At 37.5% G+C, this 72,089-nt stretch overlaps 3 protein-coding genes and 2 pseudogenes across 4 annotated transcripts; 1 reads left to right on the forward strand and 4 right to left on the reverse strand.

Moving 5' to 3' along the window:
• Positions 1-21,226: 21,226 nt before the first annotated feature.
• Positions 21,227-22,947, forward strand: LOC103959213 (annotated as a pseudogene).
• Positions 22,885-24,967, reverse strand: LOC103959210 (pentatricopeptide repeat-containing protein At1g05750, chloroplastic-like). The gene is given in 4 exon segments (XM_048573379.1): positions 22,885-23,463; positions 23,465-24,075; positions 24,694-24,771; positions 24,959-24,967. Coding segments are annotated over 4 exon segments (1,161 nt in total). The 3' UTR covers positions 22,885-23,000.
• On the reverse strand, positions 24,792-29,005 carry LOC103959216 (receptor protein kinase TMK1-like). Of its 2 annotated transcripts, XM_009371556.3 has the most exons (3): positions 28,780-29,005; positions 26,114-28,656; positions 24,792-25,672 (listed from the first exon to the last, which is right to left on the reverse strand). In XM_009371556.3, the coding sequence occupies exons 2-3, from the start codon at positions 28,533-28,535 to the stop codon at positions 25,164-25,166; spliced, it is 2,931 nt and encodes a 976-aa protein (XP_009369831.2). In that variant the 5' UTR covers positions 28,536-28,656; positions 28,780-29,005; the 3' UTR covers positions 24,792-25,163. The 2 variants fall into 2 exon arrangements, with proteins under 2 accessions (XP_009369831.2, XP_009369830.2); XM_009371555.3 differs by having other exon boundaries at positions 26,114-28,784.
• A 5,989-nt stretch (positions 29,006-34,994) lies between these two features.
• LOC125472205 lies at positions 34,995-39,483 on the reverse strand (annotated as a pseudogene).
• Positions 39,484-62,525: 23,042 nt separating this feature from the next.
• Positions 62,526-65,201, reverse strand: LOC103959208 (histone deacetylase 8). Its single transcript, XM_009371548.3, has 3 exons — positions 64,306-65,201; positions 63,433-64,013; positions 62,526-62,923 (listed from the first exon to the last, which is right to left on the reverse strand). The coding sequence occupies exons 1-3, from the start codon at positions 64,568-64,570 to the stop codon at positions 62,621-62,623; spliced, it is 1,149 nt and encodes a 382-aa protein (XP_009369823.2). The 5' UTR covers positions 64,571-65,201; the 3' UTR covers positions 62,526-62,620.
• Positions 65,202-72,089: the final 6,888 nt, after the last annotated feature.

Consider the following 72,089-nt stretch of genomic DNA (forward strand, 5'->3'; position numbering starts at 1 on the left):
GGTGAAGACTCTGTGATGACGGATGCAACAACAGCTACGATAGTAGCTCGGAACCTCCTCACTCCTAAAGATAGTCAGCTGCTTTCAGGACGGTCCGATGAGTTGGCCGTTCAAGAGTCCCTAGCTCTCAGTGTTCAGTGTGCGGGCTCTGTGTCCAACATGGGCCAACGCCTACTTGCTCGCTCCCGTCAGGTTGAATCATTGATGGCAGAGGTGGAAAATCTCAAGCAAGAGACCAAACAGCTTAAGCACGAGAATAGAAGTTTGCACGTGCTTGCAAATAATTACTCGACAGGCATGAAGATGAAGCTTGATGAGATGCAAGAATCTCAAGGTCGAATTCAAAGTGACCGTCAAAGGCTTGCGTCTTTCTTCCAGAGGCACCTTTTTCCTGCGTCATCTAGCGTTCCACCAAGGATTGGGGCCTTGAATGATCTAGCTCCGGTGCCTCCCGCTCCTATGCCTCTCGCTCCGATGCTTCCTGCTCCGATGCCTCCCGCTCCTAGAGTGTTGCCACGTAGTGGGGCTTCACGTACACAACCTTTGTGAAGGCTCCATCTTTCTCTTTCTTTGTTAGATACAAATTTTTTTTTTTTTTTTTTTTTTTTTTTTTTTTTTTTGTTTTAGAAGTTGTAATCTCTCGGAAATCAATGAACAAGCTTTGTTGTATTCACTGTATTGGGTTGCCTCCCAAGTAGCGCTTTCTTTTACGTCTTGCAGCCGGACGAGACCTTCTTTTCTCACTTAGGACCCACAACATGTAATGGGATCTCCTCCACCTTGTAATTGATTGGGTACCTGCACCAAAGAATCAAGAATATCAATAGAGAAACATGAGTGATCATCATTAGGAAATTTCATAGTTTCAGAAATATTGAAATCAATCACTTCCCCATCGAATTCCGTCGTTAAAGTGCCTTTAAACACATCTATCTTTGTTCGGGCTGTCTTCATGAAGGGCCTCCCAAGAAGAATCGGCAAAGATGGAGCATGGCTAGTTTCTTCCATTTCAAGAACGTAGAAATCCGCCGGAAATATCAAATTATGTACCTGCACCAAGACATCTTCCAATACGCCCTTTGGATAGGCATTAGATCTGTCGGCCAACTGAATAATTACACCATCATTTTTCAATTCACCAAGGTTCATTGAAGCATAAATAGAATATGGCATGACATTGATAGAAGCACCTAAATCTAACATGCAGTGTTCAAACTTAGTATTACCAATAACGCACAGAATTGTAAAACTACCCGGATCTTTGCATTTAGGGGGTAATTTCCGTTGTAACACAGCAGAGACATTTTCACTTACTTGAACCACCTCTTTGTTCGAAATCCTTCTCCTTGTTGTACAAAGTTCTTTTAAAAACTTAGCATACCTCGGGACTTGCTTAATCGCATTAAAGAGCGGGATATTGACTTGAACTTTCCGAAAGGTCTCTAGAATGTCCTTCTCGGCTTCTTCCTTCTTTGATTGCCTAAACCTGCCAGGAAAGGGCACGTTTAGTGGAATAGAACTAGAAAAAGTCGAATTGGGACTTACCTTGGTGGTTTGGGATGGTTTAGGAGAACTAGATGAATTCGGCAAGGTTTGGTCATCCTTGGCCGTGGGCTTTGCTCCCTGTGCTTCTTCTTGCAGCAACTTGTCCTCCTTGTCTTGACTTGATTTGGATGTATTTGAGTTCATTCCAACCTGTGTACCACTTCTCAACATGATGGCTTTAGCGGTTTCAAATCCTCCCTTTGGGTTTATAACGGTTGAACTAGGCAATTTGCCTTGTTCTCTAATTTGCCCCATAAATTCGGCGATTTGACCTATTTGCTTCTCCAAATTGTCCACCCGTTTGTCTTGGATTTGTCTCTCCTTATTTTGAGTTTGTACTTCCTGCGTCAAAGTAGTAAGTAACTTAACAACTTGATCATTATCCAAAGACATACCTGAGGTTGTTGGGGCGGATTGCACTTGGTTTTGATTGGGGACGAATGGCTTTGTATAAAAGCCCGGTGGTTGCTGCCTAAATCCTCCTTGGGGTTGTTGAGGATCCCGCCATTTGAAATTTGGATGGTCCCTCCACCCCGGATTGTAGGTATTCGAGTATGGATCATGGCGTGGTTGATTTTGGTTCCCAAAACCCACGGAGTTGGCAGATTCCCAACCCCCATTCTCAATTAATTTAGGGCATTGATCATTGGCATGTCCTTGCATAGAGCACACGCCACACACACTTGGTCCATGAATCTTCATTCCCTCGGCCAACTAAGAAACAATAGAAGTAAGGTTAGCTAATTGGGATTGAATTTCGGGCATAGAACTTACCTCATTCACTTGTGGTTGTGGGAGGTCTCTTTGTCCAACACCTTCATATTGTTGTGCATTATGTGCTCGGTTGGCAATTAGAACTTTTGCAGCCCCCGGAGTTTTATCCACCAATGCACCTCCCGCCGAGGCATCAAGCATTTGGCGTTCCATGGGAAGGAGTCCTTCGTAGAAGTATTGAATGAGCAGCTCCTCCTTCATTTGATGCTGTGGACAAGAAGCAACAAGTGATTTAAAACGTTCATAATAAGAAGGAAACGATTCACCTTGATTTTGTTGAATGCCACTAATCCGTTTCCTCAAGAGAATGATTCTTGAAGTTGGGAAAAACTTCTCCAAGAAAGCTCTTTTCATACTATCCCAAGATGTAACCGTTCCGGGTGCTAATTCGAAAAGCCAATCCTTCGCTTTTTCCAAAAGTGAGAATGGAAAAGCCTTCATCATCAAAATGTTCCCGTCGACATTTATGGGTGTCATGCTCGAACAAACAACCTCGAACTCCTTGAGATGCTTGTTGGGATCTTCCATGGAAAGCCCATGGTATTTCGGAATGTGGTGCAACAAGCTTGACTTCAACTCGAATTCATCGGTCTTGCCTTGGGCAGCCGCGGGGTATTGAATGCATAATGGTGCGGCATTGGCCAATCCCGAAGCGGAAAGCTCTTTGATTGTTCGGTTGTCCGCTGCCATGTCTACTTCACCCTCTGTTGTCTTGGGTTTCTCTTCTTCAGATTCAGAAACGGACTCGGAGCTTTCACTTGATTCGCTAGGTTCTGGGTTCTTTCTCTTCCGTCTCAATTCTTGCTCGAAATCGGCGTCAAAGACCGAGATAGGTTCACGAATCGGATGAGAACTCCGAGTCATAAACTAGTACCTAAAACAAGAAACAAAACAAGAGTAAGAATCTGGAATAAAATAAAAACAAAAGAAAATAAAACAATCCAAGAGATTAACAAAGTTGCTAATCCGCAGCAACGGCGCCAAAATTTGATGCGAGAATTATACACACACAAATTAAACCCTCTTTTTGTCAATTGTAGTAAGTATGTAAGTAAGGATCGTTCTGGACCGGGGATTAGGAGGGATTGTTAACCACTTGGATTTGACTCAAAAACGTAAAAACAAGTTTAAAACACTATACTAGACTCAAAGAATGCTAAACTCAAAATAAGATAGATTAAGACTAAGACTAAACAAAATATGGGGGGGAATTGAGGTTTGGACGAATTTAAACTAAAATGGGTAGATTGTAAAGAAAATAAATTGTAAATATGAATTTGATGGAATTGAATGGATGGGAAGCTAGCTAAGGGGTTCATCTCCACACATGTTATACTTGCATACAAAATGATTTCTAATTGCTTTTCAATAAACCCTGAATTCTCAACACCCCGGGTTAATTAGGTCCGCTTAAATTAACCGTCAAGTTTTCCTTAAGTTAATGAATTGGATGATTGCATACGACAACCCAAAAGCATTCCCCACAAGTTCCCTACATGAATTGCATAATAGAGATACAAGCAAGAATCATTAAGTTCTTTGAAAACCATAAGTGTTGACGAGGCATTCGTTATGATTGCATGAAACTTATGCCAAGAATTTACTTAACGTGATTGTTTATAAGCAACAACCTCCACTACTTGTGAATATAAGTTCATAACTATTAGATGAAACTCACTTATATTCTAGCGTCATATTCATGCATGAAAATTAAGCGTGCACTCTCAATAAACATACATAAATAGGTTATCAATCAAATAGTTAAACAAATTGAATCCACAACTTATGAAACGCAATTAGAAGTAATCAAATCATATTGCAAGCATAAACATGTATTTCGAATCCCCCCCTAGCCAAGGGTGGGTTTAGTTCCTCATACGTACAAGACAAAGAGAATTGAAATTAAACATTGTAATCGAGGAAAAGCAACACCTAAAAATTCCAACAACTCAAACTTGAATTGTATGAACGTTTAGGCACTCTTCTCCTCCTCTTCGTTGTGGCACAAGGTCTAAGGATAGGTTGATGGTTGGATAGTGTTTTGGAGGGATGGGGAGTGGTGGAAATGGAAGGAGGATGCTGGAAAATGGAAGGGGGACTCACGGCTAAGGAAGGGAGAATGTGTTTTGTGTTGTGTTGTGTATGAAGGGAGGTGTGGAATGAATGACAAATGAATGAAGTGTGTGTGGTTTTTATAGGGAGAGAATGGATGGGATAGCATGTGAATTGCAGCTAGGAATGATTAAAGGGGTGTTGCTAGGTTGGAAATGCATGTGGAATTGCAAGGAGGAAATCTGAAAATGGCATAAGGGATGCACGACACAAGGCTGTTTTGGTGCTTGAAATGCATGTGAATGCATGTGAGTGCATGTGTGTGTGAATGGTGGTAGCTAAGGTGAATTATGATGAATGCATGTGAGTGACAACTAGGTTAGTTGGTGGAAATCTGAAAATGGCATAAGGGATGCACGGCACAAGGCTGTTTTGGTGCTTGAAATGCATGTGAATGCATGTGAGTGCATGTGTGTGTGAATGGTGGTAGCTAGGGTGAATTATGATGAATGCATGTGGACTAAAAAGGGAGAATGTGGTGCAATGATGAAGTGAAATGCTGAAAATCTAAGGGGAAGGCACGGCAAAGAAGGATTTCAGGATGCATGTGTGTGTGAATGGTGGTTTTGCATGGCTTTGATGGATTGTTTGATTGGGCTAGAGGTTTTGCATGGCTCAAAGGATTGTTTGATTGGGCTAGGCCCTTTGTTTTATGTTCAAAGTGCATACAAGGCCTTCAAATTCGTCCAACACTTTGGCTCCAAGCATAAGCTTTCCATTCTAAGCCCAATCTTGCTCCAAAATGCTCTGACATGCACCTTTTTGCCTCCTTAGCCATATTAACCTAGAAACACACGAAAATGGCATAAAGGACTAAAATAACTAAAGAAACACCACGTAAATGCCCGAGAACAAGCCAATTAAGTCGCATAAATATGCTCCTATCATATATGCTTGGTTATGGTTATAATGTATGACTTCACATGCAATCCTAAAAGAAAAATTAGTTTTTGTAACATGCTTGAAGGAAGGAACTCAAACAAACATTACAACCCTGAGAGACTTGAGTTTTAAACATTCTTTGGAGAGTATTAATCTTTGATTCTTGTTTTCAAACTCGTTGCATGATCTCATTATTCTTTGCTTGGTTACTACTTAGAAGCCGTTTCATCATATAAGTACCAAATGCTAGAACTCATGCCCATTTCATTCAAAGCATGTTATTGATTTGCATAACACATATTCAAGAAGAAGTTGTGTAGTGACCACCACCAAAGCCAAATTGCCGTGTATCCTACTTCATTATTTGTTTAATTTAACCCCGTTGAGCCTTGTTAAGCCTTTATTCCTTGTTAACCCACATTATCCTCACCTAGCCTAGTTTAGGACAGTCCACACCCTTGTTCTTAAAAGATAGTAAGCATGACTTAAATGAATTCCTTTTGAGTTACATTATGCAAGAAAATGAGTGTGGGGGAGTGAATGTTTGTTCTTAAGTCTATATGTATGTTTTGAGATTCAAAAAAAAAAAAAAAAAAAAAAAAAGTGATTAAGTGCTGAATGTTGAAGAAAGGGTCCAAAACACCAAATCTGGCCCTAAATTGTCTAAATTTTCCCTTTTTGTTCAAAAGTTGAGTTTTCATTCAAAAGTGAATTCTAAGTTGATTTGAATGCTTTGCTCACTATTTCTTTAAGAACCTTTGTTTTCCATATCCCTTCTTTGTTAGCCAAACACCCCAAGCCCCATTACAACCCTTGACTTCTATCTTGAGTGTTGTGCATTTCAATTTGTAGAGTTTGAATTTGGCATGAGCATATGGTGTCACTGGTTCTCGCGTCTAAGTAGTAGCATTCCAGTCATGAACCCTTATCTAAACATGCTTATTAACTCCAGAAATTGCTTTCTTTGTGATACATATATGTGAGTGTTCGTTTTCATGTTTACATCAATCTTCTCACATATGACTAGATTAGGGTGTGTAGTTAGAAAATCTGAGTGAAAATTGAGTGAATATCTTGTAAGGAATTGAGCAAATTCTCTAAAGCATGTTACTACATTCAAAACATGATTTTAAATGCTTAATTGTGAACTAGTATGTGGTGACTATGAGTAAGAATGTACTTAAGTGTGAAGATGACTAAAATCTGTGGAGATAACGAATTTTAACATGTCATGTGCATTGGAAATCCCTGAGGCAACGTTGGAAGGTTTAGATTGTCTTTTGTTTGTTTTGTTTCGTATCGTTTTGTTTAGTTTGTTTGTTTTGCTCGAGGACTAGCAAAAGCTAAGTGTGGGGGAGTGATAGGAGCATATTTATGCGACTTAATTGGCTTGTTCTCGTGCATTTACGTTGTGTTTCTTTAGTTATTTTAGTCCTTTATGCCATTTTCGTGTGTTTCTAAGTTCATATGGCTAAGGAAGCAAAAAGGTGCATTTTGGAGCAAAATTGGGCTTGGAATGGATAGCATATGCTTGGAGCAAAAGGATTGGACGAAATTGAAGGCCTTGTATGCACTTTAGGACATACAACGAAGGGCCTAGCCCATTCTCTTCCCAAAAATCCATCCAAGCCATGCATAACCTACCCATTTCAGCACCATTTATCCTTTAGCCGTGCATTCCCCTTTGCATTTCCAGCTTCCCACTTCATCATTGCACCACATTCTCCTCCATATTCCCTCTTTAATCCACATGCATTCTTCATCATTCACCTTAGCTTTAATTCACATGCAAACACATTCATTTCCAGCCACATTCTCCCTTTGCCGTGCCTCCCATTCAACTTTCCAGCCTTCCCACTGCATCATTGCACCACATTCTCCTCCATATTCCCTCTTTAATCCACATGCATTCTTCATCATTCACCTTAGCTTTAATTCACATGCAAACACATTCATTTCCAGCCACATTCTCCCTTCATTGCCGTGCATAACATTCAACATTTCCAGCTTTCCTCCTTCAAAACAGCCAACCAATTCAGCCACATGCATTCCTTCTTTAATCATTCCCTCCTAGCTGTCATATTCCCTCTTTTAATCATTCATCCACCTATAAATAAACATCCATTGCAGCCACAAAGAATCATTCCCATACACACCTCCATTCACCATAGAAATTCTCCATAATATACCACAACATAAACACACTTCCATCTTAGCCGTGCAAAACCCATCATTTCCATCCACTTCCATTTAGAACCCGTGCATAACCCTTTCATTTCCATCCATAATCCCTTAGAAACCATCCATTCCACCATCACACATCCATTCCACATACAAACACCAACCCAAAACCTATCCTTAGACCTTGTACCGCAACAAAGAGGAGGAGAAGGGCCTAAACGTTCATACAATTCAAGTTTGAGTTGTTGGAATTTTTAGGTGTTTCTTTTCCTTGATTTCAATGGTTAAAATTACTTATATTTGTTTTGTACGTATGAGGAACTAAACCCCCCTTGGCTAGGGGGGATTCGAAATACATGTTTACGCTTGCAATATGAATTGATTACCTTTGGTTGGAAGTTCATGAGTTGTGGATTCGATTTGTTTAACTGTTTGATTGATAACCTATTTATGTATGTTTATTAAGAGTGCACGCTTAATTTTCATGCATGAATATGACACTAGAATATAAGTGAGTTTCACCTAATAGTTATGAACTTATATTCACAAGTAGTGGAGGTTGCTTATAAACAATCGCGTTAAGTAAATTCTTGGCATAAGTTTCATGCAATTCATAGTAACGAATGCCTCGTCAACACTTATAGTTTTCATGATGCTTAATGATTCTTGCTTGTATCTCTATTATGCAATTCATGTAGGGAACTTGTGGGGAATGCTTTGGGTTGTCGCATGCAATCATCCAATTCATTAACTTAAGGAAAACTTGACGGTTAATTTAAGCGGACCTAATTAACCCGGGTTGTTGAGTTTCGTAATTCATCAAAAGACCAACCAAAAATCATCTTGTATGCAAGTGTAACATGTGTGGAGAAGAACCTTCTAGCTAGCATTCATCCATATTTTCATCACATTCATATTTACATTTTGCCCTTAATCACAATCTGTGCATTTTAGTCTAATTTCGTCAAAACCTCAATCCCCCCATATTTTGTTTAATCTTAATCTATCTTATTTTGTGTTTTTAAGTCTTTGGAGTCTTGTGGACTTATTTTGAGTTTTCGTTAAGTGAATTAAGTGTTTAAAGATTAGTTTTATTTATTTGAGTCAAGTGTTTAGCACCCCTAGTTAATCCCCGGTTAGAACGATCCCTACTTACATCATTACTACAATTGTCACAAATAGGGTTTAATTTGTGTGTCACATTCGTAACGCATCAAGTTGGTGGAAGTTCTTCAAGGGCCGTTGGGGCTTGATCTTGAAGGAGGATTTGACGAAGAACGAAGAGTGTTTTCTTGATCCTTCGGGATTTGCTTGAGAGCTTTAGAGTTTCAAGGCTTCAAGGTTTTGGTGTAATGTAAATTCCTCCTTCTTTTTCTCTTGATGGAGAAGCCTATTTATAGGCTTTGAGAGTGAATCACCACCATCCATTTTTTTGGTGAAGTGAGTGGATGTTGTAGGTGAATAAATGGAGTTGGTAGGTGAAGTAAATGTGTGAGGTTGGTGAAGTAAATGGAAGTTGTAGGTGAAATGAGTGTGTGAGGTTGGTGAAGTAAGTGGAAGTTGTAGGTGAAATGAGTGAAGGTTGTAATTTTAATACATTGGTCAACATTTATTTCACTGAAATTTCAATGTCTACATGGATTTCAGCCATTATCCTCATTGATTCTTCCTGGCCTAAGCATTTCAACATTAGTCCGTCTGGAGTATTTCTTAGCAGATTTTCCTCCCACACAACGTACTTAGTTGCTTGTTGTCTATTCCTCTTACTTGTAGGGAAGGATGAATCATATAAATACTGAAGAAATGGTGTCCTCCAATCTTTCACCTTTATCTCTTCAGTCATCACATCTAAGTTAAATCCCATTTCAAAGATAGAAGGGAGATTTCTTTTCTGAACTTCTATGTTCCCTTCAAACTTTCTTTCTTGGATTTGTGCTCCAAAAGCCAATTGTGCCATCTCATTGGCAATTGCATTTGCTCCTTTAGGGATGTAACTTACCGATATTTCAATGCCCCAATAACTCAATAACTGAGTGGCCGCTAAGTAATAACCGATCATGGCGATATGTCTGCACTTGTACTCTCCATTTAGTTGATTGATCACCAACTCTGAATCACCACAAACTTCAACTTTAGTTGCCCCCAACTTTATCAAGATCTCCAGGCCAATTATCAGTGCCTCGTACTATGCCCGATTGTTGGTAGTTTCCAGATAGTCTAAGAGGAATGAATAATAATGGTGAGCACCTTTGGGATTAATGATAACAATCCGGCTCCTGTAGCACTCTGAGTGCAAGAACCATCAAAATACAGTTTTCATAGACTGATCCAAAGCATGGATACCCTTTTTATCTCTTACTGGATCCATTCTTCCTTACCTGAGAAGGCTTTGCTTGGCGGGATCCACACGCTGACCACTTCCAGAGTTCTTGAAACATTGATAATCTCATCCCGGGACTCTTAGTGTTTAGTTAAGAAGTCTACAATTGCTTGTCCCTTGATTGCTCTCTAAGGTACATACTAAAAATTGAACCCTGATAGTGTTAGAATCCACTTTCCAATTCTCCCAGTTTGCATTGGTTTCGACAACATGTACTTGATCACATCTGTCTTGGCAATGATATGGATGTGGCAAGGTAACATGTAGTGCCTTAGCTTGCATGCAGTGAAGTATAGAGTCAGGCATAATCTTTCCACTAGAGTATATCTTTTCTCTACCTCAGTAAGGATTCTACTAAGGTAGTAGATTGCTTGGTCTTTCCCGTCTTCATTGTTTTGAGCTAGCAAGCTTCCTATCGATTTTTTAGAGGCAGAAATCTAAAGCTTTAAAGGCTTCTCTTTTTGAGGTGGCATGAGCATAGATAGAGAGGCCAAGTAAGTCTTTATTCTGTCAAAGGCTTCTTGATGTGGTGGACCTCACTCAAATTCTTCTTTGTCTTTTAATCTAAGCAAAGGAGTTAGCGGTTGAATCTTGCCCACCAAGTTAGTGATGAATCTTTTCAATAAGTTGAATTTCCCTAGCAGCCTTTGCAGTTGAACTTTGTTAGTGGGAGGAGGTGTTTCCATTATTGCCCGAGCCTTGTTTTTGTTGACCTCTACCCCTCTTTGGTGAACAAGGAATCCTAAAAAGTTGCTTGACCTTACCCCAAAAGCACATTTCTTGGGATTCATTTTCAACCTATGGGTCCTCATTCTTGTTAAGGCTTGTCTGAGGTCCACCAGGTGCTGTTCTTCAGTTTTATATTTTACCACGATGTCATCAATATATACTTCCATGTTATGGCCGATTAAGTCATGAAAAATGGCGTTCATTTCTCTTTGATAAGTTGCACCGGTATTTTTGAGCCCAAATGGCATTACCAAATATTCATATGCTCCAACATGACCTGGGCATCTAAAAGCTATTTTATGTATATCTTTCTTAGCCATTTTTATTTTATTGTAACCGGCATTCCCATCCATAAAAGATAAGACTTTGTGTTGGCAACTGCATCTATGGATAATTCGGCCATGGGCATAGGGTATTTATCTTTAGACGTGGCTCCATTAATGTTTCTATAGTCAGCATAACGTTTAACTGCATTAGTTATAGCTTTTAATACAGGTACAATGTTGGCCAACCACTCGACATACTTAGTAGGCCTAATAAATCCAGCCTTTACCAGCCTTTCGATCTCTTCTTTGACCTTTTCTTCTATCTCTTTTGACATCTTCTGTGGTGCTTGCTTGACAGGTTTAAACCCCTCCTTAATAGGCATTCTGTGTTTTACTAAGGTTCAATCTAAACCTAGCATCTTGGTGTAGTGTGAAGCAAAACAGTCTTTAAATTCATGCAGAAGGCTAACAATCTTTGCTCGACCCTCGATTTCCAACAAACCACTGATTTGTATAGGTCTCGGATCCTCCTAAGTTCCTAAATCAATGGTCTCTAAGGGGTCTTGTACTTCTGGAGCCAGTTTGTTCGGTTCTGCACATAAGAATTCAACTTACTTTGGATTCTCGGGCAAGTCTTTTGGCTCGTCCAAGTCATATAAACATTCAACCATTTGTATGGCTGCTTCTAATTCTTTCCCAAAAATTCTTCTTTACTCATCTGGCTACTAGAAGTTTCTCTGTTCCAATCATTTTCTTCCTTGGCTGAGTTTTCTTTTTCTTGCTTTCTTTCTTTCCCATACACCAATGGTCTTTTTATTAAAGACCTGACTGCAACCACTTGGTCCTTCCTTTTCTGTTCTGACATTATTGGTGTTGGGGAGTTGGGATGATATGGGGCTGATCCCATTCGTCCCTTGTAAGAGATAGCCCTTGTTCTAGGAGCTTTTGGGCCATCACCTTCGTCGGGCAGTCGTTCTTATCAGCTCCTGAGCATTAAAGAATCCCAATACTGGGATTGTAGAAATTGGCTTCTGCAATGTTGGCTGTATGGGGAATGACCATGATTCGGTCTCCACTATCTCCCAAGATCTAGGTCTTACTTCCCCTTCTTCATGGTAGACAACCACTTGTTAGTGTAAGGTAGATGGCATAGAGAGACTCTAATGAATCCAATCAATGCCCAGTAAAGCTCTGTAAGTAAAAGTACTATCCACAACGAACAAATGGAAACTGTTAAGTTCATGGGGATGAAATATTCCTCACTTCTACATACTCTCTTCATTTGCTTGTAAGGCAACACGTTGACTGCAGCTCCACCATTAATCAAGACCCTCTGGAAGGGTACTTCTTCCAAATGAGTAATTACGTATATGGGTTTGAAATGGTTGGCCATAGCCAAATTCGAGTGGTTAAAGATCATCCTATCTGTGTATATCATCTTGCGCTCCCTACTTGTGGGCTCGGCCAAACTTGTTCTACCTGACTCTTCTTTTCCCGCTCCTTTAACACTAACATTTGCCATTATAGGTTATGTTGCTAAGTAGTCGCCCTCCATTGTGGCAGGTTGATCATGCTCAGCACAAAACATGGCAGATAAAACATATGTCATGTTTACGTGGAAGTTGCTAGGTCCAGATAAGTCATTCTTCTTGCCCGCAAGGTGGTTTATGAATTCGTTTAACTAGGCTTCTGCTTTTACGGGTAGCATCAGCTCGGGCACTTTTTCTTCCCGGGTTATGTCAAAGTTTGGCATTTGTTCTGGAACCTCGCAGAGAGTGTCAACTAATAATGGTGCAGGTAACCCCTTCTTAGGTGAGCTAGTTCCAAAGCATATTGGTTTTGGGCTCCATCTTGGGTTTGGCATCATCACCATGTCCTCTTGAGCTCTCCTCAAGATTATGTATTTTCCAGGATGGGGATTCTGCGGCACATGGTCTTCTTCCCCTTTGGTCTTGCTATTAGCCTTCTCCACCTCATTCTTGGTTCTCCAATAGAGTTGATTTCTTTCCCCATTGGGTATCTTCTCAAACTTTACATTCTCAGAAGTTTCTAAGGTAGTGGGGACTTTCAATGAATTCATGTAGGCTTTATGTTGCCTCTGGACCCTCCTAATCATGGAGGCTCTCATTTCTTTAACAGGCCTTCCATCATTTTCGACCACATACCATTTCCGCCTAAGTCGGGCAGGATTCTTCTTTGTGACTGGATTCACGATCCTCCCCTTTACTCTAACATCTCTACCGGTATAGCTTGGTTGGGGAAGCCTTTCATCCACCCAACTTGGCACCTTAGCTTCTCTGTCCTCCACCTCTTCAGAAGCTTTGTAATTCCTAAACACTTCTGACAAGGTCTTTGGTTGAGAATTTCCTCCCAACCATTGGAAAACATTCCTAGAGGTTTCCCTCTCAGCTGCCTGCATGATGTTTCTATGAGCTTCTTGCTTTTCTTTGTCTCTTCTTTTGATCAGCTCCTAATCAATAATGGCTTCTATAGCTAGGACCTCGAGCTCGCATTCATATTGGCATCAGCCACACAAAACTACTCATTTGATTATGGCTATATTGGGCTTATCGGGCAACTTGATAGCCTATTCACTATCTTTGACAGCAAGTGGGTGAGCCTTGTTCAAGTAGTTCCGAAGTTATCCAGAGTCACAGTTGTTAAGAATGAAGCTAGTGAGCTAGTGCCTACATGTATGTAAAATAGTTGGAGAGTCTGTACAGACTATCGGAAAATAAATAGCACCACACGCAAAGATCACTTTCTAGTCCCATTCATTGATCAAATGTTAGAAAGGTTAGCTGGTCATTCTCATTATTGCTTTCTTGATGGTTATTCTGGATATAATCAGATTGCAGTTGCTTCGGAAGATTAAGAAAAGACGACTTTCACATGTCCATTTGGCACATTTGCATATTGGAGGATGCCGTTTGGACTTTGCAATGCCCCCGCCACATTTCAAAGGTGTATGGTAAGTATCTTTTCTGATATGATTGAGAAAATAATTGAAGTGTTCATGGATGATTTTTCAGTTTATGTGATTCTTTTGATACATGTCTACATAATTTGTCCCTAGTTTTAAAACGTTGCCAAGAAACTAATCTGGTCTTAAATTGGGGAAAATGTCATTTCATGGTTTCGCATGGATTAGTTCTAGGGCATTTCATATATGAAAATGGAATTGAAGTTGATAGTTCTTTACCCCTCCCTCCTACTGTCAGTGAGGTTCGTTCTTTTCTTAGACATGTAGGTTTCTACCATAGGTTTATGAAGGACTTCTCAATGATTTCTAGACCCTTGTGCCGTTTACTTCAAAAGGATGTAACATTTGATATGAATGACGAGTGTGTGGTAGCATTCAACAAGCTTAAGGAGTTGTTATCCACGGCTCCTGTGATCATGCCACTAGATTGGAGTTTACCTTTTGAGTTGATGTGCGATGCTTCAGACTATGCCGTCAGTGCAGTTCTAGGGCAGCGTGTTAACAAAGTGCCACATGTCATCTATTATGCATCTCAAACACTCAATGATGCACAGTTGAATTATTCAACAACAGAGAAGGAGCTTCTAGCTGTTGTATTTGCTTAAGAAAAATTTAGATCTTATCTGATTGTAACTAAAGTTATTGTGTTTTCTGACCATGCAGCTTTGAAGTATCTACTCACAAAAAAGATACAAAACCACGACTCATTCGATGGATACTTCTGCTTCAAGAATTTGACTTAGAGATCAAGGATAAGAAAGGGAGTGAAAATGTTGTAGCAGATCATCTAAGCTAACTTGTGCATTCAAACACAGAGGAAAATCTCATCCCTTTACATGAGAGTTTTCCGGATGAGCAATTGTTTTCATTAAAGGTTACTGACCCTTGGTATGTAGATATTATCAATTACAAGGTCACCAAAAAGATTCCGGATGATTTTACACGTGCTCAAAAATATAAGCTTGTCAAAACCGCAAAATACTATGAGTGGGATGATCCTTATTTGTGGAAATATTGCCCTGATCAATTGATTAGAAGGTGTGTCCCCGAATCTGAGTTTAAATCTATTTTAACTTTTTGTCATTCTTATGCATGTGGCGGCCATTTTGGAGCAAAGAGGACAGCTCTTAAGGTGTTAGAGAGTGGTTTTTATTGGCCTAGTTTGTTTAAGGATGCGTACGAGTTTTGTGTAACATGTGATTGTTGTCAACGAACAAGTAACTTGGGCCCAAGAAATTAAATGACACAAACCCCTATTTTGATTGTTGAGATCTTTGATGTGTGGGGCATTGATTTCATGGGACTTTTCCATCTTCAAATGGTTTTCTTTACATTTTGTTGGCTATGGATTATGTTTCTAAATGGGTGGAAGCAAAATCCACTGAAATTAATGATTCAAAAGGTGTTTCAGCTTTTATTAAGACTAACATCTTTGCAAGATTTGGAACACCTAGAGCAATCATTAGCGATGGAGGGAGTCACTTTTGCAATCGAACATTTGAAGCGTTGCTTTGGAAGTACAATGTCATATATAAGGTGTCTACACCTTATCATCCGCAAACTAGTGGTCAAGCAGAAGTATCAAACCGTGAGGTGAAGCAAATTTTGGAGAAAACTATGAGTCCTAGTAGGAAGGATTGGAGCATGCGCTTGAACGATGCATTGTGGGCTTATAGAACTACCTTTAAGATTCCTATTCGAATTTCCCCATTTCGGTTAGTTTATAGGAAACCATGCCGTCTTCTAGTAGAGTTAGAACACAAAGCTTATTGGGTGATCAAAGCCTACAACATGGACATGAGTGTTGCCAAACAGCAGAGGCTTCAATTGAATGAGTTTGACGAAATCCGGAATGTTGCATACGAATCTAGTCGAATATACAAGGAGAAATCAAAGGCATTTCATGACAAGATGATCTTAAGGAAGAGCTTTGCCACTGGACAAAAAAATTCTTCTATTTAATTCTCACCTTTGGTTATTTGCAGGTAAGCTTCGTTCTCGATGGGTTGGTCCATTTGTTATAACTAATATTTTTCCTCATGGTGCAATGAAAATCCAAAGTGCGAAGACCGAAAACATGTTCAAAGTGAATGGGCATTGACTCAAGCCATATTACGAGTCTTGTACAGAGCATGATGTGGAGGTTGTACCCCTCTATGAGCCAGCTCCCTATGGATGATTACTCTTGGTACCGTCCGGCTACGGACATAAATGAGCAAGCGCTTATTGGGAGGCAACCCAATATTTCTATTCATTGTCTTTTTATGTCATTTTCAATTTTTCGTTTTCTTTTTCTGAGTTTTCTTGCGTGCTAAACTGAATTATTTTTTTTCCTCGTAGGAACATTTGGTTATGTCTACCCTTGAAGTTGATTGCAGAATTGAAGTTTGGGGGTCATCTTTTGATTTTACTGCAAATTGGGGAAGTTTTCAATCCAAATGCTTTATTTTGTTTCTTACTATTTTATTTTAAATTTTTTTTATGCATTATTTTGGTTTTTTTGACATTGGGGACAATGTCCAGTTTAAGTTTGGGGGTAAGGATTGAAAAAATGACCAAATTGAAAATTTTCGTCCCTTTAACTAAGAACTGGTTTCATTTGTTTCCTTGTTGTTGCTTTTTATTTTCTTAATTAGTTTTGTTTACCCTAAAAAAAACCCGAAAAAAAAAGAGAAAATTCTGAAAATTTGAAAACCCAAAAAAATAGTCTTATTTTCTTTATTGTTTTGAATTAGATTTTTGTTTGTTTCCCGACCCAATGATATAATTGGATTGAATTTGAACCACGATGATCAAGAACTTAGTAAGCATGTATTGTGTGAAATTCCTTATTCTCTTGTTAGCTTTGTACTTGTTTAATCATCTTTGAAAAACCAAATACACATAGCCTTGTTGATGTGAAACTAAAGCATGACTTAAAGTTTCATGTGTGAATATAGTGGCCATATACAGCCTATGTGAGTTTTTGAGCCTATTGAAAGTGTGTGCATTTTTCATACACTCCTATTGTTTCGTGTGTGATGAACTTATATGAAGTACATCTCTAGAACTTGCGTAATGATCTTTCGAAATGTTTGTCATTGATTGCATGAACTTGAAAAGGATAGAGGCATTAGGCTTACCACCACGGCCCAAATAAGCATGTTTCCTAAAGAAAAATGATATCATTAGATTGCCAATTTGAGCTGTATATGTTGAGCCTTTTATTTCTTATCGCCAGATATGTCTACCCTTATACCTTAAACATTTTTCCTTACCCTTTCCAAGCTAGCTAGTGAGCAATGTGAGATTGTCTTATGAGAAATGTTTGTGAAGTACTTTGAAGGAGTTTGGCAAAAGAATAAGTGTGGGGGTATTTCATGTTTGTATTTAGTTATGTGCAAAAATTGGTTCAAAAAAAAAAAAAAATTGTATACAAAGCAAATAAACAGTTTTTTAAGTTTCAATTTAGGGGTGTGGTTGGAGGTATTAGTAGAGTGGCTGGAGAGCTTGAGCTCTTATAAATCACAAGAAGAGAATTGCTTGCAATGTAGCTTGGAACTTGTGTTTACCTATCCTTTCATTTCTATAACCCTCTCCCTAAGCCTCATTATATCCAATAAAAGTCCTTTTGATTTTAGTTTTGCAATTATGATTGTGGAGATGAGATCTTTATGCAAGCTTATGGTAGATCTTTCACATTTGATTCTTTGAGCGAAACATGTTAAACTAAAGATATGTGTGATTGAGTGTATGTCCCATGAGAAGGTCACTAGTTTGCATGTGGTGTTTTAAAACAAAACTTGAAATTGCATTAGCATGGCTATTACACACACTACACTTCAAGGATGATTAAAAGGTCGCTGCTAACATTTGAATAAGGAAGATGAGCTTGGATTAGCTTATTTGGTGCTAGCTAAGGTTCTTGATGATTTGTTTTCTTGAATGAAATTCTATGAGGGTCACATAGGGGGAAGCTAATATTTTTCATGTTTTCTTTGTTTTGCTTGAGGACTAGCAAAAGCTAAGTGTGGGGGTATTTGATAAGCTCATATTTATATATATTTTACATCAAATTCACTTGTCTTTTCTTAGTTAGTTCCTTATATTTTTGAGTTATTTACTTTGTTTTTGTGTTTTGTAGGATTTGTCAAGCCAAGAAAAGAAAAATAGCACAAGTGGGATTTTAAGTAACAAATTCGTCAAAACTGCTTGTGCAGGTCAGCTGACTTTGGAAGCAAGTTACGAACATCTCAGAATGAATAAGAGAATAAACTTTATATGCTTGGAAAGCTACGGATGTCTATTTTCTGGATCATTTCACGGATTGTTCATATCATGTTTCTAGAAGAAGTTATGGCTATTTTAACACTAAAAGGTTCCCAAGGGACTGAACAGTTTGTAACTGACAAGAAAGCAGTGAAAGTAGTAAATCCAATAAATCTAGCAACCAAAACTGATGCAGCCAAGAACAAGCCAGCTGACACCTATTCAAATATCAGAGGAAATGGAAAATTAAGTGGGAGTAATGGGCATAAAGGCTACCCAAGGAGTTACAATTATTTTACCATTTCCTCTCACCTGTTGTCATCACTAAATGGCTATTAGTGGGTGAGTTAAGGAGAAGAAAATGATACAACAAGAATTGGTTTAAAAGTAGTGTTGAGGAAGGAAAGGAAGGAGGAAATCTTGGCATTCTCTTCTTTCGGTTTTATCTTCTCAAACTCATGTATTTCTTTTGGTTTTATTTGAGAATAATGTATAACTAAAGTTTTAGTAGTTAGGGGCTGTTTTGAATCCCCAAATATGATTGTAAGTTTGTTATGACATTTCATTTGAATTACTTTTATGGATGGATGAAAATTGATTCACTACTTGTCTCATTGATGAATTATTTATGTGTTTTCTACAGATGCATATTTAGTAAGCATATCTAGGATTCTAATGCTATGAATATGTGTGTGCCTGCCCTTGTCGAATGAGGACCTACATATGTTCTAGAGTAGTACTTGTTAATTGCGATTAACATGTGAACCAATTTCTAGGATAAGTAAGACAACACTAGTACTTACGATGCCTTGTGATGACTCAAACTTTTTTCATTCTTAATGATTTCTACTTGTTAAATCTATGAACACACCATTCTAGATTGCATGTTAGGGACTAAGTTAAGTTGAAAACGTCATTCTCTTAACATACTACATAAGAAAGAGTAATAGGTTGAGTTCTAACATTGAGCCAACTTGAGCATCTTCATCCAGAAATAGAAGGAATTTGAATGAAACATAACATGTCTGCATGATTATTTGGTGGTGGATAACACTTCCCCTAACTCGTTTTCTTAATTTATGAACTACTTAAAATCTGTTTCTGTTTTGTTTTTATTCTGTTTGTGTGAGTGTAGCTCTGTGTGTCTAGTATGTTCATATACAATTTCGTAGACTTTAGATAAGTATAAGTCAGTCTACTAATTATTTTTCAGTGGTTGGTCAGTAGGGACAGCAACCCAGTTTTTGTGACATTTTAAGTAGTTAGATAAAACAATCTTCTGGAGAAAATATCCTTATTTTCATATGCTACAATTGACAAATCTTAGTGTTAGTAAGGAAAATCAATAGGACATTTGTGTGCTACTTTGTGGTGTGCTTTTAATCCTATCAATGTAAGTACTCCATTCAAATTTAATTACACATAAAATTTTAAAATTGTGATTAGTAATCTTAATTGGTTTCTCTTTAATTTTTTTTTAGGCTTCATGTTGCAAAAGAATGACGAGTACCTCGTCAACCTTTCTCAGCAGCAACCAAACATGCCAATGGAGCAGCTGAGACTTGATTTACATGTGTCTCTACAAATGTTGATGGACGAGGTTGGGCGACGAAAAGGCTAAGAGATCTACGACCTATGAGCAGGTCGAGTTTGGGACCTCGAGGATCTTCTTCATCTGGCTCTCAACATGGAAGCAGGACTTCTTCCATACTGCAGTATTTGGAGATGGAGTTACATGCCATGTGCAAGGGAAAAGAAGTTGCACTAGCGCGAAGAAGCTAAAGAAAAAGTTGTGCGCCAGTAGGAGGATAAGTTTCGGTTGTACATGCAAGTGATGGCGTAGGCAATGGCAGCCTCTGGCATTCGCCTCACCTATCCTCCTAGCGAGCTTATGTCGCCATCCCAGCAGCCACCCTAGGAATAATTAGTCAGTTTAGGATATTCTACATACATTTTCACGAATATATTTAAAACTAATTAATTAATTTAAAATATATATAATATAATTAAATTAAGAATTTAAAAAAATAAAAATAAAAAGTTCGCCCGACGAATACTTTCGTTGAGCATGTATTTTGTATTTTTTTTAAAAACCTTTTTTCTCTTTAAACTCCTTGCTTGACGACTTTTTCGTTTGGGTGAAATATTTTTGTATTCTTTTATTTTCAAAACATATAATTTTGCTTGACGAAATAGTGTAAAATTTGTCAAGCAAAATTGTACGATTGTTGTTGTTTAGGATGTTATTCCAGCTCAGCAATGGGTTTTGGCGACGAAATACTATTGTCAGGAAATTAGATTCATCGGTTCAAGTTCGTCAACGTACTTAGCTCAACGAAATAGTCATATGTGATTTTGTCGAGCAAACCTAATTTGCCCAACGAAGTTTTAATATTTGTCAGGCAAACATTTGAGCGATGACTTTTATCCGACTAAAATTTCCAGATGAATTTCCGTTGAGTAAAACATTAGGTGATGAAACCTTATTTGGCCTGACGAAATCCTTTTGTCTAGAAATAGTGTTTTATTATTATTATTATTATTATTATTATTATTATTTTGGCATTGAAGTGTGATATCTAATTTTACTAAAACTTGTGGCACGTTTGTGCTTTGAGGAAGTATCCCTCCCCTAGTGTTTAGGAGCTTGGCTTCTTCCAAAGAAATATTTTTGGAATATATACTTGCATTCGCTTATGTTGAATCGAGATTTTCTTGGTCTTCTTTTACCCTCGGTTTTTTGGGGATTAACTTATTCTCCTATTTGCAAATAGCGTATCTTTACTGTAAAATTTTTTTATCATTGGCATTGTTTAATGACTTAATCTTCATTTCAAGACCATACTTGCCGAAAATCATTTGAAACAGAAATTGTCTAGCCATCCAAATCTATCAAATAATAGGAAATTCATCATTAATATGTTACTTAATACTTACACCGTTGATTAGTTAATATGTTTGAATGACTAAACTATCTCTGACTCGAATGTTTTTGTAAAGATGATCTTCAAATGAAGATTAAGAAATTGTACAGTTTCGATTATAACATTTTTAGTGTTAAAATATGTTATTTGTTAGTGAGCGAATGAACTCACCCAAAGACAATGCAAGTATAATTCATATTTTTGTAAAGTAACGATTTTGATTTGTTTAAATAGAACGGTCGAATTTGATATCGCCTAAACACTCGTGCTCTCAGGAACAAATCCTCCCTGAGTACAGGCAGCCATGGGTGTTCCTCCACCTCGCGGCCTCATACTATTCTACGCCACTCTACTCGACGCCTGCAGTTCGTCGAAGAACCTCCAAACCCTCACGCAGCTCCACGCTAAAACTATCAAACTCGGCATTTCCCGCCACGACTTCATCCGAACCAAGCTTCTCATCTCCTACGCCGCCGCTGCCCAACTGAAGCAAACCAACCTGCTTTTCTCCTTCTGTACTCGCCGACACACCTTCCTCTTCAACACCCTCATCAGAGCCCACTCTTCCCAAGGCCTCTTCTCTCAGTCTCTGTCCATTTTTCTCCGTATGCTTGCCGCCAATAAACCCTGGGATCGCCATACCTTGCCTGCGGTTCTCAAATCTTGTGCCGGGTTATCGGTGTTGAGGCTTTGAAAACAAATGCATGGAGCTGTTTTGGTTAATGGGTTTGGCTTCGATTTGGCGAACTCAAATGCGTTGATTAGTATGTACGCGAAGTGTGGTGATTTGGTGGGTGCCCGTAAAGTGTTTGACGGAATGCTGATGAGGAATGAGATTTCTTGGTCGGCAATTATGGCAGGGTATGGGATGCATGGAGTTTTTGGCGAGGTGTTTGAGCTGTTTGATAGGATGGTGGAGGCAGGAGAGAGGCCGGATGGAGTGACTTTCACTACGATTTTGACAGCGTGTAGTCATGGAGGGCTGACAGAGAAGGGGAGGGAGTATTTTGAAATGATGGAGCGGAGGTTTGGGGTGATGCGAGGGCTGCAGCATTATACCTGTTTGGTAGATTTGTTGGGTAGGGTGGGTCGGGTAGAGGAAGCAGAGGAGTTGGTTTTGGGGATGGCAGTGGAGCCAGATGAGGCGTTATGGGGCGCATTGTTGGGTGCTTGTAGGATTCATGGGAAGGTAGAGATGGCTGAGAGAGTGGAAGCGATGCTTTATGGAAAGCAACTTGGTGTAGCATCTCTGCGAGGCATTTAACAGCGAATTACTTGCAAAAAGTCCATTATTTCCTTGCTCATGTGCTAAACTCCCATTTTTGGGGGAAATATTCCCTTCTCGCTTGCAAAGCCAAATATTTTCCCAGTCAGAATGTTGCCTTCTAGTTACTGGGACTTTCACTGCTTATGACTTTATGCAGGGACAGATGGAAGAGACTAGAGAACATAGATGACTGGAATGCTCTCTCTGCCATTGCTATGGAACACAACTTGTGGGAGAACATATCTCGATGGGGATCGACAGAAATGCTAAAGGCTGCGAGTGTAAGACCACTGGAGGACGCAAGAATTTTCATTCGGCACTTCTGAGGTATCAGATGTTCCTTTTGATAATCGTGTGACGATGCTGGGTGATATGTCTAACTTACCACCAAGAAGATCTGGGAATAAATGCTATTGCTCACGACATTCTAAGCATGAGAGTCTGAGACTGACTTCAAATTGTGTATTTGAGGTCACTTCTTTTCCTTGTTGGTCATTCTGAACATTGCAATTCAATAAAGTATGACCTAGTTTGGTGTTTATTGTATCGAATAAAAAAAATTGGGGAAAAATAAATGAAGAGGTGTGCAAAAGTAGAACAAGGGTGTACGAAATCACTTCCGAAATTATATGTAGACAAGACTGATTTTGGGGCTTCGCAAGTAGTTGCAAAAGTACATTCTATTTTCGAATAACCTACAACTACAGTATCAATCAAACTCATACGATTCTGTCGCAAAGTTTTCCGGAACATACCCACATAATTTGAGCTCAAAGGAGAGAAGCTCTAGGGTTGAATATATACACTCTGTGTCAACATGGGACTTATCACCAGCCACGAATTCATGAATGTTACAGTCAATCTCAACTGAACTAAATCCCGGTGTCTTATGCACTCTGAGGTCTTTCATCTTCTTTCGAACCTTGTTTGCACCATCCCACCGTCCAACAGCTGCATATATATTGGCTAGGAGCACATAGTTGGAATCAAAGCTAGGATCAACCTCAGAGAGGTACTTCATCAATCCTTCAGCTAAACTGATGTTCCCAATGGTTCTACAAGCAGCCAACCAAGAACCCAACACCACTTCATTTGGCTTCATCGGCATGTTTTCTATTACACTCAAGGCATCTTCTAACCTCCCTGCACGGCTATAGAGATCGACAATGCACATAATGCTCGATTCTGGGTGTTATTCTGTGAACTCTCTTCATGTTATCAAAGTAATGGAGCCCCTCATCGACTAAACCAGCATGGCTGCAAGCGGTGAGTGCTCCAGTGAAGCTGACCTCGTCTGGCTTGAAGCCTTCCTTCTGCATCAGGTTGAAGAAGTCGAGAGCTTCCTCTGCATGCCCATTGACAGCAAAGCCCACAATCATTGAGTTCCAAGATACCAATGTCCTTTTGGGCATGCTCTCGAATACTTGATGAGCAAAACTAATACAACCACATTGAGAATACATATCAACCAACGAGTTACTTATCCTAACGTTGTCTTTAAAGTCTTGCTTCATAACAAAACGATTTATCCACAAGCCTAGACCAAGCGTTCCCAAATCTGCACACGCCACGATTACAGCAATTCTAGTCACATAATCTGGTTCCACTCCTGCGAGCTGCATCTCTCGAAACCACTCCAACGCTTGCTCGAACTGACCTTTCTTGACAAACCCGCCAATCAGCACAGTCCAGGAAACAGCATCTCTCTTAGGCATTTTATCAAACAGGTCAACCGCGTCCCAAACCTTCCCATTTTTCATGTATCCATCAATCGCACATGGGAGCTTAAGTTAAGGGATCACTCAAAAGGCTTATTTGAAAAACACCCTTGTAACGTATCAGCTTGTATTTCAAAGATCTGTGCCGTCTATTTTGTAAATCTTCCCTCATATGGATAATTATTGAAAAAAGTTATTCAAATCGGAACCATTAGATACTTCTTAGTACTATGGTCTAGTGATACTTTTCTTCACTTGTAAATGATAGGTCTTAGTTCGATTCTCGCCAAAGACAAATTTGAACTACATTATTACTAGCCTATTGTGAGGTTAAGCCCACATTTTTTCTTTTAGTGTAAATAATATTGTTTGTTAAAAAAAAAAAAAAAAACCACTTAATTAGATGGTTTGTCATTTATTGTGTTCCTGAAGTACCATATTAATGATAAAAACTCGTAACTATTATATTCTTTTGCCACATTTAAATGTCTTAATTGTTTTGAATTTGTCTAGTCTTTTACTATGATAATATTTGAGTGATAAAATAAAAAATAAATATTTCGGATCATTGAATTTCAATATAAAACTAACCCCAAACACATCAAATAAACTTACAAATGGTTGGGCCTGGGTCTATGCATTTGGATAATGGATTGGCTTTGAGTTTAAAATAATTTCTCGCACATGAACAAGATAAAACACGACATTATTCTTTACATTCCAGAACTGAATTGTACCAAAGAGCATAATAGAGATTGCATCCTGCAAAACCAGTAAAGGGAAATTACAATCAACAGGTCTGTTTGTTGATGTTTTTTTACTGCTTCAATCACTAATTGCAAACTAACATGTATATAAAGTAAAAATACATACATAACTAACATGTATATAAAGTAAAAATACATACATAATTCATGAAATACCAAACAAGCAAAAAAATGAATCGCACATCCTCCATCTACGTTGATGACATCTAACAGACAGTTCTCAGAACTCAAGAAAAGAGTCCTGAAAACATCAATACAAGCGCCGGAGCACTAGAATGGACATTAACGAAAAGGAAGTGCTTAATATCATATCCTACATAGAGATTTATTTAAGTATACTGCTGCAAGAGCCGATGGTTTCTGCGGACTTACAAATTATATCTTTACTCATCGCCCATCTGCGGAAGTGAAGGACTCTGCAAATCCATTAGGCCTTGTAGGAATACTGCCCTTGCTGTCCTCGAGACTATTATAGCTGACTCCTTGGCTTTCTGATTCCTTCCAAACCTTTAACATCTGAGGTAGAGGTTGGTTGTAATCAATCCCTGAGAGGCAATCAGATTCGTCCTCAATAGGTTTCCACTTTTCAACAAGTAGGGACAACACATTCACTGCATGCCCCATTTCAGGCCGATGGCTTGGTTCCCTCGCTGTGCAATGACCAGCCAGTCCCGCTATCATTGAGATGCTCTCAAAAGTTTCTTCATTTACTTCAAGAGTTGGATCAATTGCAGCCACAAGCTTCTCCTTACTTGACTTTATTCGCCAAAACCACTCGGCCAAGTACCTGCTTTCCTCTGGCCGGTTCTCATCAAGCGCCATTAATCCAGTTAAAAGTTCCATTAACACCACTCCAAAGCTGAACACATCTGCTTTTGTTGTAATTTTCCCCATCACTGAAATCAAATATCGTGATTTAGAAAGACACATTATGTGGATCAGATGTAAAAGTACATACCGATTTGAAATCTAAATTATTCAATCATCTGCAGGATATCACATAGATTCTCACCATTCAGAAGCGATTTATCTCTCTTCGAGGTGAAAACATAAAAGGAATTTATGTGAAATTACAGCAGTCAAGGCGTGTTATAAGTACAAGACAACAACAATTTATAATCGTAACCTGTAAGTATATATCTTAAATTTCTGTTTACGATAGTATATGACACGTGACCTGAGTACTAAACATGAAAATGTAAACGAAAAGATGTCAATTTAACAGCCACATTATTTACATATTTTTCATCTATTCTTTTGCACGCTCAGCTGTTGAACTTATCTGTTAATTCAATTCCAGAACTAAATTTGACAACGGATTCAAAAGAAAATCTTACCAGCATATTCAGGTGCAAGGTATCCAAATGTCCCTGCAAGCTTAGTTGCAACAGACTTCTCCCCATCCGGAGCAAGTTTCACCAACCCAAAATCTGAAACTTTTGCATGAAAGTTATCATCCAAAAGAATATTAGAAGATTTGAGATCTCGGTGTATGAATGTCTGGCGGGCTAAATTATGTAGGTACTCCATCGCTCTTGCAACATCCAACACAATACTGAGTCTCCTTGTCCAAGATAAAGGCTTCAGATTGAAGCTCTTCCAATGAAAAAGATGCCTGCTAAGAGCACCTTGAGACATATACTCGTAGACAAGAAGCCTTTCATTTCCTTCGACGGAGTAACCCAAAAGAGAAACCAAATGTCGATGACGAACCTTGGAAAGAACAGCAATTTCTGACTGAAATTCATCCAATGCTTTGCTACTGATTACCCCACCCTCCATTCTCTTAACTGCTATTTTTGTCCCATCTACTAGTTCACCCTTGTAAACAGTTCCAAATCCGCCACGGCCTAGCTCATTTTCGGGTGCAAAATCTTTGGTCACCTTTCTAAGAACTTGAACAGATATGACAAGGTTCCCATCCTCAATCATATGAGAGTTCTCTGTTCCACTGCTGAAGTTACTAGCAGTAATCCCAGTTTTAGTTGACAAGCTTCCAGTGGTATTACTAGCAACTGCAATCTTATACGTATTTTCTGGATCAGATGGGTCTCTAGGGTGAAGCACAATGGAAGTAGGAACCTCCGAGATTTTTTTCCTATTCTTACAGCAGTAAGTAAATAGACAAATCATCAGAAGAGCCGCAACAGAAACAACTGCGATTCCAGCCACAATAATAACTGTTTTTGATTTCTTAGAATTTTGGGGCTGAACATCCACTTGGACAGAACCAGATGGATTAGGACTCGAGTGTGTAATTGGTGAGGGTGGACTATGGGATAATGGTGTTTTTCCACCACTGGATAATGGGGTATCTGATGGACTGTCTGATGGAGGTTGTGAACTATTGAGTGGAGGTGGGCTTCTAGATAAAGGAGGAGGGGCAACAGTTTGATTAGCAACTAGAAGAGGATTTCCGTCGATGATGACCTTCAGACTGTCATGGAATTTTGGTAAAGGAGGCTCGATATTGTTTCCGCTGATATCCAATAATCTCAAGGATTTCAACTCAGTAAAGTTAGTAGGAACTTTACCACTTATGTTGTTTCCTGGAAGCCTTACATCAATCAAAGAATTTAACTTTGCAAGTGAAGGATTCAAAGTACCAATTAGCTTGCGTCTAGGCAAATTGATGACGGAAACCTTGGTCTGCGGATTGCAACTCAACCCCAACCAAGGCCCCTCACACGGATTATTACCCGACCACTCAGATGCAAGACTTAAAGGATAATTCAAATCACCAAGAAAATCCAAAAGTGCAATAACTTCTGGGGCACATTGCAGCCCAGGATCAGTCTGACAAAATGGATTAGAGTTATAAGAAACATTACCGGACTTAAACTTCGGTATTGTACCCATTAGCCGGTTATTTCCCAGGTCCAATTTGTCAAGCTTCATGTCCGCCAGTGACTGCGGAATCAGACCAACAAGTTGGTTGCCATTGAGGTTGAGTTCCTTGAGAGAAGAAAGATCTCCAATGTTGGCTGGAATTGTTCCGGTGAATTGGTTTCCATGCAGCCAAACCTGTGTCAACGACGACATTGATGCAATTACATCAATAGGACCGGTCAATCCACCATCTTGATTGTTCAACCACAATGTCTGCACCAAAGACTCTCCAAAACTCGCCGGAATCACACCAGTTAATCTATTAAAGGAAAGTTGTAGGACTGAGAGAGACGGCAATGCCCCTAAAAACTCCGGCAACGATCCTGCCAAATTACATTCAATCAAGGACAAATTTTGCAATTGAACAGATTTTGCCAACTCACTAGGCAAAGACCATCCAGTAGACGCATTCAACGGAATGTGATCCAATGCCATAACCCTAAGACTGCTAAGGCCATCAAAGAAATCGAAAGGGATTGTATCAAAATCATTATTATCCAAGTAAGCGAATTCGAGCTCTGATAAGCCACTAAAGGTAGGCAATTTCCCGTTGAAGTTGTTCCTTTGGAGGCCAAGGTTGCTGAGCTTAGAGAGCTGGTTGAAGTTCTGAGGCAAAGGACCTTTGAGTCCCATTTTCTGAACCTGAATCTGTGAGACTCTGTCCCCAGTGCAGTACACATGAGGCCATAAAGGAGGGCCACAAGGGTCACTTCCATTGTCTGGCCATTCTAAAAGCTCTGAATTCTCCAACCCTTTTCTGAAATCATTCAGAATTTTCAGGTCGCCTGGGAAAGTGGTTCCATAAGCCACCATGGAAACACAAAAAATTACAAAAATGCATATCCTCCTCCTTCTCCAGATTTTCTCCATAACCAATCAGTCAGTACAGCAGCAAAAACCCAAAAACCCAACTGGATTTTTTTTTACAGAATTCACCAAAACAGAGTACGAAAAACAAAACCCAGATTCTGCAATGCTGAGAAAATATGACCTGGGGAAGAAAATGGAAGGTTTTTTTTTTTTGGGGAAATTGGAAAAAACCAAGATGAGAATTCAAAGTTGAGAAACAGAAAAAGGTTATTATCTCATACTTTTTTTGGGTTTCTGTTTTTACCTTATACTTCACACCTCGAGCTCCATGACAGCCTCTAGCTTTTTCTCCCTTTTTCTTTTACCCTTTTTTCTCGGCTGACTTCCATAGTTGAATTGGAGAAGATAAAGTGAAAGCAGTGAACCGACTGTTTTGCCGGATATGAGGTCGGCTAGCGAGGCTGAGAGAACAAATCAACATCCAAATGTCGGCAGTCAGCAGCGCCAAAGGTAGAAGGATTATCTCTCTAATTCGAATTATAATTTTACCTATTTACATAACGAGAAATAAAGATATTAAAAGATATAATAATAAGTAGGGCCCGAAAAAATAACATGAGGCTAGATTTACATTGGATTGTGAAACGAATGGACAATACATAAACACACAGCAACAGAGCATTTGGAAGATTATTTATTTGCTGGTAAATTATCATCAGATAAGACTTAACTGTTGGAGAAATAACATTTCAATTTTTTGGGAATAATAGTGGATGAAGAAATAACATATTAGATGTTATTTTAGAAATAATAATGAGTGGGGAAATAACATTTTTATTTTTTAAAAACTTTTTATGTTGGATGAGATTATAATATGAGTGGAGAAATAGAACACTAGATGGGTCTAGCAGCTCATTTAATTATATTGAAAATGGGAAAATTAATATTGATCCCTGGATTTTGGTTTAATTGAAAATTTGATCGCATACTTAAAAATTTGTTAATATTTGTTTCTAAACTTGCCATAATGTGGACGAATTATTATTTTAAGTAGTAAATGTGGAATTTCCATAAAAAATAACGGGCTTATAGGAGGAAAATAAGGGATGAAAATTTTAACATGGAAAATTTTCATTAGTAATCTTGAGCAGAAATATTCTGTTGTTTAAAAATACAAACAAGATATAACTTTTAAAAAATTCGAAACATCTAACAGAGCTACCCAAAATGCTCGACATTATTTTAGTGACCAATGCTTAACGAATTTTTATTTCAAAAAACAAAGTTTCCATTGGGTAAAATTGAGAAACCAAATTCTTGCAAGAAGTGATGAGAGTGGGAAGGCAAAAGCGAAATAAGTGAGACTACCAGGAGTCCCATGGATTAATGCTCTCCGCTGATTAGGGATTTTGTACGAACTCTTTGTCCTTCTTGGTAGGCTGTGGGATTAAAATCATATCTTCTCGGACTAGGAATCACCATGGTGTTTCATATTCCCACCAATATTTCTTTTGCAATATTCTAGAACAACTATTATTAGAATTTTAAAAATTTTATTGTGCACTTTTCACAAGTAAATTTTTTTTTCTTTCTAAATAGAATGTTTGGAGTGATAATAACAATTTCTATTTTCGAAAAGCAGAGTTGTTACACATTGAAAATTTTGGAAACTTTGCATGGAAAGAAGTTACATTATATTAGAATCTGGTTCGCCCACTGATAGGAGTATATTCATGCGACTTAATTAGCTTGTTCTTGTGCATTTATGTTGTGTTTCCTTAATTATTTTAGTGTTTAAAGCCACTTTTGTGTATTTTCAGATTATAAGGCCAAAATGTGCAAGAAGATGCAAATTGGAGTCTTTTGGAGCGAAAGAGGAATGAATGAGTTGAAGACTTGAAGAAACGATGAATTCCTACTCCAACGAGGATTCCTACTCCAATAAGGATTCCTACTTGAAGTAGGAAAGTTAACCCTAGGTTTCCCGTTTTGGTAACCTTTCCTAATCTTAAACGTCCGTATTTTCTAGCCACTTTGAAGGCCTTGTAGGCGCTTTAGGACACAAAACGAAGGCCCTAGGCCCCTTAAACACCCTTGCCGTGCCTTTTCCCCTTCTCCCATTTCCTTGCCGTGCAAGGGGGGGCATTTTTGTCCCATTTTATGCACCTAAACCCTAATCCTTTACCCTAGCCGCACCTATTAATCAAATCCCTTTTAATTTCTGATTTTATTTCCTAATTCTAGCAGCCTTTAAATTAATTTTAGTTAATAAAAATAAGCTAGGGTTGGATTTTCTGAAAACCCTAGGTAATCCACCATTAAGCCGCACCATAGGGAGATTTTTCATTCATTCTTTTTCATCGCACACATCTCAGCCGTACCCTTTATTTCACCCTAGAGCCTATTCTTCCTTTCATTCACTTTTCATTCATTAATTCATTCAGCCACCATCCCTATTCTCTCCCTAAGCCGTCACTCCTATCACCCAAAAACCTATCAACCGCACCTTTTCCCATCCATTCCAGCCATTACCCTTCTCTGCCGCAGCCACTCCACCCTTCCAGCCACCATTCCCAACCTCCATACACCTTCCCACCTCCTTGCCACACCACCATATCCCCATAAATCCATTCCCAAACCAGAAAAACATCCAAAAACTCAATAAACCTTCTCTGCCGCAGCAAGAAGAAAGGAGAAAGAGGAGCTTGAAACGTGCAGAAATTAAAAGTGGATTCGTTGGGCATTTTAGGTGTAATCAATCTTTTGTTCTTTATGTTTAATTTCAATTTTGTTTCTCTTTCTGTGAACATGAGAGGCTAAATCCCCAGTTAGCTAGGGGGTGATTCAAAACCATGTTTATGCTTGCAATATGAATTGATTACCTTCGGTTGGAATTTCAAGAGTTATGGATTCAATTCGTTTAACTGCTTGATTGATAACTTATTTGTGTATGTTTATTGAGAGTGCACGCTTAGTTTTCATGCATGAATATGACGCTAGAATATAAGTGAGTTTCACCTAATAGTTATGAACTTATATTCACAAGTAGTGGAGGTTGCTTATAAACAATCGCGTTAAATGAATTCTTGGCACTAGTTTCATGCTCATCATAGTAACGAATACCTCATCAACACTTATAGTTTTCATGTTGCTTAATGATCTTTGATTGTATCTTTATTGTGCTTTTCACGTAAAGGACTTTTGGAGAATGTTTTGAATTGCGTATGCGCTGTCCCATCCAATTCATTAACTTAAGGAGAACTTGAAGGTTAATTTAAGCGAACCTAATTAACCCGGGGTGTTGAGTTTCATGATTCATCGAAAGACCAACTGAAAATCATCTTGTATGCAAGTGTGACATGCGTGGAGAAGAACCTTCTAGCTAGCATTCCATCCATATTTTCATCAAATTCGTATTTACATTCTGTTTTAATTATAATCTGTGCATTTTGTTTAATTTCGTCAAAAACTCAATCCCCCTTTACTTTAGTGTTCAATTTAGTTAGAAAGTGTCTTAGTTTGTGTTTCTAAGTATTTTGATTCAAGTTATAACCCAAATTCGTCCAAATTAGTGTAAGTGCTCAAAACTGCCCAGATTGTGTTTTTAAGGCAGTTTTGAGTGTTTTGGGTGCTGTTTGAGTCTTTTGGTTTGTTTTAGTGTTTTAAGTGTTTAGTTTTGCATTCTTTGAGTCTAGCTTAGTGTTTTAAACTTTACTTTACGTTTTTGAGTCAGTTTCCAAGTGATTTAGCAATCCCTCATAATCCCCGGTTTAGAATGATCCCTACTTATACATATACTACAATTGTCAAAATAGGGTTTTAATTTGTGTGCTTATATATTTCGCATCAAATTTTTGGCCTTGTTACTTTCTGTTTGTTTATTTTGTTGAAGTTTCTGACCTTGTTTTGTTTTTCTTGTTTTAGGTACTAGTGTATGACTCGGAGTTCTCAACCGATTCGTGAGAATATCTTGGACTTTGACAGTGATTTCGAGAGGACTTTGAGACGGAAGAGGAAGCAACACGAACCAAATCCACCAAGCCCGGAACCTTACCTTGAAGAACAAGTCCTAGAAGAGGAAGAAGAGGCCACGGCAGGGATTTTTGAAGAGGCCACGGCAAGGGTATTTGAAGAGACACAAGGCATGGCCGTGGACAACCGGACACTCAAGGAGCTTTCTGCGTCGGGATTGGATAATGCCATACCTCTGTGTATCCAATATCCCGCACCTGCCGAAGGTAAGACCGAAGAGTTCGAGTTGAAGTCAAGTCTGCTCCACCACATTCCGAAATACCATGGGTTGTCCATGGAGGATCCGAACAAGCATCTGAAGGAATTCGAGGTGGTGTGTTCAAGCATGACTCCCGTCAATGTCGATGGAAGTATATTGAAGATGAAGGCTTTTCCATTCTCTTTAATGGACAAAGCCAAAGATTGGTTGTATGACTTAGCTCCCGGAACCGTCACATCATGGGAGAGTATGAAGAGGGCATTTCTGGAGAAGTTTTTCCCAACTTCTCGAATCATCCTTTTACGTAAAAGGATAAGTGGAATTCAGTAAGATGAAGGTGAGTCTTTTCCTACGTATTATGAACGTTTTAAATCCCTTGTTGCTTCTTGTCCACAGCATCAGATGTGGCATTGAAGCCACAACTGATACTAAAAGAAGAATAGTTGCAAATGTTGCTCTGGCTCCTTCAATTTTTTTTCCTATAAATAGTAAAGATATATAACACGAAAGGATTGAAGTTTGAGCTAGGCCACACAATGACTATATTCATTTGATATCAAACTCATTCACAGAAGTTGAGCCAAAGCCTTTCTAATTACAAGTGAAGAAAAATACTACTAAACTTCGGTGCTAATCGACGTATCTAGTTTTTTTTTTTTTTTTTTTTTAAATAAATGATATTATTTACACTAAGGGGGTGGGGGTGTGGGCTAACCCTCACAATAGGCTGACAATAATGTGGCTCAAATTCGCCTTTTACGAGAATCGAACCTAAGACCTCTCACTTAGAAGTGAAGAAGAATACCATTATACCATAGTATTAAGTGGCAAGTAACCGATATGTTACATAATCAAAATGAACACAATGAATTGTTTCTTTTCACTTTTTTCTTTTACTACTGTGAAAAGTAAAAACAAACTAGAATTTAGAACCTTTTGGAAGTCCACATCTTCATATGACATATAACATAACAAGACTCTGTATATTTAGTAAGAAAACCATAAGTTGTAAAGGCTTTCATAGAGTAAATAAAAAGTGTACAAGAGAAAAGATAAGGGTAAACTGCCGTTTGACCTTTTAGACTATTATTTCAATTGAAATTGACCCTCTCAATAAATTATCTGGTAAATTAACCGCTTGAACTATTTTAGTCAGCCAATTAACCCCTTACAGTCAGATTTGAAAATTTTCATTCAGTTTGACGTCAAATACTAATACGTGATTCACTCTTAAGGGGTAAAGTTTTCTTCTCATATGTCATATAAAAGCCCTAGATGGTTTGATGCAGATAAAAACTCAAGATGGTTTGATGCAAAAAAAGTCATATATATATATATATATATATATATTTCAAATTATCCTTTTCCCTCTACACGATGATAACCTAACAACTCCATTGGGCTAAAAATAATAATAATAATAATAAGAAGAAAAAAAAAAAAAAAAACTTTCCAGTTTCCATTGGTACGATCCGTCCATGAACTCTTGATTATGGCATGAATTCCCGGTTTACATTCTTTCCTCATCACAGCTCCAATTGACCTCTGCGAACCCACATGTGAATTACTCCTCTTTATGCGGAATTTCTCTTCAATTTAAGGAATATTCAAGTTTTCTTACATATGCAAGTTGTGAATTGGGGCAAAAAATGGCAAAGGGTTTTAGTGGGAAAAGGATTTAGGGTAGAAGGAAGGACAGATGGGGAGAAGACTTTATCAGTTTATCCTCAAAAGTGAATCATGTACTAATATTTGATAATAAAATGAATGAAATTTCTTCTAATTTGACGGTAAGAAGTTAATTTAATTGATTTAGACTAGCTCAAAGATCAATTTTAACTGAAATAATAATTTCAAAATCAATAGCAGTTACCCAAAAAAACAATGATGTTCTGGATAAGCAATGAATAGGTAAACGTAGTAATCGAATAAAGGACCGCAAATACATAATTTAAAAAAAATAAATAAATAAACTGTAGTTACAAACTTCAAGTCCATTGTTTTTCATTTTCCATTTTTATTTTAGATTTGTTTCTTTTACCATTTTTATATTAATTTGTTGTTATGGTGTTTTGTAGTGCTTCTTTTGGCGTGACTTGTATTGTCCATCCCATGCGCTACAACTCGTTAACACTCGAAACATAATAATAACTTGTACACTTAAAAAATTTCATCAACAACAACAAATTATCTCATTAAGTGAGATTGGTTGTATAAATTCTAAAACTCACTGCACTCAGTTTTGCGCAAAATCTTCTGTTAACTTTAAGTATTTCATGTTTTTTTTCTTAAAATCTATTTTCAAGTCTTTCTCGAGCTTCCTTTATCTTTTTTTGTCCCGAGCCTATTTTATATTCGCATTTTCTAACTAGAGCATTTTTAAGTCTTCTGTTCACATGTTCAAACCACCTTAACTGATTTTGTTTTATTTTATCTTTAATTGCAGTCACTCCGACTTTATCTCGGATATACTTGTTCTTAATTTTGTCATTTCTTGTGTGCCCACATATCCAACGAAGCATTCTCATCTTCGCTACACTCATTTCTTCACGTTTTGATGCTTGACTGCCCAACATTCTATGCCATAAAGCATTGTTGGTCTTATTGTCGTCCTATAAATTTTCCCTTAAACTTTAGTGGCATACGACGATCACACATTACACCTGATGCACTCTTCCACTTCATTCATCTAGCTTGTACTCTGTGGTTGAGATTTCGATCCAATTCTTTGTTCTGTTGCAAGATAGATCCAAGGTAACGAAAACGTTCACTCTTCGGTACTTCCTGATATCCAATCCTTACCTTATCTCATTTGGACACCCGTTTCCATTGAACTTGCACTCCATATACCCTGTCTTTAACCTACTTAGGCGAAGATTTATAGATTCCAATATTTCCCGCCAAAGGTTAAGCTTCACATTTACTCCCTTCTGCGTTTCATCTATCAGCACTATGTCACCTGTGAAAAGCATACACCAAGGGATATTATCTTCAATATGTCATGGTAGCTCATCCATTACCAATGTGAAAGGTAAGGACTTAAAGCTAAGTCTTGGTGTAATCTTGTCGTTATGGGAAAGCTTTCGGTTTGTTCTTCAGGATTGCAGCATGGCTCTGTCATACATGTCCTTTATTGCTTGGATATATGCTACCTATACTCCTTTCTTTTCTAGAATCCTCAAAAAAAAAATTCTCTTAGGACCCTACGTTACCCTTTTCCCAAATCTATAAAGACTATGTGCAAATCCTTTTGTATATCTCTATATCCTTTCATCGATCTTCATAAGAGATAGATTGCTCTATAGTCGAGCACCCTAGCATGAACCCGAATTGATTGTCTGAGACTCGTGTCTCTTGCCTCACTCATTTGACATTTTCTTCATTTTCAAAATCTTATTGAAAATGTTTGTGAGTCATGTTATTGCTGTCTCTCCCAAAACTTTCCACACTTTAACTCAATTACTCGACTCACCAAAGAAGTACTCATTTCATATCCTTCATTAGAAAGATTTTCAAAACAAGCTATCCATTTGTCTTTAAACGTGTTCTCCGTAACTAGAACATTTTCATTCTCATCCTTGATACACCTTACTTGGTTCAAGTCTCTTGTCTTCCTTTCCCTTGCTCTAGCTAGTTTACAGATATCTAATTTTCCTTCTTTGGTATCTAATTACTTACACATATTGTCAAAAGCCGTTAGCTTTGCTTCTTGAATGGCTTTCTTCGTCTCCCTCTCTACTATTTTATACGTCTCACAGTTTTAATCGGTTCTATCCTTGTATAAGGCTTTACAACATTACTTCTTAGCCTTAACATTTTCCTGTACCTCCTCCTTCCATAACCAAGATTCTCTTTTAAGTGAAGCAGAATCCTTGGGTTCTCCTAATACCCTCTTGCAACTTTTTAGATATAGTTAATAATAGAATCCTACATTAGGCTAGCGTTACCCTCTATATCAAACACATTGAGTGAGTACTTTCTCTTTGAAAGTGACTTCTTTTTCTCCTTTTAGATTCCACCATCTAGTTATTGGACACTTGAAGGTCTTGTTCTTTCTTCTCTCTTTTGATATGTACATCCACCACCAACAGATGATGTTGGTTATCTAGGATCTCTCCCGATTAACTTTGCAATCCTTACAATTTATACGATCCCCCATCCTCATTAAAAAGAAATCTATTTGTGCTTTTGATGACCCACTCTTGCAGGTGACCACATACTCTTCTCTCTTCTTAAAAAAAGTATTTGCTAGAAAGAGATCGTATGCCACTACAAAATTTGAAATGGCTTCCCCCTCCTCGTTTCTATCCTCAAAACCATGGTCACCATGGAAACCTCTGTAGTTGCAAGTCTCGTTGCCCACATGTCCATTTAAATCTCCTCCTATGAGTAACTTTTTCGTTTGAGAGATTCCTTGAACTAATTCTCCAAGATCTTCCCAAAATTTCTAATTTAGACTTATATCCAACCCAACTTGAGGTGCATGTAACATTGATGATTAAAATCTTGGTTGCTATAATTATCTCCCCGACCCTTTTAACATCTATAACATCTTTTGTTAGAGTCTTATCCACGATGATGCCAACACCATTTCTCGATCTGTCTGTGCCCGAATGCCAAAGCTTAAAACATGAGTTTTTGAGATTCTTTGCCTTAAGATCAACCCACTTAGTTTCCTTGAGGCACATAATAATTATCCTTCTCTTCACCATAACTTCCACTATTTCTATAGATTTACCGTTAAGGTTCTTGTATTCCACACTGCTAAACACATTTTACTTTATCGAACCCTACCCTCATGTCCTAGCTTCTTAACCTCACCCATCCAGTAAGGTTTACCTCTTTTGCATGTCCTAGGTAAAGTTTATGTCAGTAGATACTCCTAAAAAACTTAGAGTGGAGTCATTAAAAAAGAAGTTTCTACAGCACCCTTGCTCGTTTAGCACTACATCAGGGCCCAATTGAGAAATAGTGACACTTGCTCACTTATCATTATGTTTGGGCCACACAGCGTATCGCTTTTGAGTGACAACCTAGTTTTTGCGCAATTTTGTTTAAGATTCATTATCATAGGAATTTGACGTAAAAATGGAGTGCCAACTATCGACTACTTGACGCCCTTCTTTTTCTCCTTTTTATGGAGTCAGGAACAACGACGTAAAATAAATTTACACACACAAAATTACCGCTCAACATAAAAAATTTTAGAAGTGTTAACATAGTAATTGATTTTTGTTTTTTTTATTTATTTTTTTAAAGAACGAAATGAGCTCTAAAAATTCTGCGTTCCTCAATCTTAATCATTTTCGAATGAAAGTTTCATGGATTAGAGTAAGTAATTGATTGTTGTATGAATGACAAAAGCAAAAGGCATACAACTATAAAGTGGAATTGTCATTAATTACTTTTGTTGGGATATAATTTTGTCATTTGGTTTATAAGATGGGGCACACTTGACAACCAAGCATTGGACATACTTTTCACCTCTTGTCTTTATAATAAGAAATTAACCATCTTCAACTTCATCCCAGAAAAAGGATTGGGTGTGGGGGTCGGAGACACAGACAAGGTTCGACTTGCTAATTGGGAAAGCACAAGCTATCTTCACCTTAACACCTTTTGACCATTTCAACAAAATTGTTCCTTTCAACCATATAAACCTACTCGACAATTAGCCCGTCCTTTGACACGACGCAAGATACTAAGGGTATGATTGTTAATGTTTTGCCAAACAATTTTTTATCTTGTAGTTAGAGCATCTCTACTTAGTGGAAGGCAAGGGCAAATAAATTGCCCTTATTATTCACTATAAATAGTACTTCTCTTGTCATCCATTTGAAAAGGACAATAGCAAGGGCAAACAATAAAAAGTACCAATCACAAATATATTTTTTTAGTTTTATACCTTGTTGTTCTTATCTAGCAGAATCACAAATCTTAACACTCACATTATAGCTTCTGTCGAAGAAAATTGAGGTTTCAACATAAAACCAATTGTCAATATGGGTTGAAGTTTCAAAATAAAACCAATTGCCAATATGGTGAGTAGTCCAACTACTTATAAGCACATGTAAGGTCTCTCCTCTCATCAATGTGAGATTTATTCTCAACTCGCCCCCTCACGTGTGGCGAATTTTTAAGCCCAACACGTAGACAGTACAACAGGGTGACGTGGAGCACATGTGGCCGTTGAGCTTCACATGTGGGACTTGCTTTGATATTATGAAGAAAATTGAGGTTCCATCTTAAAACCAATTGATAATATGGAGAGTAATCTAACTATTTATAAGCACATGTAATGTCTTTCATCTCATCAATGCGGGATTTATTTTCAACATCTACTACTAGAAAAACACAACCCGTAATCACCATCTTCTTCTAAACTTTTTATTGAAAAGAAGTAATTTTGACCATGGACTCAGCATTAATTGTTGACAAATTAAACTTTGGGCATGAATTTTGACGATGTTCAACGCGACGGAGCAAAGAAGATTGGAGAGCATTGTCAGCTTTAGATTGGAACAACTGCTTTGGGCACTGACTACGTAACCCATCGACCATCAGCACCTAAACACAGTAATTTATATGCCTTGCACAATCATCTCCTGTCCACTAACCCCTTAAAACCCACTCGCCGATCACCATTTCAGTTGTAGGACTCACTTGCTGGTCGCTGATGTCGGTCATAATGACGTGGGCCTTGCCAGCAGGCTCAAAGGCTGGCATCACGTAGCTGGTTAGTTCGACGGCACATTCGAGCCCACCACTTGCCTCCATAAAAATGTATTGCTAGAGGTTTTTATTAGACCTAAGACCATCTCTAATCGAAGAAGTTATGTTTAGCCCCCGTTCAGATTATAGTCCTATAAGAAATTATTTTTTAATGAACATTGTTAGGTCATATTTATATATCATCTCCAACTGAATGGGCTATTTTTTAGCCTCTCAATAGTTTATTATTTAAGTTTGTTCTTCAACTTTATTAGTTAATTGCATTAAACTACCATATTTATAAGAGTAACTCTCCATATTTCTTATCTTTACGTAATCTTAATAATTTTTCGGAATGCTATGTTTGTTTTGCTTAAAAAATAAAAAAATAAAAAAATAAAAAATTCGGATAGGAGTTTAAAGAATGTGAAGACTAGAAATAAAATGAGGTAAGATATTATAAAATGGTGAAAAGGATGTGAGAAATAGTGTAGAAATGGCTTAGATACTTGAGTTTAATACTTGTACTTTCTTAAGTTTCATAACTTTGTTTTTGTATGTTCATATTACGTCGAAATCAAATTACAAATTGAGACCACGAGGGCATAATTGTAAATTCTACAACTTTGGAGGGTAATTGGGTAATTTCACTTAAAATAATTTTAAGTTCGGTGATCCACCATTGAAGCTGAGAGTTTCAAACCTTTGTAACTCGAACTCAGGTAAGGCTAATTACCTTATTTCGTTTGTTAGAGTTATTTCCTGGTCCTTGGCGTGTTTTTGAGGTGAAATTCTTGGGTTTAGACTCTGCCACTTCTCTATTAGTGTATCACAGCCTTGGCGATGAACTCTGGCAAGAGCTGTTGAGTTGGAAGCCAACTAGAAGTCTCTCTCTCTCTCTCTCTCTCTGTGATCTTAATTAATATGTATTAAGGAAGAATTAGGATTGGTTCTTGACCCAAATGGCAGGCTTTAACCTGTGCATGCATCTCATTTCTATTTTCCAGAATTTGACAAGAGTGCTCGAAGAAAATCTATCGAATTCAAGGTGGATTCGACCCCTATTTCACCCAAATCCATTTTTGGTAAGTTCCCACGATTATTTGTGGTGTTTCCTTTAAATTTAGATGTTAAAATCGTGAAATTTGGATTGATTTCACCCCTACAATGTGACAACCCGTCCTGAATTATAATATATTTTATCCTCGAGTTTGCTGAAATGACTATTTTGCCCTTGTGGGCCTTGTGATGTGGATGTGTATATATAGTCTTCAATCATTTTTCCATCGACGAGAGTAAATGGTATTCGACGTTACGAGAACGTGGATGCAAATTAGGGCCGAGTCGGGTACGTAGTGGAGATGTTGTGAATAAAGGAATTGGGTTGGGTTTAATTGCATCAATCCAAAGCATGTAGCCCAATTAGGGCTTAAGTCCATTTTAATATGGCGAACCCGTGGCTACACACACACGCACACATACAACCTGCATCCTCTTTTTCCTTCTCAAATTTTCTTCCTCGTCCGTACAACCGAGAGCATTCACCCTCAAACTAAACCAAAACTCTATGGATCAAACTTGGTGTTTCCAGATTCTTACTTTTCTTGAACCCTAGAACATGGTGATATCTTTTGTTAAGTGGTTTAACTTTGAAAACCCGAGACTCCATAAGCTCCAACAAGGGGTGTAATTTTCTCAGACGTGATCGCGAAGGTTTTAGCTAGTTTTGGGACTTAATAAGGTACTATTCTTGCTCCACTAGCACTTTGGAACAATTTTAGAGCAGTTTTGACATTGGGACACTAGGGTTTGTTGAGTTACAGATTTGGCCAGACTATCAAAGAATTTTCCGATCATATATCGTTGGTTTTAGGACTCTAAACAGGTAAGAACATCTTCTACTCATTTAGAGCTTCATTTTGGTATAATTTTCATGAAATTTGGTTGAAAAACGAAAAAGATATTAAGGTTTAAGATTTTTCCAGTTTTCGGCGACATAGATTGCGGCCGGCGACGGAATCCAACAAACCACCGGAGAAGACAAAGCATATTCTGTCAACTTTGACAGAATATTCTTAACGGCGTCAGGTATATTTAATGGAATATCCTATTATTTAATGGCATATACCTTAATGGTGTTAGGGTTACCGTCAGCGTGTCAGGCACGTGACCGTGCGTGGCCGGGGGCGTATGGCCGTGCCTTGGCTGGCGTGTGGGACGTTGAAAAATTATTGTAAAAATATGAGGATGCTCGGGGTGTTGTGTAGGTCATGATAGCATATTCAAGCACCCCAATTGAGCAACGTATGAGAAGTTATTTCACAATGATGGTTATGTGCTTAAAAATAACATTAAAATAGTTGTTTCACTTATAGGTGAGACGTTTCCAGAGGATGAGGGCAGCCAGGTGAGACTTGGGGGTTACAACGCAGTTACATACCAGTGAGTGGGCTTTTGGGTTATATATATACATATATATGCCTTATGTTTCCCAAAAACTATTTAAATGGTTTTTACGTTTTAAATGCCATGTCATATGCAATACATATTAGAATATACTTTAATATAGCTGTGCATATTACTGCTCGATGCTGTGGACGCTCAGGTAAGCTTCAGGTGAGTATATAGCTATGGTTGTGATGGTAGTGCGTATGATTATGATGAGTTACTTTCAGTGATTTATATCCTACACCCTGGTGTTAGTGCTCTGCCCGAGGGTAGGGCCTAGCCTTCACATGATCGTTCACCTCCCGCACCATATGCTCACCTTCGATCCAAGGCAGGTGTCGGCCTGTCATACATACCACATTAGGTGGTTCCAACTCGTAGGTGACTTACGATACTTCACATAACCTTTACGTGATCGTAGCACTTGAGTGTACTTATTTACACCTAGCCTATCGTATAGACCACATAGGTGGTTCCGACTCATGTGTAGGATTTGATTTGATTGTTGAGTTATAGATTCAGCCATACAAGTCACGTTAGTTGACTCCGGCTGATATGCCCCTTTATATTAGTGCAATTCACTTGGCTTACTTATACATGGTTGAGATGATTGTCATGGCATACATATGGTTTGGTTATTCTCGAGTATAGTTTTCATATATGTTTACAATATTATTTTCTGGGAAACTTATACGGGTTTTACAGTTAGGGGTTATTACATTTGAAAAGATAAATGGTTTGAAAGTTTTGTTTTTGCCCACTCACACTTTTTGTTTTACGCCCCTCCAAGTTCTAGATAGAAGTTCGTGTCGGTGGCTCACGAGGACTTCACGACAATTCTAACAGACATTCACTAGTGTAGGGTTTCTTTTATGATCTGTATAATTAGTAATTAAACTTCTGGACTATATTCTAATACCTGCACGTGTGCCCTTTACTCTAAACATTTTCACTCGCACTGATATGTTAGTTTAGTGTAATTAGTTAGCAAGTTTTTATTTATCCATATTTTCATATCACGTTCATTTCCACACAGCGCACATGGCTACGTCACCCTCACGTGATGGCCAACATGTCTCGATTGGGGTCGGGGTGTGTCAGTTTGGTATCAAAACCTAGGTTTGGCAGTCCTGCATATTTCGTGAGTATTCTAATTATTTTGATGTCTTATGTCAGAATTATGCTGCCTTGTAGAGAGCCCCACACTTCGTCTGAGTGTAATTTACTCGATATTACTCAACTTGGGGAAGCTATTACTAATGCTATTCAGTTGTCCTTTTGTCCTACCCAGCGAACTCCTTTGGAGACAGTATATAATTTGAAGTTGAGTAACTTTGTTGGTATTGAGGGGTTTGAGGGAGCTGAGCGTTAGCTCAATCATGTTGAGAAAACTTATCAAGTGATGCAGAGGCAGGGAAATTTCCCTAAGGATAGGTGGGTTGAGATGACTACCTGGTTTTTAGGTGTGGAGCCTGCATCCTGGTGGAGGCATGAATCTTTTCAGTTGACATTGGAGGAAGTTGCAGATTGGTAGATTTTTAAGTAGTTATTTCAGAAGAGATTTGTACCCCCAGCGTATATAGACAGTAAGAAACAAGAATTTATGCATTTAAAGCAAGGAAAGATGTCAGCTAATGAGTATTATCAGAAGTTTACTGATTTGTCTCGTTATTGTCCGGAGACTGCTGAGAATCTCGTAGAGATGCTTCGATGTTTTAAGTTGGGTACTAGAAAGAAATGGCGCTCAATGGCGACTATGACTCCCTATTTGACGTACCAGAAGTTTTATGAGATTTTATTGAGGATTGAGGATTCTGAATATATGCCCAGTGACAGTGATGTAGAGGAAGAAAAAGATAATAGCCAGAAGAAAAATGATAGTAAAGATAAAAGTCAGTCATCTCTGGGACCTCGCAAGATGCAGAGTTTTAAGAGAGGTGGTACTAGTTCTAGTTCTTCTAGTGGGGGTTTGAGTGCCACTGCGCCGTGGAAGGGTGGCTGTTCAGGTGGTTCCTGCTTTCAGGGATAGAGAGGTTCTAGTAGTTTTAGTGGTCCATTTTGCCGTAGATGTAACAGTCGACATTTTGGGAAGTGTAGGCAAGGTAACAGAGGATGTTTTACTTATGGCCAGATGGGACATTAGGCTATTCAGTGCCCACAGAACTAGCAGAAATCCCAACCATCTGCCTTGCCACCACTAGTTCCTATCCAACAGATTCCAGGGTCTAGTGGTTATAACCAGAGGGGTTATGGTGGAGTATATCATTATCAGGGAGATATAACCCCATGTTCTGGATGACCGTATCATTACCCACACGATCAGTATCAATAGAGCAGTTACGCTCAGTATTCAAGAGGTTACACACCATATCCGCCATATCCAGCTGGTGGATCATAGTGGTATTCTGGGGGACCATCTCAGAATGTTGAAGTTGCTTCTAGCAGTGCCGAATCATCGAGGTAGCTTAACCATCCTGATCAGGGATGAGGTACACAGTGACGTGGAAACCAAGGTAACAGAGGTCGTGGAGGACGATAGCAGACACAGGGCCGTGTTCATCATAATACTCTGCAGGATGCTTAGAACAATCCTGATCTGGTTATGGGTACGTTAAATATTCTTGGCTATTTTGTTAGAGTATTGATTGATTGTGGTGCCACACATTTTGTTATTTCTCATAAGTTTGCTCAGACGACACAACCACACCGCACACTTCTTGGTTACGAGTTAAGAGTTTCGATGCCTAGAGGTGAGACATGTTATGTTAGATGGGTATATCAAGCGTGCCCTGTTTTAGTGGAAGATGTCATGTTGCCAGCTAATCTCCTTTCATTGGATATTGTTGATTGTGATGTGATTCTGGGCATGGCTTGGTTACACTACAATTGTGCTCAGTTGGATTGTTATGAGAAAACGATTACCTTTCATTGTCCAGGCTTGTCTGTGGTTACATTCGTGGGCGAGCGAGATGGACTAAGATACGGCATTATCTCTACCGTGAGAGCTAGAAAGTTGTTAAGGAAAGGTTGTCAGGGGTATTTGACTCATGTAATATTGAATGAAGATACTACTATTCGAGTAGAGGATGTTCGCGTAGTTAGGCATTTCCCGAGGATTTGCTTGGATTACCACTGTGTTTCCCAAGGATTTGCCTGGATTACCACCAGACAGAGAAGTCGAGTTCACCATTGATTTATTTCCAGATATTGATCCTATTTCCCTAACTCCGTACTGAATGGCTCCTGCTGAGTTAAGGGAATTGAAAGCCCAGTTGTAGGAATTGGTTGATAAAGGTTTTATTTAGCCTAGTACTTCACCTTGGGGAGCTCCAGTTTTATTTGTTCGGAGGAAAGGCGGGACTTTGAGGCTGTGTATTGATTATCGACAGCTAAATCGGGTAACGATTAAAGATCGTTATCCATTGCCGTGTATAGATGATTTATTTGATTAGCTTCGAGGTGCCTATGTGTTTCCTAAGATTGATTTGAGGTCTGGGTATTATCAATTAAAAATCAGAAGTGAAGATGTTCCTAAGACGACTTTTAGGACTCAGTACGGTCATTACGAGTTCCTCGTGATGCCATTTGGATTAACTAATGCACCTGCAGCTTTTATGGATCTGATGAATCGGGTATTCAAACCATACCTTGACAGGTTCATCATTGTTTATATCGATGACATCTTGATGTATTCCAAGTCTAAGGCAGAGCACGTTCGACATCCAACTTTGATTTTGAAGAAATTGAGAGAACATCAACTGTATGCTAAGTTTAGCAAATGCGTGTGAAACTTTTGACGTTGAGCAATGTGGGACAATAAGATAGGATGGAACTACTACTTGAAAACTCCAACAATAGCCCACATTTGAAATGAAATTTCATTCAAACACTAGCAACACCCCACATTTGAATGATAATGCAAATGTCGATACTAGCTGCCTATCAAAATTGAGTGAGAATAGACAAGATATGGATGGGAAGAAGTGTCTTTTGGATTGTAACTTACCTTAGTGAAAACATATCGGGTTTACTTGGTGAGGCAATGGATGTGAAAGATCTTGAACTATTCACCGTAGCAATAAACCAAGACAATATGTTACACACATATCATGTTTGCCACACATCAGTATACAGTTGTGTTCATTTAGGTCTTGAACATTTCTCGATTTTCAAAGGAGCTTTCTAGAATTTAGCCGTTTCAATTCTCACAAATGCAATCCCATTTATTCCTATTGATAACAAGATATTAATGTCATTAAATGCATAAAACATAACCTCGCACATCATAAGGATGGATGAGATGTGTGTTCAACTTTTAAATCGAACTAAACTAGTTTGGCTTTTGAACCTAGATCATGGGATCTCTAATCAGCTAGGTTAGCCTTCCACCTAGTTTGATTCATTGAATTGGCTTAAGACCCATTCCCATCGATGTAAATAATATTTGCTCTCTTTGTAGGCCATTTGTCAAAGGATCTATGTTTTCCATTGACTTTACATAATCAATGGCTATAATTCCATTCGAGAGTAACTTCGTAAGAGTATTATGCATACGCCTAATATGGTTCGACTTTCCATTGTATACATGGCCTTTGGCTCTTGATGTGCAGTCATACTATCGTAATGTAAACAAATAACAATCACATGCTTTGACCACACTAGAATATCCTCCAGAAAATATTTGAGCCACTCGGCTTCTTCACCAGCCAAGTCTAAGGCTATAAATTCTGACTCCATGGTGGAACGAGCTATACACTTGTCGATTTGGATGCACCTCCCACAGTAAAAACTTATCCAATTGTCGATTTTGATGTTGCAATGTCATAAATCCAATTGGCATCACTAAAGCCTTCTACAAATGTGATATATGGTGTAGTGCAAATCAATCAAGTGTTGACATGTGTCTTTCCTGATGACTCGATTTATGGGCCGGTTCGTGATTTGACTCCATCAATTAATATTTGATTTAATTAAATTAAAATCAAATAATTCCTTTTCGCCAAGTGTTGACATGTGTCCTTCTTGATGACTCGTTCGATTTTGTTGAGTCACACACCATGTATACAATTTGTGAGACATGTGGCGCATGCCATGAACATAGGAGGAGCCATGGAAGGAACAGGATGATCCCAGGACCATCCTGATATATTTTTTTACATAGAAAAATCTAGTGCTATGTATATGATTTTAAAGGTTTTTTCATAGGCTCAGAGCCCCAAGCCAACGTTTTTACTCTAATTTCTTTCAATGGGTTTGATTTGAGGATGGTGACTCCTATGGAGTTCAGGCAAATCTGTTGCTTGTGAGCTTTGAGGAGGACTTTGGTTTGGGAATCAGAAGAGGGAGAACGTCAAAGAGGCGTGGGGTTTAGGTTTAAGGAAGAGGATGATAAGATGGACACCATACCATACCTAAATGATGTTGGTAGGTTGCTCACCACAGGGCAGATTAATTTTTGTAAGATTCAGTGAGCATTTCAGATTTTGACATTTGGGCCCCTCCTAGACTAAAATTCTGTCTCTGCCACTGGCCATGCATGCCTTGACACGTCGAAACTTTAATGTGTTGGTGAACATTTATTTCACCAAAATTTCGATGTCTACAACTAGTATATCTACTAAGCCTGCTTACTGAATAAGCTAGGTTAGGCCCAGTGGAGTTCATTAAGTACATTAACTCCCAATTACATGGGAATATTCGAGTTGAGATATGGTATTGTCATTATTTTTCTCCAACCTACATCTAGCATAAAAAAAGATTCGTACTATGTTTGCAATCAAATCGACCAAACCTCCTTAACATTTTTTCTGTATAATAGGACTAAGTGAGGGCAATATCATTCACTATTTCTCTTAGTTTGAATTCGCAGAATGACATCAGCTTGACCTAAGTCTTTCATGTTAAAACTTGAATTCAACATTCTATTTCTTTAATATATGACATCTTTATCAGTTCCCATTATGAGTATATCATCCACATATGAGCACACAATAACGCACGAGTTACAATTACTCTTAATGTAAACACATTTATTGGATTCATTAATTTTGAACTCACGTGTCAACAAAGTATGATCAAACTGAAGGAAAATTTGTGAAAAACATGTTCATTTAAGCAACATCAATAGCATGCAATTAACAATTAAAGGCGGAATCATGCTTGTATGCACTTAAAACAAAACATTTACCCATGAAATTCAAAGCCTAGTAGATAGGTGAATCAAGACTCAACTCAAAATAAAGTGAGTTGAGAAATCAATACCTTTGTAGATTCCTCTTTGCATAAGCAAAGGCTAATCACCCAAAGAGAGGGCCTTCATTCCTTGCATCTTGGATCCATGGATTTGGATGGATGAAAAGGTTTCTCCAAGTTCCCAAAATTGAGAACCTCTAAGTCTCCACACCAAGGTATATTGTAGAAGAAATGAGTGATCTAGAGGAAGTAAGATTGCTAGCTATTCCCCTCTAGATTGGCCGAAATTTTTAGAGAGAAAGGAGAGCTTGTGTTCTCATCCTTTCCCCCAAAAATAACCCTTAGTAAATTTTAGGCTATAAAGTCCTTTATATAGTCCCTTCAAATAAGTGACCTAATGGACCAAAAGCCCTATTCTTTTACACATGGCTAGCCTATAGGTTTATTGGGCTTTCAAGCCCTTTGTTTTATTCAAGTTGTCATACAACTTGAGTTAATGGGCTTGACATTCAAATCCCATTGGGCCTTGCGGCCCAAAACTAACCCGAGGTCTTTTAACGAACTTATTCGTTTGATTAATTAACATTTTAATTAATCCTTGCCATAAATAATTAAACCATTTAATTATTCTTACTCATCTCCGTTGAATCTTCAAACTCTACCTTACACGGTGTACGATCCATTAGGTTCTTTTTAGCGAGGCAGTGGGCGATTCAAACTCTTTCAAATCGATTGTGAATTGAAACTTACTTTCAATTCTCCCGTTAGTGATAATACACTTTTAGGGCTTCCACAAACCATGAGTGACACCTAGCAGCATATCATGGTTACCCAAGCTAATCAGAAGAGGTGGAGAACCTATTCAGTTTAGGATTACAAATGCAATACGGTCTTTCTCTAATACAATACTCTTGACCACATTGTTTGGTTTGATAGTTTATTCATGTCTACTATCCAATGTGAATCTTTGTACTTATATGATTACCTTGAATGTGATCTGGAACGCATTCCAACATCTCATTCATACTCTGGCCAGAGATTCCAAATCATATCATAGAGTATTCTCCCTCAAATAGTTTGAAGGTTAGAGATCCCTTGTTGCGCATTCACTTGCCTCCATGGCTAAGTGGCTTAACCCCAACGATGCCGTGGACACCCTGATAGAGTGACGTTGACATAATCAAAGATTAAGGACCTAACCACAAGACAACTGTGATGCCTCAGGTCAAAAGACTAATTTGCATTATCCCAACCATGAGTTCTCATGTGACATGAATATGAGAACTCTTCGTTGATCGTGTTCAGTGAACTCATTCTCTATTGAGCACCTACGTACTTGTCTTGATGTCACACACACCAATGACTCGAGACTAGTCACTCTCCCTGAGAGAAGACATAGCACGTACTGATCTTAATGGACTGTCAATGCCCAATTGACAATCCTATGATCAGGAACGTTTAGGATGTGTCAACGAAAGAATGGTCTCATGAATCTAACTTCTTTAGATCGCATTCTTCCAATCACATATTCCTTGGACTTATCGTTTAAGCATATAACATTTATATTAGACGGCTTAAACAATAATGTTTGCCCTTTAAACTACATTAGTTTGAAATGTCCGTAAAGTATCATCATATGATTGGTTTTAGGGCACATTTCCAACAATCTCCCACTTGCACTAGAGCCAATCAGCTTAGTCATCATTGATGATACCTCTTCTGTAATTCATTTCATAAATGGCTGAGTAGTAGGCCTAAACAATGGATATCTATATGTTATCCATAGAAGCAACCTTGAGAATAACGACGTCACCATTATACATGATTCTCAATCATGTGGTTCAGTCTCTCATTTGAGTTCGGACCTTGATGAGACCTTGATTCCCTGGCTTGAGCTATCGCCCCATTAGTGTCATACACTTTCTGGTTGGAACCGAATGAAGAGTTCATGAATGAACTTTCCCATCCAAACAACAATGTTGTAAGCTTCTATATGGCAATATATTTTGCATACATGATGGAACACATTAAAGTCATTTACTTTTAACGTTTCTACCCAAATATCTCTTTAGTCATAATAAAGAGATATCTCATTATCACTTCATTCATAATGAAGAGATATTCTATGATGGATTAGATTCATAATCTAATACATTTACGCTTCCATTACGTTACTCTAATTCTTCCTCATTTTTGAGGAATCCATCCTTAGTATTTCTTAAATACCTAAGGATTCACTTGACAGTTGCCATGGTTCTGATCCTGGGCTTGCACTGATATCATATTGTACCGTTCTAGGTACGACTTATATCAATGTTTTCATACAATATGAAATACATAAATCACCTTTCTGCATATGCATAAAGGATTCTATTTACGCATTTATTTCTTTGGGAGTCAAAGGGTACATTCCCTTTGAGAAGAACAACTTCCTAGTCTCACTAGAATTGTCATTCTAATTGAAGTTTATCATCATATGAGAAACTTCCTAGCATCTCTTGTCTATTTTAGGGATTGATATAATCCAATTATATCTTGAAATCTATCATTATAGATTTCCATCCCATGTATATAGACTATGTCTCCCATATACATTCTATCATTATAGAATGTTTAAAGTCATAACTTTAACGATGAAGAATTCCTTTTATTTTCAAAATTAATATATATCATGTTTATATATTCTAATTTAGGAATATGATCAACTCCCACTAATCTTTTGTAAACCTAGTAAACAAAAGATTCATTTACATCTTTATGAGAAATCAAACAATTGATCTTTTCTCATAAGACGCTTATGGTTCCCATTAGCTTGCTAAGATCCATGATGGATGGATCTCTACAACTAACATGTCTTAGAAGTATATATCATATATATATGGGTAATTGATAATGTCCAACGAACTAAATCTTATTTATGTTCATTCTTCTCCTAATGGAGAAATACATTATCTTACGATGCTACTTTCCTTGATATTTTTCAAGGAAATTAATCTAAAGTGTTACTTTTTCCTTGGATCAAATCTAAGGAGGTAAATACTTTAGACGTCTTACTCATCTACTTACATTTCTTGAATTCTTTGAAACCTTTTGCAAAGTATTCGGACTTGTGTTTATTCAAAATAAACTATAGTCCAACCGAGAGTGATCTTCGGTGAATGTCATACAACATGAGTAGTATTATGTTGTGGACAAGTGCCACTAACATCTAAGTGAATTAACCTCAACAACTTTGTGATTCTTTCTTCTTTCCAAAAGAATAAAGATTCGAACATTTCGCCTCTATACAATTTTAACAAGAAGGTATTGGATCCGGATCTAACGATCCAAAGCATCCATCTATGACCAACTCGTAACTTATGTTTTAGAGGTATCACAACTCAGTTGGGATTAGTCACTACCTTGCAATCTTTTGGGTTTTAAGCATCATCGTATTCTAAACAGTTAAACTACCACATCATCTCTACTATAGAGATAACCAATTAAATTACAATAATCTAATTATTGATTAATAAAGAACAATGTTTTGTCAAACAAAACATTCATCCATCTCTACTATAGTGACGGATTTAAGTTCCTTAAAATTGGAATGTAAAGACAATCTTTAGTATTTTCCAATTTCTTTGGTAGTTCATATGAGGAAGTAAGTACAATCCGCTTTCGCAGAGATCTATATTCGATTCACGTTTGGAATGTGAAGTACTTTCTCTTCTCTCATTAATCTTCTACTTCTTATTAGCACACTTTTACAACAATTGTAAAACATAGTTACTAATACGGAATCAAGCATTCAAGTAGAAGAACCAACTGTTTTGAACTATTTCAAGAACATATTACAACACCTTCGAAAGGTGTGTTCTTGACACTTGCAAGACATTTCTTGCAAATACCCCTTCCAATGTCCATCCTTTCATAAAGAAAGTTTGTTCCCTTGGAGTTATTTTGCCTTCTTCATTTGACTTCCCTTTTGATTACAATAGTCATGGTCCCTAAACTCCCACTATCTCTCTTGAAACTTATTTCAAATGTGTTATACACATCAAACGATTTGGAGAGCGTGCAGTTATTGTTCACTATATAGTTTACAATAAACTTAGTGAACCATTAGGATAGGGACACAAAGGTGAAGTCCTTGCCTAGTTTCCGTCTCATTAAGTGGTTTAACACTTCAACACTCAATGATTCAAAATCATCATAAGTCCATATAAATGGACTATTTTTGTCAACCAACCATTATGTTCTAAACATAATAACAAACTTTCAAGAGTTGTTCAAGGCAACTCTCATTTCTTCATACAACATTTTGTAAGTGAAGAATCATGGCACATAAAGTGTCCATGCCCTTGTGCTTACTTCTCAAGTTCCTTGTTCGTGTAACAAAGAGACAAGCACTAGAGTTTGCATTGTCCTCTTCATGGTAGACTTATCTAACATGTTCTTCCATTGATACATTATCAATAGGAAGATTGTGAGGATGAGACTACTTAGTTACATCTACAAGCCATTAAAGACAATCTATGGGATTGTAGAACTAAGTCCGGAAATTAAAGCGTTTGGTTTTTCTTTGTCAAGTTTTGGATAGCGTTTGCAAATATATTGGTAAACAAATACATAACGAATATAAATTGATTGATTTTAAGCCATTTGATTCGGGTCTTTAAATCAAATAGCACCACCCACTATTTTTGGCAAATTCCATATCCCTCATCGGAATTCGAGAGTTTTGGAGGAAACTCTTAGTAGGGTATGGGAGGCTCACCATTACCAAGCCCACCTCACGATTATACGATGTTGGTTAGCAAAAATAATGATGAGAGAATAACGCTTTACTCATTTACAACGTTTGTAATTACCCATCTAGTTTGGCCTCTAGAGAATGAATGCCTCAGAATTATATCATGTTGGCACCATTGCACTTAGTTAAGTTATTCCCACCATGCTTAGTTTATGTAGAGGTTCAAGCACAACCTCAGAATTATATCATGTTGGCCATACTCGTTGTCTACACTCACCTCATCATATGCGTATAGACTCCTCCTGAATGTAAGCATGCACTTTGTACTCCCCCATTATAGGGTGAAGCCGGTGTACAAGTCACAAACGATTGGAGCCTACCACGGTGGAAGGCCACGAAGAGATATTCAAAGCATCTCTCGCTTATCAACTTAATATTGATTTGTTGAGGGTTTTAGGTCTCATCACATATAAACATACATTTTAATCCAATTAAAACATTTTGGTCCTATTACAACTATTGGTCCATTTGATTGATTTAGTTGTATATAATACTCCCAGTAAGCTTTTAAAACGGTTTTTAAAGCAAGAGTATATGATACTACTAACATAAGGTTTGCATTCATTGATGGACTATATAGTTGCCTTAGGGCCTTAGGATGACTATGAACCTTTGATTCGATTCAACACGAGCCTAGTGTTGAATCTCGGTCTAGGGATGGAGATTGATTTTAGTTACGCGTTTAATCACATTAAGGCGTGTTGTCTTATTGGGCGTTGGACCCAACTACTCCAATTTCATGCATATCGAATAAAACAAGAAAGGAGTACTTCAAAGTAAATAAGAGCTTATGCTCTTTTACAACAATTGATCAAATCAAATTACTTTAAAGTAAAGAAGAGCTTATGCTCTTTTACAACAATTGATCATATCAAATTACAACCAAAATTTAATCTACACATTCCCATGGTTCAAACAAATTTGAAACGGCCTTTCACATAGCTCAATTATCGTAGGCTAAGGTTCATAATCACCCTTTCTTTAATTAATTAACGCTTTAACTAATTAAACTTGAATGCAACATTTTCATTTGGTTTTTGTATCCATAGAATTGATTTAAATGAAACTAAATATAATGAAAATCCAATTCTCATTAAAGAGACAAAACAATTTTTGTTCTCATTCTATTTGGGCCATTTTGCAAAAACACAAACTTTTGGGTCAAAATACAAATACACAAAAGTATCAAAACTTTATTTAATTGCACAAAAGCACCCCACTAGAGGGGTGGCCGGCCATAGGATAGTAACATAGAGATTTTTGATAAAAAGAATTTTGTAAGTGGATTTTGGTGGGTGAGATTAAAGATGGTGGGGATGGTTTGAAAAGAAAATATACCTTTGATATAATTAAAAACATTTAATCATTTCTTACCAACAAACATCATCCATCAACTAATATTCAAAATTATATCTTTGACATAATCATACTAATATTCAAAATTATATCTTTGACATAATCATCACCCATCAACTAATAATCAAAACTTTATGTAAAACATAAAACTTTTGAATCAAAACTTCAAAACTTTTTGTTCTTGATAAGAACTTCAAGAAATATGAAGAACATACATGAAAACTCATAATAGCTCCATGGATGTTTTCTTTCATCAAAAACTCAAATTTTCACAACTCAAAAGAAGGTTAATATCCTAGGGTACTTAGGGGTTCCAAAAAGCACTTTAAAACCATTTTAACAAGCCTAACATGAACCCAAAAAATCACCCTTTGGATTTGGCCGAAAATCCCAAAACACTTGGCACCAACTTTTAGTTCCATTATTCATGCTCATATGAACTACATCTACAACATTTGAGATGGCAAATTTTCTAACAAAATTTACATTCAAAGAAGCAAGAATAAAGCTTGTAACAATTACAACATTCAAATCACAAACTATGAACTACAAAACCCAAAAGGATTCACCAACTACTAGACTTAGGCTCTTGATACCACTTGAAGGAAAATTTGTGAAAAACATGTTCATTTAAGCAACATCAATAGCATGCAATTAACAATTAAAGGCGGAATCATGCTTGTATGCACTTAAAACAAAACATTTACCCATGAAATTCAAAGCCTAGTAGATAGGTGAATCAAGACTCAACTCAAAATAAAGTGAGTTGAGAAATCAATACCTTTGTAGATTCCTCTTTGCATAAGCAAAGGCTAATCACCCAAAGAGAGGGCCTTCATTCCTTGCATCTTGGATCCATGGATTTGGATGGATGAAAAGGTTTCTCCAAGTTCCCAAAATTGAGAACCTCTAAGTCTCCACACCAAGGTATATTGTAGAAGAAATGAGTGATCTAGAGGAAGTAAGATTGCTAGCTATTCCCCTCTAGATTGGCCGAAATTTTTAGAGAGAAAGGAGAGCTTGTGTTCTCATCCTTTCCCCCAAAAATAACCCTTAGTAAATTTTAGGCTATAAAGTCCTTTATATAGTCCCTTCAAATAAGTGACCTAATGGACCAAAAGCCCTATTCTTTTACACATGGCTAGCCTATAGGTTTATTGGGCTTTCAAGCCCTTTGTTTTATTCAAGTTGTCATACAACTTGAGTTAATGGGCTTGACATTCAAATCCCATTGGGCCTTGCGGCCCAAAACTAACCCGAGGTCTTTTAACGAACTTATTCGTTTGATTAATTAACATTTTAATTAATCCTTGCCATAAATAATTAAACCATTTAATTATTCTTACTCATCTCCGTTGAATCTTCAAACTCTACCTTACACGGTGTACGATCCATTAGGTTCTTTTTAGCGAGGCAGTGGGCGATTCAAACTCTTTCAAATCGATTGTGAATTGAAACTTACTTTCAATTCTCCCGTTAGTGATAATACACTTTTAGGGCTTCCACAAACCATGAGTGACACCTAGCAGCATATCATGGTTACCCAAGCTAATCAGAAGAGGTGGAGAACCTATTCAGTTTAGGATTACAAATGCAATACGGTCTTTCTCTAATACAATACTCTTGACCACATTGTTTGGTTTGATAGTTTATTCATGTCTACTATCCAATGTGAATCTTTGTACTTATATGATTACCTTGAATGTGATCTGGAACGCATTCCAACATCTCATTCATACTCTGGCCAGAGATTCCAAATCATATCATAGAGTATTCTCCCTCAAATAGTTTGAAGGTTAGAGATCCCTTGTTGCGCATTCACTTGCCTCCATGGCTAAGTGGCTTAACCCCAACGATGCCGTGGACACCCTGATAGAGTGACGTTGACATAATCAAAGATTAAGGACCTAACCACAAGACAACTGTGATGCCTCAGGTCAAAAGACTAATTTGCATTATCCCAACCATGAGTTCTCATGTGACATGAATATGAGAACTCTTCGTTGATCGTGTTCAGTGAACTCATTCTCTATTGAGCACCTACGTACTTGTCTTGATGTCACACACACCAATGACTCGAGACTAGTCACTCTCCCTGAGAGAAGACATAGCACGTACTGATCTTAATGGACTGTCAATGCCCAATTGACAATCCTATGATCAGGAACGTTTAGGATGTGTCAACGAAAGAATGGTCTCATGAATCTAACTTCTTTAGATCGCATTCTTCCAATCACATATTCCTTGGACTTATCGTTTAAGCATATAACATTTATATTAGACGGCTTAAACAATAATGTTTGCCCTTTAAACTACATTAGTTTGAAATGTCCGTAAAGTATCATCATATGATTGGTTTTAGGGCACATTTCCAACACAAACTTCTTGTGTCATTGTTTTGGTGCTTGTTTAAGTCCATAAATGACTTAACTAATTTGTGCACTTTGCTTTTTTGTCCTTTAAGAACAAACCCTTAGGGTTGCTCATTGTATATTTATTCATCTAGTTCTCCATTCAAAAACATTGTTTTACATCCATTTGGTGTATTTCAAAATTGTACATAGTTGCAATCGCTATTAACGTTCTAATAGACGTTATGTGAGAAACTAGAGAATAGGTGTCAAAATAGTCAAACCCTTCCTTTTGGCAGTAACCAATGGTGACTAAATGTGCCTTGAACTTGTCTATGGTTCCATCCACCTTAAGTTTCTATTTCAAAATCCAATTATGACCAATTGGTTTACTACCGGGAGGGAAGTCAACTAATTCTCATATGTTATTTTCCATAATGGACTCCATCTCATTTCTCATTGCTTCCTTCCAAAAAGATATCTCAGAAGAAGATATTGTTCCTTTGAAAGTTCTTGGTTCATTTTCGGACAAGTAGACTAGACCTGGCAATTTCTTACGTGGCCCGTTAACAGGACATGTAAACGACACGAAAATAATGAGTTTCGGGTCAACACGATAATTAATCGGGTTGTTATCGGGTCACACAATAAGAACCCGTTAATAATATATCGTTAACAGGTTTACACGAGGCTGATATGCGGGTAACTAGTTTCAACACTTTAAGAAAAAAGTTATTTTGATGATTTTAATTTTTAAACTACTATAAAAACTTACCATAAAATACAATAGCCATAGTGTATATGTATATATTGTACATTAAATATGTATTTGTATTATTATTCTATATAAATTAAAAAAATTTAAGTTCTATGTATTTATTTTTATTTTTTGCAGTAGACTATAGGCAAACAGTGAGATTAAAAAAATTATAAAACACACTAAAAATAAAAATATCAAGTAATTTAAAAATACCAAACACATTAAAAAATTAAAAAAATTATAAAACGCTCGTGGTCGCATCCTCTACACTTTGAGGATGTGTACATCGTCGTTTAAATTTTTGAAACCATACAAACCCTCATGAATAGTTGTGACAGCCCGTCCCGAAAATATCAAAAACGTACGTGTGAAAAGACAGTTTTGCCCCTAGCTCGATTTCGTTACGTTTATTGTTTGTTTCTGGGGTTTTGTTGGCATGTTTGGTGCCACACACACCTTCCCACACACCACAACCTTTCTCCCTGTTTCTCTGCACCTGTCCCGAGCCCCATTCCTTCTCTTTTTCTTCGAAAACGTACGGACACACACACAAGCACACTAAACCTCCACAGATCGAAGGAACTGAGCACATATTCGAGCTCGTGAGGCTCGTACGAGTCCAACCATACCATTTCCAGGTAAGAACTCCAAAGTTTTCACGTCGATTCGACGATGTCCGATTTGGGTACTATTCATGCACACGTGATTTCTCACGTTTTAGGGAAAATGAAACTTGTAGATAGCTTGGTGAGGTCCCAAGGAGGCTCGGAGTAGTTCGTTTAAAGGAATTGGACGTCGGGATCGTTGGTTTCGAAGTTGGCCGGAGTTGGTTCGATTTTTTCAGGTGAGATTTCGTGATTTTTAGCCCTTAAAAGTTGTATGGTTGTGTTCCTCTAGTTCTAGGCTTCATTTTGGTACCAAAATCGTGGAATTTAGTTGAAAAACGAAGGAGTTAGGACGTTTAAAAAAAATTTCCAGTTTTCCGGTGCCGGCGACGTCGCCGGAGGTTCGACGGGGAAGAAGACGGAATATTCCGTCAAGTCTGACGAAATATTCCTGACGCCGTTGACGGAATCCGTTAGGGATAACGGAATATTCCTAACGGCGTCAGTTGACGCCGTCAGCGTGCCAGGCACGTGCCTGCGCATGGCCGGCGCGTGGGGGGCGCGTGCGGCGGTGAAAAATTTTTCTAAAAATTTGTGGATGTTCGTGAGGTTGAGTAGATCACGTTGGTGTATTCATACACCCCATTTGAGAAATGTATGAGAAGTTATTTCGAAAGTTTGGTTATGTGCTTTAAAATTAACGTTTTTATAGTTATTTCGCATATAGGTGAGACATATCCCGAGGACGAGCGTGGTCACTCGAGGCAGGGGGGCTACGACCCTTCCACTTATCAGTGAGTGGGCTTTTGGTTTTCCGTATATACCTATATACTTATATTTTCCCAGAATTGATATAAATGTTTATTAGTTATATGCCATGCATTATATTATCGTCATTTATGCATTATTAGTTGCATTATTGGGCGTATATATATTTTTATACATATGCATATTTGGTGCTGTGGACGCACAGGTAAGTGCCAGGTAAATGTTATTCATGTTTACTTTTAAATGGTGATTCGAGATGCTTAGAGAGCTCATAACCTGCACCCCCGGTGTTAGTGCTCCCGCCCAGAGTAGGGCACAGTCCTTCATGTGTTGTTCACCTCCCGCATCACACGCTCAGCTTGGATCCAAGTTAGGTGCACAGTCCTGTCGTACAGACCACTTTAGGTGGTTCCGACTCGTAGGTGACCCGCGATTATTCGCACAGCCTTCACGTGATCGTAGCACTAGAGCGTTTATATGTATTACACCCAGGCCTGTCGTACAGACCACTTTAGGTGGTTCCGACTCGTGGGCAGGTTTAGTTATTGTGATTGAGATCTGAGCTCTAGATGCAGCCGTACAGGTCACGTTAGGTGACTCCAGCTGCCAGATTATATATTATTGATGTGATTTATACCTGAGCACTTGCATTTCATTTTGAGGTTCCGACATGGCATATTCTTGAGCATGTTTGGCATATCTATATATACGTACATATGTTTATTTTCTGGGAAGTATACAGGTTTTACGGCGAGGGGTTAGAATCTTGTTTTGAAATGGTTTCGAAAAGCTTTGTTTTTGCCCACTCACGCCTTTGTTTTGCGCCCCTCCAGGTTCTAGCTACATAGCAGGTTCGGTGGTTTCCCAGAGGGCTTTTTCTGCATTTCTGACAGACGATCACCAGCGTAGGGCCACCTTCGGGTGTACTGTTGTAGCGTCATTTTAGTTTGGACTGCTTTAGGCTTTCTGCTCTGAACTTGTGTCACTTACGCTAGCACTTATTACTTCTACCTTATGTATGCTAGTTTTTATTTATTCGTACTTTTACGTTACTACTTTTAGCTTCCGCACTATGCACATGGTTACGTCACTTCCACGTGACGGCCAGCATGCCCTGATCTCGATCGGGGTGTGTCAATAGTATTTTTAAGGGATTAATAATAAAAAAAAGTTCATAATCATTAACGTACAAGTCTAAAAAATGTGAAAGCATATAAAAACGCTTGTGATTCTATCATCTACACTTAGACGATGGTTACATGGTCGTTTAGATGCTTAATGTGGAAAGCCTTAATGAAAACATCGTCAATATAACTCTTAAAACAATATATCAAGCCAAAGTTCCAATACCATTTCCTTTGGTGATTGATGAAAATTAAAGGGTTTTATAGTAAAAGACATGCAAGGTTCCTCAATCTTGAAAAGCAACTTCCTTCATTTTGCACATCCTTAAATGTTTTTTTTAATTTATTTTTTATTTTATTATTATTTTTTTAATTTTTTTTTAATGTTTTGAAGTAATATTTATTTATGTGACAATGCGGTATGCATATACTAATTTAGTATTATGTTTTACAATTTTTTTGGGGTCAAATTATGTTTCTCATTTCCATTATTTATTGATTTAAAATATATTTAACAGGTCGGGTCATATTACCTGATAATATTAATGGGTCGATTTCTGGTCAAGTCATATTACTCGTTTACCTTAATGGGTGCTACATGATATGATCTGTTAAGATATTGGGTATGTCACGAAAATGACATGAACACGAAAAACACAACACGAATACCAGGTCTCAAGTGGGCAATGAAATATGGTCCAAAATTTGTAGAAACTTTGTTCAGTTTTCCTTTCTTTGGTTACACATTATTTTGTTGGATACCCGAAGAAGAGGCGTCATCATGACTATGATCTTGAATACTACTTTAGTTAGAACCATATTTGTATTCTTTGTAAGGAAATATATCTTAAAAAAATTATGCACCTGTTGATTCTAATATAGCGTTAACATGTATTGTGGGACCATGATTTTTCATGGCCAGAGTAAGTCTAATCCAAATACAATTATCTCAGAAATCCGGTTATGAACTCACCAGCTTTGAGCAAAGTTGTATCAGATGGAGTTGTATCTGATCCGAATATAGACAAAATCAGATCCTATTAGTCGGGGTGAAGAGTCCATGGAGAGTTTCATTTTTTAGTCTTTCCTTAACATTTCTCTTTGCTAGATTATAATAAAATTATATATTTCCATGCAGTCTATAAATTTTAGTGGATTCACATAAATTCCATATTTAAAGGAATTTTATATGGATTTCGTTATTAAATTTAATGGAGCTTTAATAGCATTTAACAGACGAGCGTCCTGCAAGTGATGGATTGTTGTGGTGGTTGGGGCCTTCCTCTTTAATCCACTGTGTTCTGGGTTTGCAGTTGCCACTTACTGACGAGAATCAGCTTGAAGGGCAAATGCTCTTGTCCATTAGGTAATGAAAGTTATCCATTAGAGACTGCCTTAATCTATTTTCCCATTACGGCAAACATCTAAAGGTCCCTTTGATAACCATTTCTTACTTCATTTTTAATTTTTGTGTTAGAGATATGGGATAAATACATAGGAGAAATACAAGAGTAGAGAAAGGATGGTGGAAGAGATGTACGGAGAATGTAATATGAAAGTAACACCAAACTATAACTAAAATCCAAAAACTATTTCAAATTGTTTTCACTTTCCAGATTTTGTTTTCATTTTTCTTGTTTACGCCTTCCCCCCTCTCACCATCCTTCTTCCCTTTTTTCTTCCAAATACATTCTCAATATGAAACAACATAAGTAAAAACAAAAAATTAAAAGTGAAATGGTTATCAAACGGCTCCTTAGTTTGTAAAACCATAGGATGTCACCATGGTGAAGTATCGACAAACACATCAATAGATGCAATGAACAAGAAAATAAATAGTATAAACCACTTAAAAGTGAATATAAAGATTCATCTCCAACAGCTTTCAATAAGCTACAACTACGAATCACTTATTTGGGACCAGTGAAAAGGACTATTAGCACAAGGATTAACCAGTAAACTAGAAATTTTATGCTGGACTATAAGCAAAAGGGCTATTAGCACAACGGTTGACTCATATTTAACATAGTTTCATGGAACAACACACGAAAAAAATTCCTGCCGTGAGTCCATAAGACAAAAGAGTTCACAAATCGGGCATTGACTAATAGAGCCTGCAAAGAAGACGCATTGCCTGTGCTTTCATTCTAAAAACAGAACATGTAGTGCCACTTAGTATTACGGTTTACTGGTATTCCTCTTTACTTGTAAGTGAGAGGTCTTATGTTCGATTCTCGCTAAAAGCGAATTTGAACCACATTATTGCTAGCCTATTGTGAGGTTTAGCCTACTCCCGCATCCCTTAGTGTATATACTATCGTTTGTCCAAAAAAAAAAAAAAAAAAAAAATCAAAAACAAACAAAACTAAACAAAACTTGGAGAATTTAGAAAGCTAGTCCAACACTAGAAAAGAACATCATAAGAAACAAAGGAGGTACTTTTGGGGAAGAGCTAGTCTACGCAACGCAAAGCATTGACAACAACAATGGTGCAAGAGAAAAGGAAAGCATTTGTATGTATGCTGTTATTGGTTAATCCTAAGTAACAGACATTCTTTTCAACCTTAATGTAGCAACAAACATTGAAGGCACATTAAACCATATAATACGAAGACTAAATGCATTCACAGGAATATGTGTTTTTTCTTCCATCGGAATATTGGTAGGTGTACTTCAATATTCGGGTGTTCATACAGAAACAGTGAAGCATACGCAACAAGATTTCCTTTCATTCGAATATAACATTCATGTATCATCGACAGAATACAAATATAGAATAAGGTTGCCTAAAAGCAATGTCCAAATTAATCTTCAATTAAAAACGGTACATTGTCTTTCTGGAACTTTTTTATAGATTTAATTACTTCTACAACAAATGCCTTATCCTCTGGGTAATAAGCAATGGGATCAGATAATAAAGAAACTGGTAGGTTAAGCACACCTTCAAGTGTTGCATGAAGACAATAGGCTGAGTAGGTAACATGATATCCACCTTCTTGGATAATCAGAAGACGTCCTCTGCAGTGTCTATCGACCAGGCCCCGAACCATCCGGCCAATCTCTTTATAACCCTCCATTGTCAAGCATTGCCTTCCATTTGGATCAAACTAAGCACAAGCAGTGTTATACTATGAACTACTTCAGGTTTTGTTGACAATAACAATAAATTTCTTTTGAACTAGCAAAAGAAAAGCTTGAAGTTCGGGACACGACGGATTTATGAAAAATCAAATATGCCAAAAGTAATTCCTATAGACAAACGGCTATTTTAAGGATGATGGGAGTTTTTGACCTAAAGATGATGAGAATTTCAGTTTTGTTAAGCAAGACGAATTTTCATTATAATCACAACGGTAGCTACTGCCTTCGAGACGTCCTATAATTTGAACTCTCCGCCCCGAATATTGGAAAGATATAATGACAAAAAAAACCCTGATATTTTATAGCACAGTGAGGCAGATATTCAGATATTTCATGATTAAACTTTAAGTTCTTCCATAGGAAAGATATTGTAGACAGTAAACACATATCCTAAACAACCAGACATCATCCCATTCAAAATAAATAAGCAATCAGCTGCTAATCAGATTAGAGTTGAGCAGAAAATTTAACTTACCGCACTTGAATCTTGGCCAATGACCAGAACTATCATTTCAGGTTCAAACTTTCCGACTGAAGGGACAACCAACTCAGTCATGGCATGTCCATATCCTTGGTCCCCTGTCCCATTTGGCAGAGGTATATTCAAATTATAACCTAGCCCTTCCCCTTCACCGAGCTCATCAACAGAGCCAGTTTGTGGGTGAGACGGGCCCCAGGAACCATGATTCATGTGAAGGGAGATTGTAAGAACTTTATCAGACCGATAAAACCCCTCGGCAGTCCCATTTCCATAATGAACATCGATGTCTACGACTGCAACCTTTGCACAGCCAGAATTTAAAGCCAATTGAACAGCAAGACCGGCATTGTTAAGGAAGCAGTAGCCATCAGCTTGTGTAGGCTGAGCATGGTGACCCGGAGGCCTAACCAATGCATAAGAAATTTTCCCGGGTCCATCAAGTACATGCTTCATTGCTGATAATGTAGTACCGGCAGCTAGGAGCGAGGCATCCCATGAGCCGGGGTTCAAGAAAGTGCCGGTACATAGCATCTTACCCCCATCTCTATCTGCTTCAACTAGCTCATTTATGTATTCTAGTACAAAATCACAATTAAACCAATATCAGACTCGAATTACCCAAAACAATATTGTTCATAACATAACCAACTCACATATATCATAAATCACTAATATATCAACCAAAGACTAAAATTTCAAAAACCCACATCAATTTGCACTGGAAGTGTATTGGGTAATTGATTAAATCCAAATTTAATGGCACATAAAGAAAAAACCCAATAGAACCCATTATTAAAAACCTCAAAACCCCAATCATATTCAACCAAAACCCAGAAGTTGAAAAGTTTGGAAAGTGAGATTAATTACCTGGAGAGTGGAAAGAGAGCAATTCAGAGAGCAGAGCAGGCCTTCCAGGAACCCAAGATATGTAGGGAGAGATGGGACCTCTTTTTAGAATAGAAACCATGTTTTTGATTCTGTCAGAGTTCTCTGGGTGCTTTTCTAGAACGTCTAGAAAACCAGGATCCATTCCAGTATCGAATACTCCATGGCCGGAGTCGTGGTTGAGCATGCCCTCGTGCCAGAATACATGTATTCGGTCAGTTGGGGCAGTAGCAGTTAAAGCAGCCATGGAAGGGACTTTCCTCTTTTAGTTGTAAGCGAAGAATACTTGTTGATCTATGGCTTCAGAGGAAACATCTACTTTAGTATATCCTCGCAGCAGCCATGGAAAATGGAAGGCACTTTATCCTCCAAAGTGGCAGGTGTGCTAACGTGCTCAGTTTGACTGGACAATACTGGGAATACTGACCCTTTGAATTGGCCCAATGTAATTAAGACACCTATTAAAGTTATAGTTTTATAAAACTTGTAAAGCTAGTGACTCTTCCAATTCCAAACATCCCCATCTTCCTCCAGGACTCCAACGCCTCCACCATTCTTGTTTTCTGGCCATGGCTTGAAGATCGTGATTATGACCACAAACAACACCATACTTCAGTAAATCAACTGCGCCCATCAGGGAGCTGCAGCAGGTTAAGGCCGGCGGGGAACGCCAACGTCCATCGCGGGAGGCCGTCCATTCGCAGTTGCTTGAGAAATTAGAATCGGAGAAGGTCGCCGGAGAAGCGAGGGATCGGAGAGAAACGATCAGAGTGGACGAAGAAGAGAGGGGTCGACAGAGAGGAAGAAGAGCGGTGTCTCTGTGTGCGCATATCTAGTGTTTGGGAGTGTTTGGACAGTGTAAAATTTTAATTGGGCCACTTCGAAGAGTCAGTTCTTTGGGCACTGCCAGTGAGTATCCAATATTATCCAGTTTGATTTGATTTGACTTTCTGTTTTAGGTTTGGGCTTAGCCGAGTGTCGCACCCTAAGTCTTTAGTTTAGATAAATTTTTCTGTAGAATATAGCTTGTATCTAGGAGTGGGTACTGCGTGGGTTGATCGGACTGGATTTTAACTTGCTTGCCAACCTAACAGGTTTGGTTTGGCATTATGAAACATATTTCCATCCAAGAAAATGTGCAAACTAACCCACCCAAACCATTCTAAGGAAGGTTTGGCTGAGCAAGTTTCACGAGTTGAGATTTTTTATTTTATTATTCCTAAAGTGAATATAAGTGACAAATAATTCAAAATACAAGTCACATTAGACTTAAATCATGTGAAGTTGGTGTTGCATAATCAATATTGTTACATAATATTTAAATTTCATTGTTTAACTAAAGTATATAAACAAGTGTGTTTGATAATTATTGAGTTTATGTATATTCTAATTTCGAGGTAATAAACATGTATGTTTAAGAATTGTTGATATTCAGATAGGTTGATTTCAATCGAGTTAATACTACTTCAACTTAACCCAATTCACCTATTGAATAGATTTTTCCCTAAAACTTAAAATTTTAAAGTTAGCAACCCAACCCAACCTAGTCCAACCTTAGGTTGGTTGGTAAACCCATTAAAGTGCTCAAACCTACTTGTATAAAAAACTACTCAATTTGTTTTTTGTTTTTATTAGATTTATATAGAGATTATTTGAAATAATAAATCTCTACACCTAACTTATTGTTAAATTTTAAATGTGAATTGTCTTTTTTGCCTTATTGTATAATTATTATCAAGTACAAGATGAAATTAACACTAGATACAAAATTTATCAGTAAGCCCACATCCAATAACCAAACTCTTTTATACCTGATTTAAGAAGAAGAATAGCAGTGTTACATGGTAAAACTAGTAAAACTTGACAAAATTATTTCAATCGTGAATATATTAAACTAGTTCAAAATATCAAGCAAGAAATTACCAAGCTTAAACCATTAACTTTGCCATTAGATGGCAATTATAAAATAGTTCAAACAAATGCATCATCATTAGGATGGGCAAAAAACATAAGGAATCACCTAAGCCTGGTGAACAAGTTTGTTTTTACTGACATACAGTCTAGGTTACTAGTAACAAATTTGGAGGTTTTAAGAATTATTAGTTCACTTTAAGTATTTTCTTTATTTTGACATAATGAAGTTTCCACAATTAGTATTGATTATCAAAATATAGTTTTTCATTATAATAAAATGCATACAAATAAGCAAGTTGTCCGAAAATGGGTTAATTTTGTTGATTCAATTACAGGAAATGGTTTTAAACTGATTTTGTAGCATGTTAAGGTTAGTGATAATACATTGGTAAAAATCTTATCAAAGTTTATTCATTGAATAGTAAGGGAGTACCAAGGAACATTGTTCTCAAATGGCAAAAGGCCACAAAGTAGCAAAGTAACTTACAATATTATAATGATGCATAATGGACTTTCACCATTCTATGGATTCCAAAGTAGCAATAGACTAGTACAACCAGTTAGACCTGGCATTCGTGTCGTGTTTCTCGTGTTCGTGTCGTTTTCATGTCATACCCGATAGTTTAACGGGTTGTGTCGTGTGATACCTGTTAAAGTAAACTGGTAATATGATCCGACCCATTACCCGTTAAGAAAAATATATTTTAAATCAATAAAAATGAAAATGAAAAACATAATTTGACCCAAAAAATGTAAAACATAATACTAAATTAGTAAATACATACTAAATTTCGGAGTTGACCCCTTTATGAAAATTGTAAAGCTTTTCATTACGAGTGATTACATTTTTCACACTTCTACAATAATTATTATTAATTTTGCACTCAAATAAAAAATACTATTCATGAGATTTGGAGGGTTTTAAAAATCTAAACGACCATGTAATCATCATTAAAGCGTTGAGGATGCAATTATGAACGTTTATTGTGCTTTCACATCTTTCAGACTTATCCATTAATGATTATGAATTTTGTTTACTTTGAACTCCCTTAAAAATACTATTAATGAGAGTTTGTATGGTTTTAAAAATTCAAACAATCATATACCCATCCTCAAATCGTAGAAGATGCGACTACGAGTGTTTGCATATTTTTTCATATTTTTCGCACATCTAAATTAATTATTATAATTTTTTTTAATGTGTTTGGTATTTTTAAATTACTTAATATTTTTATTTTTAATGTGTTTTATGATTTTTAATCTCAATCTTTGTCTATAATATACTATAAAAATAAATAAATAAATAAAACTTAAATTTTAAAATTTATATAGAATAATAATTAATAAACAATATATACATATTCATTATATCTATTGTATTTTATAGTAACTTTTTTTTAGCAGTTTAAAAAATTAAAATCATCAAAATAACTTTTTTCTTATCGTGTCGAAACAGGTTACCTGCGTGTCACTCTCGTGTAAACCTATTAAGGACCCGTTATTAACATGTTATTATCGTGTGACCTGATAATGACTCGATTAGTTATCGTGTTGACTCGAAACCCGTTATTTTCGTATCGTTTATGTGTCGTGTTAACGGATCGTGTAAGAAATTGCCAGGTCTACAACCAGTACCCACTTTCAACTTTAATAGTACAATAGTACAAGGAATAAAGAAGGCCACTCTAAGATATAGACCATGAGTACCAGGACATACCGATAGGCAACAAGTACTTTTGTATAATTTTTGAAATATACAGATTAAGGCACCAAGCATGAGGTTAGGTCATGAGAAGATCATTAGGGTTATAGAGTAAGAGTTTGATAATTTTAATATTAATTCCCACCAAAGTCAACATCAGATTTATCCACTTCAAAATAGTTTCCACACACTTTCAAGAGACCATGATGCAGTAGTTGTCCAATTTACCAAAATAAACCAAGAGCTTCAGACCTTTAGAATACAGCAAAAAGTGAGTATTACCTTGAAGCAGGAACTCGAAATTGGTATGGAATATAGACAATATAAGAATAAGAAAAAAGAGGTTACTGAGTCCACTAATGAAGAACAAGAACTTAATGGGCCCATAAGAGAGCGCGAGGTTACTACTGAGCTTGTAGAAGATAGAAGATACGGATATGGAGCACCGTCAGGCTGAGGTAGTTAAAATTAGCACAATACATAACAATTTGCAAATTCTTTTAGTATTGTACCAAAAAATTTAACAACTACTAAAGTCCTGCCAGAAGAAATTTTAAGGGCTAAATTAAGAGTACTGTTTATGAATATGCATTATGAGAGCTCGAACAAGGTTTCAGTCCTTCAAAAAACTAGAATTACAGTTATAAATAGCTTTGTATCAGTCCATCTTCAACCCAAAAAAACCATGTTTTTAGAATAGAAAACATGTTTTTGATTCTGCCAGAGTTCTCTGGGTGCTTTTCTAGAACTTCTAGAAAATCAGGATCCATTCCAGTGTCGAATACTCCTTGGCCGGAGACGCGGTTGATCATGCCCTCGTGCCAGAATACATGTATTCAGTCAGTTGGGGCAGTAGCAGTTAAAGCAGCGATGGAAGGGACTTTTCTTTTTTAGTTGTAAACGAAGAATACTTGTTGATCTCTGGCTTCAGAGGAAATTTTTACTTCAGTTTATCATGGAAATTGGAAGGGATTTTATTCTCCAAAGTGAGAGGTGTGCTAGCGTGCTCAGTTTCCTTGGCCAATACTTGGGTACTCACCAAGGAGTACCTAAAATACAGACCCTTTGATTGGCCCAATGTAAATAAGACACCTATTAAAGTTTTGGTTTTATGAAACTTGTAACCAAACAAAGCTAATGACTCTTCCAATTCCAAACATCCCCATCTTCCTCTAGGACTCCAACGCCTCCATTGTTGTTTTCTGGCCATGGCTTGAAGATCGTGTCCATCGGGGAGCTGCAACAGGTTAAGGCCAGCGCAGAACGCCAATGTCCATCGCAGGAGGCCGTTGATTTGCAGTTGCCAGAGAAATTAGAATCAGAGAAGGTCGCTGGAGAAGCAAGGGATTGGAGGTCATTGCCGGTAGTGGCAGAGCCAGAAATTCAGACTAGGAGGAGCCTTTAAGCCATACAAAAGAAACTAAACAAAATAAATGCAATCTTATTGAATGGGAGAAAAATTAAAGGTTTTGTGTTTTGTACTGGCATGGAAAGTTTTAATCTAACAAGAGTGGTAGACAGTGATGAAGCCAGAAATTTTCAGGGCGAGGGGCGAAATTTAAAAGCGTAAACGGTTCAAAGAAATGTAGCTTACCTTTTAGATAGTACACAATATTAATGTCGTTCATTATTTATCAATACAAACAAGTTACAATTATTGCCAATGAGATTTCATGCTACGAAAATGTCACATCTAGGCTCATTACTAATAAAAGAAAAAACATCTCTCTCAATTAAATCTTAAGGATGAAATTTAGCGAAACAAACTATTTTTTGTTGTTGGTCAAAAGATGTAAAATTATTTACTGGACTCAAACATGCCCTACAAAGAAGTAACTCGATGTTTACCTCATTGAAGCGATCATTCAATTCTTTGAGTTGCATATGAAGAACTTGAAAATAGAGGTCCACATGATAGTAATAGAAGTTTATAAGTCTTGGAGCTTTATGTTTTGATTTTCTGCGTATAAAATGCAAATCCTCCATATTAGGAACATTAATATTATTTTTCTCACAAATTTATATACATTATGAAACAAGTCCTCAAAGTAATCATCTCTCAAGGATTGAAAAAAAAAATAGAAATAATTTAAATTCTGGAAAAATAACAAGAATTAAAAAAGACCAATAGTAAGCATCAACCTCTTGTTTTTCTTTAGTCTAAACAAATGAAAGAGAGGAAAGAGAATTGAAATGGTGGAAACAATAATCAATTAAAACCATGGAGTAGGATTCTCTCTCCTCCTATTCCCATCCCCTTTCCTCCCCTCCTCTCACGCATTGTTTTTTGTCTTATTATCCCTATAAAAAATCAATATAATATGTTGACATGCCTTAACCGTGACCATTCAAATAGGAGGAGAGGGAGGGGGAGATAGATTAGGAGGGGGGAGAATCCTCCTCCTAAAACCATAGTTTGGATGGAAAAGAAGTCCACATCAATATAAAATTAAAAAATAAAAAAGAAATTAAAGGATCCCACCACTAAACTGCACCGTTTCGTTAAAAGAAACCAAGTTTTATGACTAATAACCAAAAACAGGCAAACAACGCCGTGTGGTTTGAAACAAAATTAGGTTGTTTTCTTCCTTTGAAAGCATTAAAACCTAGCAGTGCATCACACCAACCCCAAATACTAGTCGGTTCAGAAGATCGGAGGAGCGGAATCCTCACTCTTAATGGTGATTTCTGACGACCGTAAGGGCTGGATTTTCCAGCGAGGGAGGGGCTGAACCTGTTCTCCAGTTGTGTTTTTCGGCGAGGGGAGGGGCAGCCGCCATTCCTCGCCCTCACGTGGCTTTGCCACTGGTGGTAGAGCTTAAATTTTTAATATTGAAATGATTATATCATAAGAACAAAACTTGTTTTTGAGCTTTGATAAATAAAAGGTGAATATGTAAGATTTGAACAAATTTTTCAAGTTAAGTCTTAAAATTAGATCTTGTTCGAAATTGTATAGGTCTTCTTTTATATCAATTGATCAAAAAAAAAAAGATATGGTTTTTTTATGATAAAACATAAGGCTCATATTACAATAAAAAGTTGTCTTTTTTTGTGGCTTATTTTAATTGGACAGGTAGAGAGAGAGTGCATGACAGAGAGAAAGTAGGGAGAGAGACGTGTTTGTAAGGTTGTGTAGAGGATGTGTTATTTCCCTTACGCAGTGCCTTTATTTATAGTAATAAGGGATGGAAGAATCCTTCTCCTCAAGGAATACAAGTTCTAATAGGGAAAATAACTAATATAAAATCTAATTTAGGATTTACACAATCACACCTAAAAATGAAGTTTATAACACTTTCCATTGAGTGTGTAAATACTCAAGTAGATTCGACATCATGTAGAGTTGAGGAAATCGATTCGTCAGCACTGATTCTGGGAACACGCTAGTCTCAAAGTAAAGTAGGAAATTGCATATGGAATTAAGTCTCACCAAAAACCCTATGGCTATGGTGAAACCTAAGTAGGGACAAAATCCATAGTCTAAGGAAAAATGTGTGAGAAATGCAAATTCAAATGAAACGTCTACGGGATGTCATCAAGGATATGATTAACCCATGGTGGGTGCCTCGTCAAAACCTCGTTAGGTAACAAAACCCAGTGAGAAAAATGCTCCTAATCATAGGGAAAAAGAGTATATTAAGATCAAGCAAGTATACTTCATGATACTCCCCCTGAGTTTGACATAATTCTAAAGAGAACTAACAATGTTACAACTTAGAAAGTTTACGCATACCTATTCTTTGAACAAGCTTCTAAAACGTCGTATTCGGTAGTGATTTGGTAAAGAGGTCGGCCATATTGTCTTGTGAACGGATTTGCGACTTCAATCTTCTGATGCTTTTGTTGTTGAGGTGAGAAGAAGAACATTGGCTCAATGTGCTTGGTGTTGTCTCCTTTGATGTAACCCTTCTTGAGCTATTCAATGCATGCTGCGTTATCTTCATAGATCGTTGTCAGGACGTCAATGACGGGGTAAAGATCACAAGAGCTTTGAATATGGCCTATAACTGCTCTCTGCTAGAAGTATTCCCGAGTTGCTTTGTGTAAGGCGAGTATTTCAGCATGGTTAGAAGATATGGCAACTAGGGTCTGTTTAGTTGACCTCCAAGATATTGCGGTGACTCTAACAGTAAAGAAATAACTCGTT

This window comes from the organism of the source record quoted next, unplaced genomic scaffold, assembly GCF_019419815.1.
Source record: "Pyrus x bretschneideri cultivar Hongxiangsu unplaced genomic scaffold, Pyrus_bretschneideri_v1 Contig67, whole genome shotgun sequence".
Classification (NCBI taxonomy): Eukaryota; Viridiplantae; Streptophyta; class Magnoliopsida; order Rosales; family Rosaceae; genus Pyrus; species Pyrus x bretschneideri.

Excerpts from the sequence above, each read along its gene's own strand:
- LOC103959216 (XM_009371556.3), bottom strand. The coding sequence starts at position 28,535 with ATGGAGAAAATCTGGAGAAGGAGGAGGATATGCATTTTTGTAATTTTT. Across the intron at positions 25,673-26,113 it reads CCTTGCACCTGAATATGCTG|TGATGGGGAAAATTACAACA; the intron begins GTAAGATTTTCT and ends ATTTGATTTCAG.
- LOC103959208 (XM_009371548.3), bottom strand. The coding sequence starts at position 64,570 with ATGGCTGCTTTAACTGCTACTGCCCCAACTGACCGAATACATGTATTC. Across the intron at positions 64,014-64,305 it reads GCTCTCTTTCCACTCTCCAG|AATACATAAATGAGCTAGTT; the intron begins GTAATTAATCTC and ends ATTTTGTACTAG. Across the intron at positions 62,924-63,432 it reads TTGGCCAAGATTCAAGTGCG|TTTGATCCAAATGGAAGGCA; the intron begins GTAAGTTAAATT and ends GCTTGTGCTTAG.